The sequence below is a fragment of the Thalia democratica genome, chromosome 1 (assembly GCF_965202585.1).
Source record: "Thalia democratica chromosome 1, ktThaDemo2.hap1.1, whole genome shotgun sequence".
Lineage (NCBI taxonomy): Eukaryota > Metazoa > Chordata > Thaliacea > Salpida > Salpidae > Thalia > Thalia democratica.
The window spans coordinates 49,338,346-49,405,945 of record NC_139165.1 but is presented as its reverse complement, the minus strand read 5'-3'; the positions used below and the strand labels follow the sequence as shown (position 1 = coordinate 49,405,945).

Sequence of the window (67,600 nt, the reverse complement as noted above, 5' to 3'; positions counted from 1 at the left end):
TAAAATTAAATTATTAATTTTACAGCTAACTTGCTTATAATACATCTTAGCATTGAAATTAATAATTTTAGTGCATTAACATAAGCTATTGATAAAACCACTTTTCATGAGATAATAAGCCAGTCGGTCAAACTTCCTAAAACTAGATCAGCAATGGTGTTTTAATATTTATTTTACTATGTGTAAAATAATCTGTTCATTCTTTTATAGTTTTTTAATCTCTTTTATTTAATTTTAGAACATGCCTATTTATAAAATAATTTAAGTATTTTGTGCGGCTTAAATAAGTTACTTAGTATTCACTACTAAATGTCTGAAATTCGTTAAATGAGAAATTATTATAATTTCAGGTTTCAGTTAAGATTTCAGATGGGTAGCGTACGGTCCAGATCGAATCAAATTTCGACCCGCTAAGTAACTTGAAAACTACTTGTGCAAAATAAACAAAATTAAGTTTTTTGATGTTTATGATTTTGAAATACACTTTCGATTTGGTTTTCAGTTACTTTAGTATTTCCTAGATCACAATAATAGTAAATAATTTTATTACAATTATGCTCGAGCTTTTTAATCTTCTCTATGTTATTTTTTTTTTAAATTATGCAGCCTGCAATTACAATTTTTTAACGAGTTGAAACAAGAAAAGATTTTTTAGTAAACATGAAATGCTGACTACAAAAGTTGTCCACCACAACCCTAAAAGTTTCATTAGTTTCAAAACAGTTTATATTTAATCAGGATTGATTACTGATTAAACAATGCTTTTTAAAATTTAAATAATTTAATACACTTTACTGGGCTTATAAGAAAACAACTGTAACTTAATATCCCAAGCCCTGTAAACTACTTTAAACACAGCCCAAAAGTGCGTGCATAAGAAATACCAGACTAAATTACATATCGAACACAAATTTTTAGGCTCAAAAGTTTGTACTCAAGAGAAAAACTACTTTTTAAAATCGTGGGGGGCGATTATTTTTCAAATTTCTGAAAAGGGGGCGATATAGTAATTGAGTTTGGGAAACCCTGTTTTAAATAGTAAGATTTTAAAGTATTCGGCTTAAATTAAACAAACAGAACTAAATATATATTATAATTCTATATACTACAAAAACCCTTTATCTATGTATTGTTAAAATAATTATATTTGTTAGGGAGTCTCTTAAAGAAACAAAAAAATAATAGTTTAATTGTTTTCGTTTGTATAAAAGAAAAAAAAAAGTTTTTTTTATAAGAGCAAAGTACGAAGAAATTAAAAAAATTCAAGTTTTTAACTGAGAGGATCTAAAAAAAGTATTCATATTATAAAAAGAATTAAGCATTAAAATTCAAAAGATTATATATTATTTCTGTTTTACAAAAAGCATATATTTTTAGAATTTTTAAATAAACAAGCGCAAAAATAAAAGTTAAATAATTATGTTGAACTAATTTTTTATGTCAGGAAAGCTGTTATGAAAAAGTTTAAGTTACTAAAAAGAATACTAGTAAAAACTAAATGATAAATTTTCATAAGAACACTTAATCCACATAAATTTAAACGTAAAATACCAGTTGTGTTGTTACTTTTGTTTAAAAAGTTTTTTTTCAATTTTATAAAAATAACAACAATGTAAACTCAATTTAGTATATACTTCAGGTAGTGAAAAAACAAAACGCAAAATCTTTTAAGCCCACTTCGACTAAACCCCTAACATGAAAAAAAATCATTGCGTCACGTTTTAGTTGTGACGTACTCCTCAGATTGCGGCTCGTCGGAGAACTCATGGTTCATCGGGTTGACGTAGCACCTGACCGCCTTCTTGCCCTGCAAAACCGCGCTCTCACTGCCCTGGTTGATAGTCGACAGGTAGTACTTGCTCCCCCTGGTGACCATGCCCTCGCTCCTGGCCAGCTCCTCTTCGTTCTTCTCGTTTGCGAACTTGACCGCCTCATCCTCCTCCACCATCTGAGGCTCATCCAAACTGCGCTTGTGCCTCTCCTCCTCGTACGAGTTTCGTCGCTGCTGGAAGTTCCCCACAGATCGGCTCTCATCCGGATGTTGGTGCGCCGAGCTCTTCTCCTGCTGGCTCATGCTTTGCTGCTGCTCGCAGTCGGTGTCGTAGCTGAGGTCGTCCTCGGTGATTTCCGGCTCCTCGACGCTGCCGTCGTACCCGCACCTCCGCTTCCCGTAGCAGGTCAGCTCGTCGTCGCGTTCCCGCCGCTCGCCGGTCACGTGACGGCGCGGGTTCGGCTGAGCGATGCGCGGCGACCTCTGGTGGTCGGTCCTGCCGTGGTGGCTCCACATCTTGCGCTTCTTTTCGGCGCTGACCATCCACTCGCGCTGGCGGTGGTACCTCTGCTGCTTGCTCTCGACGGCTTCGTAGCCGAGCTGGTTGTTGTGGACGAGTTGCTGGGACGCCAGGCTCGGTGAAGATCTTTGTTTAACCTACATAAAGGTGCTGAGTATAAATGTGGATAAACTTTTAAGTAAAAAAAAATAAAAAAATAAGAGTAAGTGGATTAGTTTACTTACTCGTAGTTATTTGGAATACAAATTAGGATGTAAATAAAATATTAAAAATAGCTCAAAAGTTGACTAAGACTTATTTTAATCTTAAAACAATACTTATAATTTACACGTTAGTTATTTTCAAGGCTTTTCTACAAATACGAAACAGATTTGAATTTATTAACATTTATACATTAATTAAGGATCCCAAAAGCTGTTTTAAACGTTTTACAACATAAATTATGAGTAAGACAATCTAGACTATCACTTAGGATCAAGTTATAGTCATAATTGTTCTTTCGGTTCAAAAGTTTCAGATTTTAAAACTTGTTAAAGACTAAATTACTGTACAATAAACACAAAGTATAATGCCTTTTATACAAAACTCTTAAAAAAGTTCATAAGTTCATACAGAAAAACTTTACTATCTTTTAAGATTTGCTTTTTTTATACTTCAATTGATAAAAGTTAAGATGTTTCATGTTTTAAAATAAAATCTTATGAAAAATAAAAACCAAAAGACCGATGCCAACCTGACTAAAGTTTTTCTCGTTCTGATTGAAACTGTGCGCCATTGCCTCGCCTCTGGGATGGTGAGGAGAAGTGAAATGCTGAACCTGGTACTGCTGGTGCCTGCTCTCAACATGATCACGTGGTTGCGGAGTCAGTGGCCAATGAGAGTGGTGCTCGTAATAGTCAATCTTGTCGTGCTGCTGGTTAGCGTCCGACTCGGTCACGGAGCACTCGTCGCTTTCAAACGTCATCGATTCGTTGCCAGAGCAGTCGGACGACGACGGCGTGCAGTTGTTGTAATCGTCGTGGTAGTAGTCCCCGTGCAGGTCGTTTCTCATCCTTTCAACGCGCTGGTTTCCCTTTGTTTGTTTCGGCGTCATCAAACGGCGCTGCTCGTTGACAAAATACTGTTGGTAGCCCTGATGGTGTCGATGGTCGAGTCTTCCCGTGGACGCCGATCTTTCTCCGCCGGTGACCTGCTGGGTCGGGCTTTTGCAGTCGGCCACTCTCCGGTACCCGTCGGGACCCGCACACGATCTCTGCTGCACAATTTTGGGGCGACGCGAGCCGACAACGAACCCTTTTTGCGGTTGGTGATGCGTGAAAGGCGCCACGTAATGGTGCGACTTGCTCGACCTCACCGCTTGCTCGTTGTCTTGGAAACGCATCGTTCCGGTCGACTGGCGCTGTTGCTGGTGACGCATGTCGCACGTCATGGTCTGAGTTTTCTTCATTTTGTTCGTTTCGTAATCGGCCGAAGTCATTCTGTAACTTCCTATAGTTTTGAAAATGTGTTAAAGTTCATGAAAATACAATTTATGTGTAAATTGGAATTTTATGCTTTCAAAAAGAGTTTGATAAACAGAATTGCTATACTAGTATTTAAGAATCGTTTTATGTACATAAAAAGTTTTAGTTATGATGTAGTAACAAAGTTTTAATATTTTTTGGATTTAAAAACTTATTAGAGTTGTTAGCTGTCGTGTATTAAAGGTTTTTAGCACAAAAATAAAACGAAGTATTTCAATTTGTTTCTTTTTTGTGAACGCAAGTTTTGAATAGTCTTATGTGGTACTTAGAATTCAAAAAAAAAGATGACTTCCAGTATTATAGGTAAATATTACAAAAAACGTCGTTAAATAAGAAAGTCATAAGCTAAATTTTACTTTATTGAAAATGAAGTTTTGCTCTTTTTAATCAAACTCAAAGTTAATGAGTTTGTATAGAAAACTTAAAGTTTAACAAAGTATCCCAGAAAATAAACAGCAAGTGTTTAAAAATCTTTTATTCGTAAAATTTTATTTATTTGTAAATAATGTACCTGAGAAGGTATCGTATGAGTATATAAAAAACAATTTTAGTTTAATAAAGCTAATGCTTTATTCAAATGTTCATTAAACTTAACTACGTATAGTTTTGTTTGAATCAAAAATACACATTTATTAATTTTTAAACTATACTTATACTAGGATTATTTTTTAGACAATTTCAACTCTTTTAAATGATTTAGTATCAAAATCTTAAATTTATTAATACAGAAAATAATTTAAAAGTACTATAAGGTACCAACTATATAAGCTTTTTTGTATGTTTTTTTTTCACTTAATATAAGTCTGTGTTACTGAGCTAATTTTACTAAAGATCAAATTTGTTCTTCTAAAACCAAATACAAAACATATTGCTTAATTTGCCTTATCAATCTAAACTAAAAGCTATTGATCTGGATAATTTAGTTTTGGTTTAAAAGACTTGAATTTAAAGTTTCTTTGCTAGCCCAAAGCGTATTTTAGATTATACTGACAAAAATTTAACTTGTTTATAATATCAAGTATTGAGATAATTTTACAGATATCACCTTATTTTGTATAAAAATGGGGAGTTTTTTCGTTTTTCCATTGATGTTCAACTTTTTAATATCACTTATTATTTAATAATGTACAGTATAAAACTAAAACTTTTTTACAATCAATAGAATTGTGATTATCATTACAACATATTATAGAAATAACGAGTAGTATACCTTAACTAGTTATAAATCAAGAATTATTAACTCATTTTAAAAGGTTTAATATGCATGCTTTATAAAAGGCAGATTTTACTAAAATTTGTTTTGGTATTAGGCCTTTGCCGGTCGAAAGAAACCAATTTATATTAAACTTATTATCTAGACAACACAGTTTACTAACAAAAACTAAAAGCTGTAGTTTTATTATTACACACTACCTTTTTTAGTTAATTTACTAGTTTTGTTCTATCTTACAGTACAAAACTTTAAAAAATGTTTATGCATCATTTGTGATATTATTCGTATTTTCACATAAAGATTATTTATTTAAGCTATACTGTATTTATAATATACAAGGTTTTTAGACACAACTATGCAGCATTTAATAGTAACGTATATGATTATTATGTTATGAAATGTTTTCTATTTTTTCACTACTTAAAGATTGATTTTATAAACTAACATTAATAAGATAAACTATGCTTGGATATATTTTTAACTACCTTTAAACAAATTAAAAGTTTATGATTGGTAATTTTTTTTTTTAACAATATTTATTTGAAGTAATTTTAGAAACATATGTGTAATGAAAACAAGTTTTACTTAAAAGTTAATCATTTTATGTTAGGAGAAACTTACTGTAAAAAGTTTTTAATACTATAAAAATTAGCTCATACATTTAAAAAAGTTAAAACAAGCAAAAAATTTTCCAGATATAGTAGCAAAGTTTTATAAAAACATTATATTTAAAGTTTTTACACAATAAAATACTTGCTGAACTAAATACTGAAGTTTAATAATATTTTCACTACTTACAAATTTTTAAAGCTGTTGGTTTTTATAAATATGCTGCTATAATATACATCATTCGTATAGTTATTGATATTTTTTAATAAAAAAATAGATAAAAAATATATACATTGTTGCTTTTCTATACACTACAAAATTCTCATAAATTTCCTAAGTGTCTCTAAAAAAGACCTACACTTCTACAGTTAAAGTTTCTTTACGAAGATAAGATAAAAAAGGTACAACTATTAATGAAAAATTTAGTGTTAGTATGGGGTTTTACATTGGTGTTGAAATTTGCAAATTTTACGAAAAAAACATATACAACCTGTAAAGGATAAATAACATTATCTTTTAATTTTAAAAAGCAAACTATGAATCTCGTAAAGTATTTTATTGCTTAAGTTTGAACATATATTAGTAGTTTTATAACCTTTTATGTAGAATCTATTTATAAATTAAAAATAATATTTTTACAAATACTATTTACTAGTTTAATGTTTCTACACAATTTGCACCTTAAAAAATGCTTCTTCAAAAAGTTTCTAAAAATTTCAATACAATATTCTGTATCATCTTAAAAATTCTATAAACTAATTAAAACTTTAATATGAATTTTTGTATTTAGAAACATAATATCTGTATTCCATAAGATTTTAGTTGATTCCTATCGAAGCTTACTCTTATTTCTGTTGAACTCTTAAGTATGTTGGAAGCTTATTTGCAAACAACAAAATACTTGTTGGTAAAATTATTGGTACTAACTATGAAAGACACGACATCTAAAACTACGACATTTAAATAACAATAATTTAAACTACAGTATTTAAATAACGACAATCAAATGCAGGGCAGCCTCTCGGGCCTCCTCACATGCAAAAACTTCCGCGGGCCGCATAAGTAAAAAGATGTGGTAAATAATAAAAAACACTATTACTTTACAACAAAAAGGTAATATACGCAACAACAGTGCACTAATAATTAAAAACTGTCAGTAATATTCAAATAATAACCTGAATATAAGCTTTTACCACAAAAATAATTTTTATACTGTTTTAAATACGTATGTTTTTAGCTAAAAAATATACCGTAGGTTGAAGTTTACCGACTCCTCATCTTAATTGTAGTAACTATATTACATATACTTTTTACAACATTTTGAGATCGCGAAATGTTGTCTGTATATACTTAAATTCTATTTATCATAACGTAAATAGCCAAACTAAGACTACAAACTTTAACAAACCATAAAAAGCATTTTAGCTCAAGTTTTTTAAGTTTTAAATAAGTGTACTTGATCTTTATAGAAGTCGCATTTAAAGTTTGGTGATATTATAGCTAAACAGTATTTTCTACTAAAGTTATCTTTAAATACTCTAGGAAATCGTAATATTTAAAACAACAACCTAAAACTCTATTTTGATAGTACTATGATCAGGGTTCGTGCGCAATTTTTTTTTCATTTAGCCTGACTGAGAACAATTTAGCCTGACATTTTTTCAAAGTAAGGAAAATCTCCTTTAGAAGTCAGTTTAGGTATTGGGGGTCTTGATTAATACTATTGTAGTCTCTGACTTCAACCAGCTTTATCTTAAAAATATTTTGAGCTTTAAGAATATGCAAAAACCAAATCATAGCTTAGTTACAACTCAATAAAATACGACTAAATTGTGAAAAAGGTAATTGACCCCCCTATGCCCTTAACATAACAAATTCAGTGATAAGTTTTAAAATAAGTGTTATATCTAATCTATTACTAGTGAACAAATATAATATACATTACTAAACACAATTGTTCAATTTAATTAAGCACTAAGTAAAAACATTATAACCAGAATATTTATAATAAACTGACGCGCATTGTCGTGTTTTATTAAAATTTAAAATGAAACGCTTCCACGAGTATTAAGCATTAAAATAAGCAAAAATGTTTATTATAGTATTTTGACTAATACTTAAAATTGATACATAATTATAAATCCTAAACTCTAAATAAATACAGTGATTGTTGATGTCGTATCAGATTTAAAAAGCTTACACTTAAATAAAAAAAGTTTAATATTTTGTTCTTGTAAAGAAAAATGAATTGTACCGTCCTAAAATTTGTACTCCCACAAAACTTAGTACTTATGTCTTAAAGCTAAGTTTTAGTGTTGTGAATATCTCTAATAACTTAAAAGAAGCAGTAAAATATATGAACAAACTGCTAAGAGTTTTAATCTAGAAAGTATTTGGTATAAAGCCTTTAAATTAGAAACTAAAACAGTTCAACTAACTAAGCTCTGAAAAACATAGCTGACGTAAACAAATTTAAACAAACAGCTAAATTGTTGAACTAAACTGTAATGTTTAAACTGTATTTTTTTATGAAGTTTAATAATTAGGACGCATATAAACTACTCAAAACAAAATAATGAAGATTCTTAAAAATCTTTTAGAGATTCAACAAAAGGTCTTTATCATTTATATCTAAAAATACTGACTGATTTGTCTTTAATAACTAAATCTTTATTTAGAACTAAATTCACATTTCAATTTGATCTTAAAAAGATTTCTTAATTTTTTTAATAAATAATTTTCAAGCATTTGTACTGAGAAAAACTGAGATTCTCAAACTTTTAAATAAAAAACTGATTTAGCCTGACGTTTTTCAACTTAAAAAAAAAAAACTGATTTAGCCTGACTTAGCCTGATTTAGCCTGACGCGCACGAACCCTGTATGATGTTGACTAGTGCATTATTTTTATAAAGTTTATCAAAAAAGTACTGCATATAAAAAACATATTGCGAGTAACAGAATTTTGAAAAAAGTTTCTTTTGTAGTTTTCTAAAAAATAATTTATAAAACTCAAAAACGAAATTAATGCAGCTCTTTCAATAAAATACAATTTGAAAGGTAAAAATCAATAGAATAAAATACTGAACTAAAGCGCAGTAAAAAGTATAACACATAAAAACTGAGGCATTAGAAATGTTCAAAAACAGCAAAAACAGTTACTACAAAATAAAATAAATAGTAGTAAACTTTTTGAATAAATTAAAATTATAAAGGAAAAATGTAAAAAATACTTATACCTAAATTTATGATACAATTTTACAAGTTGAATGTGGACCCATTATAAGTTTTTTACAAAATTAAATATAATTCTCTACAGAACGGCTTGAAATTAAGACACTTTGACTTCATTCACTTTTAACTACTTTTACTCTGACTCATTACTTTAATCAGTCGTAACTATTTAAAAACCCAATTTTTGTTATGTGAATAGTTACGACTGATTAGAGTAACAAACTTGGTTTAAATAAAAAACGACCTTAATCAATAAAACGGTAGCTTAAAAGTATTTGTTAGAATTATGAAAAGCTGTTAAATATTTTATTTCTCTAACGTACTGACACGATACAATTAACCTAAACTGTTTATATCAATAAAAAAACTACGTAAACAAGATGATTTGTATGAAAAGTATTTTCAGTTTACATAAATTGTGTTAATAAACTAAATTACTAAACATTTCTTTTCAGAATCACTAGTACTATTGACTTTTGTGTTAATCATAGAATCTTCTTCGTTTATATGAGAGGAATTTACTACAGTTTCACAAGGCTCAGATTGATCTACTGTACTCTGATTTAAAACAGAGTTGTTTTCCTCACTTGAAACTAAACTAATTTTTTCGTTTGATTTATTTTTACAATCTTCCAACAGACTTTTCAACGAACCTCCGGAGTCTCTGTTCGGACTTTGCTTCAATTTAACCTTAAAAACAGTATTGTTTTTAGTATTACTTTTCTTATTCTTAGGTTTTTCTCTTTTCATCTCTTGTGTTTCGTTACTGGAGCAAGTGTTTTGTGTTTCTGCCGGCCGCTGCAAACAGTCGAGATCCACCGTGGAAACCGGGTCTTTCGTCACGCCGATCTTCCGAACGCCGGCGTGCTTGCACACTTGAGAGGCGGCCACATGAGGCGGGCTTTGCTGTTTCGCGATCTCCTGTGCCAACTGACGGCAGTCGTCTGGGGCGAGTCGCGGCGCCTTTATCGGTGACGGAGGCTCGCTTGAAGTCTCCTCGTCGCGGCCAACTGAAATACAAACATGCAGCACAACGATTAAGTGACAACGTCAACAGAAACACTTATCAACAAACCGTCGCTGGGAGCAGATCTTCTCTGACGCTGACCGATTTGATATTCCGACGGGTGATGACGGACCACTTGCTGATTGGCTGTTGCGATGGAATCGAAGTCGTCTGTTTCGCAATACTGTAAAAAGTAAATTTTTAGCCAGTTACTTTGAATGTTTTTGGTAGTTTCTAAAAAAAAAACAAAACAATGATTTTCTTTATTAGTAATGTGTTATGAAGACAATTTATAAAAAGAAAATAACTGTGAGTGACTGTTTTTTAACGTCATTCTAATTAATCTGATATAGTAAAATATCTGGTTTGTCAAAAAATATATCTTAGAAAACAATAAGATTAGTAAATATTTTTACAGTGAAACTTCAAAGGTTAATACTTGACAGTTTTTGTTGGTTAACATACACAAACTTAAACGGTTGCAAATTGCGTAACCACGACAAACACGAAGTGAAGTGAATATAATGACACAAGCAAGAGAGTGAGCCAAACGGTACTTAATTTTGATAATGTGTAGCTTATTATGTGATCTGATAAAAAACTTTTTCTCAGCTGTTTAATGCTGCACACTGTGAAAACTTGATGATTTTGACGAACTTTAAATGTTTTATAAATATGTACAACTTTGATGGCAAAGACAGGAGCATGATCTTCAAACCTCATCATCGCCACTCGTAAGACTCGGCATTGATACCGCTTTCTCGTGGTCATCGCTGGTTTTGTTGTCTGCCGGGAATATGGGAGACTTTACGGTGATTGTCACGTCGCTACCCCTTCTGCTTTCAATGCTTCTTCGCTTACTCTTTTTCACTTTTTGAAACTGAAAGTCGCTTTTCGCTGAGCTCAGCAACGGCTTGCTGTAAGGCAGAAAGTTTTCAAAGGCTGGTTCGTTTGCGCTGAAATTGTGTTTGGAATTGTTGTCTGCGTTGCAACCGGAGTAGAACTCAAGGTCTTGTTGGGAGTATGAGTACGGCTTGGTTGGCGATTCTACTTCTGAGCGAGATGCAATAGTTGAATTTCGTCGAAGTTGATTCTGCTGCTTAGTTTGGTTTTTGTTTGCTTGAAAATTAAAAGGATGTGCGGACTGCGATGTTCCAATGTATTTATCGTTTCGTTCTACTTCAAGGTTTTTTTGTTGAAACGGTATTTCGTAATCGTTAACCGCATTTTGATCGTAGAACTAAAATTCATTAGTGGTAATACAAAATTACTAGAAAAAAACTGTTATAATTTTTTTAAACACAACAATTTTTTACGAGCATAAAGTTAATTTTATAGACAAATTTATAAATTTTTCAAAAAACATAAAACTTTAATGTCAATTATTTTCCTTATCTTAAAAGCTATCTAAAAAAATTTTTTTATCTTAGAGAACGCACCTTTGTCTTTAATTTAAGAAAAAAAAAATTGGTTTGGGGTTTGAATTATTTCATGGGGTCCCTCCAAAAATAAAGGTTTTTTTTTAATAATTTTTTTTGATTTCCCTTAGTTTGCATGTTATTTAAACTCTTAAATAGTTATTTTATAAATAATTTTAATATCTTTTACGATTTGCCCCCAAAACAAAATGATGTATATTTCACTATCATTTGCCTTGGCCATTTCCTAGATAAAAAATTGATAAAAGGAAAAAAACAATTAATAAAAATGTGAATTACAACAAATGTGATTAAATTATTATAGTTTAATTAAATTTGTTGTAATTTACATTCTTATTAATTGTTTTTTTTTCCTTTTATCAATTTTTTATCTAGGAAATGGCCAAAGCAAATGATAGTGTAATATACATCATTTTGTTTTGGGGCCAAATCGTAAAAGATATTAACATTATTTATAAAATAACTATTTAAGAGTTTAAATAACATGCAAACTAAGGGAAATCAAAAAAAAAATTAAAAAAAAAATATATTTTTGGTTATAAAGCAATTTTAATAGAGAAAACAAAAAAAAAACCTTTATTTTTGGAGGGACCCCATGAAATAATTCAAACCCCAAACCAAATTTTTTTTTTCTTAAATTAAAGACAAAGGTGCGTTCTCTAAGATAAAAAAAAATTTTTTTAGATAGCTTTTAAGATAAGGAAAATAATTGACATGAAAGTTTTATGTTTTTTGAAAAATTTATAAATTTGCCTATAAAATTAACTTTATGCTCGTCAATTTTTTTACTGTGGCCTAACCTAATTAAATTTTTTAAACTGTAAAAATAGTATTAAAAAAAAAAAAACCGTTATTTTACATTTCAAAGCAAATCAATTTTATTTATTTTATTTACTTTATTATTCCACTGATTTTTATTAGAAATTTGTGCTGCTTTTTTATATGAAACTGATGGTTGATTTGGCCCGTTTGCATTGAAAGATACACTTTCATCATCCTGTTATTATTTAGATTCGATGATGAATTTAAAACTTGAAATAAACAATTAAATCAAAAACATGACAAAGTCTGTTTGAAACAGCAGTAGAACAAATTAAATAGTTATTTAAATAAGAGTAATTTTCTTAATTTATTCCTTTTTGTTTAAATTTCATGATTTATAGTAAAAATTGGATTTTATTGACAGAAGTCAGAGAATCTATTAAAAACAGATGAACGTTTTACATTAAATAGTTTTAACAATTAAACACTTTAATCTTTTGTAATCAATCAGAAATAAAAATTAATAAGAGATTAAAAAACTACTTAAGAAAACTAGCAAAATCTATTCTAAAATTGTATTTTTATTTTTTAGAATATTCTTTTAGACTAACCGTATTGCAGACTTCGTTGTACTGATTGTGTTTAGTAGGCGACGTGCCCGGGCTCGTTATGAGGGTCAGGTCAACTCTGGAGTCTTGTTTCTCAACAATAAGAGGTTTGGTTTTCATCAATGACGAAGAGGTGGCGTCGCTCAGTAACACTTCGTTTTCCCTTATGTTTGATGTGGAACTAGCAAGTTCGTTGTTGTATGACGATCTAAAGTATTACGCTTTTTTTTTTTCACATCTCAGATATTACAAATTTAAAGTTTTTTATCGGTCATGTTTGTGATTGAAAAACAACTTTATATTTTTAACCCTAAGTTTTATTATGTCTTATAAAAACCCTGTCTAACTTGTTCAGTCTATAAAAACTTTAATTAAGTATGTATTTTTGTAACAGAACCATATAAATGTTTTAAAAATCGTACTTGTTGTTTAAAAGCTGACTAGATTCTTGTTGCCTTTGCCGGCTGTTTGTAGCTGAAACTTGGCTGTTAGTAGCCTGTCTGCTTGCAGTCAGTGCGCCCGGTTTACCTTCTTTTCTGCTTTTGTACGCCCTCCAGTGTTCATACATCAGCAGAGCCCCGTAAATTTTTCCAACAGTGTATGGCGCTTCTACGCATAATTATGTTCGTTGTAATTACTTTTAACAAAACTTGAGTACGGCGTTATTTTAAAATAAATCACAAAGGTTAAGTATATGCTTCTAACTTGATTGCCTAGTATGTATAATAAAAAAACTACTTAATTTATAGGTTTAAAAGAATTCTTAATTGCAATAGTTTTTTTTGTACTATAGGTTAAAAACAACAAAGTGCTTCATTGTTAATAGTAATTTAGTATGAATAAGTAAAACAAAAGTATTAAATTAAATTTTTTATAGTTTTATTATATTTTAAATTACGATTAAATTACAATTACTTATAAATATTATATCATCCTTTTTAGCTTTACTCAAATTTGCTATATATTACATCTATATGTAAAACTAGTTTTTTCATTTAAATATTTCTCAATTTTTTTTCAAATTGATTTTTTAGATTTATTGTAAAGTTTAGTATACTTTTTTTTTTAATATTACTAGAGCTTGAATACCTTCATTTTTAGGTACTAGCAGTTCAACCTTTTTAGTTGCCAAATTCGGCCATGCAAGACGAATTTCTTCTCTCAATTCATCATCAAGTTGTCTGGAAATATTGTAAATGTTTTAAAACAAATGTATACTACAAAAACAGCTTTTTGTTTGATACTCTAATATTAGTAAATTTTAATAATCGTATAGTATAAATGCAGTGTCACCTACAAACAGTTTATTTAAAAAAATTTTTTTACAAGCAAACTGTATTAAGTAACTACTATGTATTAAGTTTTGAAACAAAAAATTTTTTTTTAAGCAACATAAGTTAAATACTATAGTATGCTTAATACATGTTGTGTTTACAAAAAAAAACTATTTATAACTTGTACGATTTGAATGAATTAGATTTTTCATCAGAATCCTTTTCCGCTTTCTTTTTGTGCATTTTAATGCACAGTGAGGTTCTTATAAGAGCAAGCAAAGTTGTTGTAAAATTTACTTTCTTATCCGTAATGGGCATATTCATCTGTATGAGTCTCTGAAAACGTTTTAAAATGTTTTAACTTTAGTGGTCAATGAACAAATTATTTGATATTTACTATCTTGTTGGAATGACACGAAACTAATGGTCTACTTGAGTCAACATTTTTATTTTACTGCGGGAAATTTTAAAGATTAACACTAACTCTGTATGCTACTCTGTACGGACAGTTTTTTCCGAACCCAAGAGGCGGTTCCATCCTTCTAAGCATTGAAAACATGTCCTTATAATTTATCCATCCGGTGGCCTGCATTTATTAGCTTTAGTAGTTTGTAGTTTTCTTAAGTTAAAAAATAATTAGATTTACTGAATTTTGTGTAAATTTTGTAAAACTAATGTTGAATGTTTGCAGTAGAAAAGTACTTTGAAAAATGTAGTTTTAATTAAATAAAAAAAAGTTTTATGAGAAAATTTGAAATGAATTAAATGAGTTTTTCATAGTTTTTTATAAACTGTTTTTTTGCATGGAATACAGTAACTGAAAATATTTTGTCATTTTTATTGTAGTGCCTATGTTTATGAAACTTTAAATTAAATTTTTTAAATGCATATTGTTTACTATTTATTTTACTTGATCATCGTAGTCAGCCCATACCCTGACATACTCGTCTAAATGGTGGGGTCCGAGTATGGATGAGTCACGAGTTAAGTATTCAAAGTTGTCCATGATAACAGCTACAAACAAGTTCAACATCTGTAGATAGATTTTTTTTTATAAAATGCAGTTTAAAGTTTAAGAGTAATGAAAAAAAAGCCATGTACGTAAAAAGCTACGCAACCAATAAACTGAATACAATTTAAACTATAGTTCAAAGTTTATCAAATCTAAGTATTTGGTTCCGTTAGTACTGTTTAAAACTATTTATTTACAACTATTTGGTACAGTCAAACTCAGACTAACTAAAAATGAGCAGAAAAATATAAAAGAAGTGAAGTATATGTAAGCCATTTTCGACCCGCACTTTGTGGGAGGGGCAATTTGAGCGAGCGGATCGCATTCTGCGTTCACACAGTCCATCATTATGCTTTGCCAAGCCTCGCCTGTAGCTGATCTGTTTCAAACGTCTTTAAGTTAAATTTGCACTTAAAAGTGTTGTTTAACAGTTATGTGCAGAAACTGTCTAGAAGTTTAATCTTGTAGACAATTGAAACTTAGCAAGAAATTTATTTCTTAAAGTTTAAATGAAATTTTTTGAAAAGCTTTTAGATAAGGAATCTATGTAAGATTACAGCATGTAAAATCATTTACCTAAACAAAAGCATAAGAGCTTGTATGAAGTCCCTGAAATTGTTATGGTGATTGATTTCAGTTTCGTGATCTAACTTGATGTTACCGAAAAGTTGCATACCGATGATTGCGTAAATGAAAAACAGCATTACTATCAGCAAACATACGTATGGCAGTGCCTGAAAATTTAAATTATTGTTTTTTTAAATGAAATAATAAATACACTAAAAAAACACCTAAATAATTTAAAAAATATATAAGAACTTGTACTTATTCAACTTTTATATGTATAAATGTATTTTTTTAAAAAGTATTATTTGAAAACAATTAATACGTTTTTGTTTAAAACTTTATACTTCAAATTTAGACAATAATGATTAAATCTCTATTTAAAGTATAGAATTTTATCTAAAATTTCTTAAAACCGTTTTTTTTATCAACCTGTATATAAAGTCTAAATTAAGTTTTGGTTTAAATTTTCATATTTAATTATTAATTTTTCTAGAGCTTTGTTTAGTGAAAGTTACTTTGTCGTTACAAGTATATTTTGTTAAATATACTTGTATCAATCAAAATATTTACCTTAATAGATTGAACAAAAGTCCAAAGCAAAATTCTTATAGTTTCTCCTTGACGTAAAAGTTTTATCAATCTTGCGGCTCTGAACAGCCTCAAAAAACTCATGTTGATGAAATTAGACTGTTAAAAATTGTATATAATTTATGACGAAAACAGTTATTGCAAACACTTTTTTTACTGTGATAGAAAACTCTTTTTTATACTTACTTTTTTATTAAACATTTCTTATACTATATTATAAGTAAAATTAAAATTGTATTTTTGTTGATTTTTAATGTTTTTAGTGATGCTTGTAAATATAAAAATCTTTATTTCAATAGTTTAAAAGAGGTTATTATAACTGCTCTTTAAAACAAACGTCTGCATTTAAAATCAGTAAGTTTCAAACAAACAAAATGTGTTCAAAAAGTCTTTAAATTTAATTTTTATTAAATAAATTAACTTTGATGGAAATGATTTTTGTTAAAAAAAAAAGAAAGATTTTGGGTTTAGTTATAAACACCATTACTGCAACATAAATATTTAGTAAAGTTGATTTTTAAGTTTATTAACTGAATAGTCTAAGTAAAAATTAAAAAAAAAACGCTATATCTTAATGAGTTTAATAGAAAATTAATTTATTTAAACTTTTAGAGTTTATAAATTACTATACTTAATCAAAGCTATACCAATATGAAATTTCAAGCAATCTTGATAAACACCAAAAATATAAATACGTTCGTTTTTTTTTAATACTAAATTTTACTGAGCTGGTTATCTTAAATGTTGTTTGAATATTTAGTGTAACCGTGTTCAGTTCAACTAAAAGATAATAAATGTTTCTGATCATTTAGTTATTAAACTTATTTATGTATTGTATAATGTACTTTATAGGTACAACGCATGAACAATAATCATTTTACCCTAAACAGTTTAATTATACGTCAAAAGAAGAAAGTATGAAGTGAATCTAAAGCTAATTTATTATATTTTAACATAAATATTTCATAATAAAATTAACGATTTTTTACAATAAAAATTATGTTTTTATTGCACTAAAAAAGGTACTTTTTGTTAATATCACAGTTATTTCTTTATTGCTAGGTTATTTATTTTAGAGATGAATTAATTTTTTAGCTAATACTACTTTCTTTTTCAGAAATTTACAGCTGCTAAACAAAAGTATAAGTTCTACAAGCTTTAATAAACTACTAGAAACAATTATATTGTTAATAGAGATCCGAACGAGAAAATTTCGTTGAAATACAGCTTTAACTACGAATTGTTGTCTTTAATTATTTAATTTATTGAACACTTATTTAAGGGTTGATCTCAAGGGCTCATAATTATTAAAAATAAGTTGAAAAATCAATACTAAGAGTTTTTCTACTTAGGTATTAAGGTTAAAAGTATTGTAGAAACTTTTGTATAATTTTTTAAACTATAAACGTTTAAATCAGATAAATAATAAAATTAAATTATGTTTCTTTTAAACACCAAATACAACAAAATTATCCGTACCGCGTCTTCATGCTCACTGTACAGAGCTGACCTCTGGTGGTTTTTCAAGTTAGGAAAAAAGTTGGTTGAAGATTTCAAGCGCAAGGTGGCAGCAAACAACATTCAAAACACCATTTCCATCATGCGGTTGAAATATCCATAAAATAAAATAAAGTAAATTAAAACAACAAGTCCGTACCGATCAGCGCTGCATCGCCTTTTTCAACATTTAGAATGTGTTGCGATGCGTTTCGCTGATCGGTGGTGTTGATGTAAATTATGTGATAGTTCTAATATTTAGTAAAAGTAAACTAAATTTATTAATCATAAAAAGTTAAGGTATCAAAAATAATTAATCAAACGGAACCTAAAAATAAAAACATGCCTTAAGTCAACTTAGTTTTAGAAGTTTACACAAAGTTCTACATAAGTCAGCCTTTAAGTTTGCTTTAAACACCATATTGCTTTTACGGTTCAGTTACAGCTTCAAACTTTACTACGGTTATTATTTGTTAGTTTATTTACATTCATCAGAAAAATTCTCAGCCAACAGTCATACATTTTTGCAAAAAAAAAAAAAAAATTAACTCAACTGCATTGCGTTTCACGTTAACGTTTAAAATTAAATTACCTGATCTTCTTGGTCAGAATTATCTTGGACTCGCTAAAGAATGATTTTTTTTAGTTTTCTTATCTAATATTTTTGTTAGTACCTTTAAAAGCTTTTTTGCAGCTTTCTATCTAAATGAGTTGATCATAAACAGAAAGAAAATACTAAGCAAGTGTTTGTTTTAGTATAATCAAGTTAGTTAAAACGTTGCAGACACCGGTGACAATTTAGTCAAAAAACTTATGTAAGCTTTTAGTTAAAACACCTTAAAATTTTTATCGAATTAAAACACGCATATGTAAACTAATTATAAAAATAAATTTTAATTCATTAATTTGAAAATTTCAGTATCATCATAGAAATAAATAGACACAGTAGTTTTTTGTATTGTAAATAAATACTTTTTAATTATTGGAAATTTAAAATTAGTAAAATATTTTAAACACTTTTAAAAATAAACTTCAATAGATTAAGTTTTACTTAAGTTGTTATGAATTGTAGATTACCGAAGAAAAACAATTTTTTTTCTTATTTTCAAACTTTGAAGATGTATTTTTTTAAATAGTTTTATTTATTACACTTAATAAATTTAAATATTTTTTTCGAAATTAAAAATTTCATAAATGATTTTTTATATATATAAGTTAGCTATAAATAAGTTTGTGAAAGTTTTTTAAAGAAAAAACAAGTTGATGTAACAGATGAAATTATCAAAATTATATTTGATAAAAACACATTTTAATTAAAATTCACGTTATGAAAATGATTAGCAAGCTTTAATTGTACATGTAAAAATTAGTTGCTCTACTCACCCCCTTATATAATAACTCCTGCAATTATAATTAACAGGTTATAGCAAAAAAGAATATATTTAGAGGTGTATTTAAAAAAACAATAATAATATATATATATATATATATATATATATATAACTATAAACTAGGTTTTCTATAGAACAAAATTTAACCTGTTGTTATTTATTTACTACTATTAACTACATTAAAAATTAAGTATTAAAAAAAAATTATAGTCTTTCTTAAATGTATTTATTATCGCTGATTTAAATGGTAATATTATTTTCTGATAGTTTTAAAACTTAAAACTACTGTTTAATCTTTTACTTGATGACTGTGTTGAAATTACTTACAAACAAGTAAGTCTTATAAAAAAATAAAAATAGCTCAAATTTTAAATTTATAAAAATGTGTTTGTACTGATTTGACTTAAATTTAAAGTATGTTATATCTATTGACTAAAATATTTAGTATATTATATTATATATATAGAAATATAGGACAGTGGATTGTAATATCATAAAACTCTAATAAGTGTTAGAAAAAGGGTCTTTAGATATATATATTGTTTAAAATATATTGTTGTTCTTACTTTCACTTGCATATTGATCAATAAAGTTTATGACTGTCAGAAAAGTATTAATTTATAATAAGTGAAATTCTGAAAAAGTCAAAAATTGTTATGTTAAATTTTCAATAGGACAACTAAACTTTTTAGTTAGAAGCTAGTTCATTATAACCTCTGGTATTTAAATTATTTGTAAATCATAAAAAAATTAAAACGTTTAAAACTAGTCATTTAAATTAGCTACAGAGATTTTTCACACTAAAAATTAAAACAAAAATTTAAATTTAAAAGTATAAAAAAGTTATAATGAAAAAAATTACCGCCACTAAGGTGATAAGCACATCGGCGATGCTTCCTAATACAGTAATAAAATCAAACACATTCCAGCGATCTCTGAAGTAGTTCTGAAAAAATAAAAATAAAATAAGAACACTGCATTCATTTGAAATGGCTAACAAATTGTTTTTTTTAACAATTACTAAATGTCTTATACACTTGAGGTTTTTTCATGTTCATTTGTTAAACTAATTTTTGTAAACACTTACTATCTAAAAAAAAACATTAAACTTTTGTATATTAAACTACTTTGTTTTGTGAAATACTTTTATTGTAACTTAGCTAAAGTAAAACAAATAATATTTTTTAAAATGTATAATATTTTGTACTAACTTTATAAATGTTGAAAATATAAAATACAGCACTTAAATTGTTGTAAGATATACACTAAATATTTAATAGAAGCAAAACAAAAAGTTAAGTTATGTAATGTATAAAGAATGTTATACATGCTACCATGCTTTAAACAATTTAAGGAAATGATTCAGTTTTTTATGTCTACGAAAACAATCACTTTTCAATCACTTATTTTAAAGTAGTATATAAATTTTGTTAATTCTAATAAGCTTTATCAATTAAAATTTCAATAAACTTTAAAATTACTAGATTGTTTTCTCAGTTAAATACTTGAGCTACTTTTTATATAGAGATTGAATTAGTTTTATTTTTACTAAAAATTACTTCTCAGTGATTTGTTCAAAATTTATACTAAATTAAGAATTAAAAAGTAGAAAATACAAAGTTTAAATTTAAAACCTTGTAGGTATTTAGACAAAAGTTACATGAGTTGGTCCTAGTTGGGGAACTTAAAGACTTTTTACAGCAGTTTTGTAGTATTTTTTTATTAAAGCTTAACGTAGAGCTTAAAGTCACTTTTTATCAAAATATTTTGTTTTCAAATAAAAAAGAATTATTAGAAAGTATTCTAGTAGTAGTCTGATTATCTTTTAAAAATGTTTATTTCTCAAAAGCACCTGGTTTTCATCAATAATTTTAAATTATACTATATCAAAGTTTGTTTTAAAATCAATAACCCTTTCATTACATCTAGCAACTATTATACCAATCTATAAAACAAGATTAGTTAAATAGAAAAAAAGTAGGACCGACCTCTACGGTCTGAATTGATAAACTACTAAGCAAGTAAAACCTGTTTACAATTAAACGAAAAATACTATCAGTTATTTATAAAAATAGATTACTCGTGGAGTGAAAGCAATCATCTTCAGTATACATTCAAGTGTAAATAAAACGGTAAACACAGTATTAAATACAAACAGCATTTCCCTCCAACTAACTTCGTCTTCTGAGTCTTTTTCCCAACCCTAGAACAAAAAATTACAACATTCATGCAACATGCTAATTAGTTAGATTTGGTATAATTTTAAGGTTAGTGAATATAATTTAGATCAAAATTGGCACGAAAAACTTTTCTTGATTACAACTGTAAGTTATTAGAATATACACAAATTTTAGTAACTTTCATCTTATAGTTATCTTAATCGGTGATGCTCATATAACTGTTTTCACTCAAATTTTAAAACAATAAATAACGTCATTGTATTACACACGTATTTTAATTCAAGCTTCTTTTTTTGTTCAGGACTACACATTTAATTATATCAATACTTGTTATACGTATTAAATTAGGTTTTTAACATGAATTAAGTCTTTACCGTTTAAAATTTTGCTAACTATTCGAATTTTCAACATTACTGTTTTTAAATTTTTAGAATTTTTAATTAGTGAAAATTCAATTTTGAACTTAAAATCTTGTCATTTATTTTTTAAGCAAATAACTCATTCGGAAAAAGTTACTTTTTGTTTTTAGAAAGGCTTTTTCAATACATTTATAGATTTAAACTTTTATCTTTTTTGTTTAAAAAAATGCTGTAAAAGTTGAAAGCTTATATAAATCTATTAAGACAAACGAGTCCGAACTTTATATAACGGAAAATCAATAACTAAAAGTTTACTATATATAAATAACTTTTTTTCTAAAATATTGTTTATATTAGTTATGACGCATTATTTGAATATTGGAAAGTTTTAATATTCAAAATATGAAAAGTATTTTAAAAGAAAACAGAAAGTTTTCTTTAATAAAAACTTTGAATATGAAAGTTTGAACAATGTTTTTTTCTTATAGTTTGAATCAGCTGCAGTGAGTAAAAATACACATTTTGATTTTACATAGGACAAACTAATTCAAAAATTTATATTAATTAGTTGACAAACTCAAAGTTAAATTATGATAACTAAACAAAGTAAGCAGATGCAGTTACAAACATCAAAACAGTCGGGTTAATAAATTTGTTTCCAACATTATTTTGCAAGACAGTACACAAGTTCAAAAGCTTTTTCGCTCAATACAGACACATAGCGGACATATTTACCATTGGTCCATATGCAAACATCTTGATAAAGCATTCAAGGGAGAAGAGGGCGGTAAAGACTATGTTTAGGTAATGCAGGAATTCATCATACTCTCTGCTCATCCCGTTGTACTATTACGTAAAACTTACAGTTTCATTAAACTAGTTTTAAACTAGATGTTTTTATTTTTTATGTTTACTTAAAATATTGTTATTAATAAACGATTTACATTCAAAAATAAATATTTTGTAAAAAAAAATAAACTAAAAAAAGAAAATAATTTAAGTAGCTTGTACTTAGCTTAAAGTTTAAACAACATGGTAACCTTTAGCATGAGTACGATTGTATTTAACACAATGAGGGCCATTATGATCCATTCAAAAGTAGACGACATGACTATTCGCCATACTTTGTACTGAAAACTTCCCCTCACGCGAGGCATGAACCTCGTCAATGGCTTTGCAGATATTGCAAAGTCTATACAAGCTCTCTATCATAATTTTGACTTTTATCAAATGCAAACCAAACATAAGTTTAAAAAAAGTTAGATCTTAAAAATTTATACAAAAGCTCGTGAAGTTATTTGGTTCAGTTTATTTAATTTAGAGTTTGGTTTATTCAATGTAATAGTAACGAAGACGTGTATACTTTCCAAATAAAGAAAATTATACCACTAAAGTAAACCATTTTTTAAAACCAGACACATGTACTGTCCACTATTTATGTATTAATATTTGTAATCAAGTATTGTTGTAAAATTTTTCTATTATAAAATTAAAAGTGCATCTTTATTGTATAAAACTATTTTAAAAAATGAAATAAAACTTTGTAATTAAGTTGTAAAAATTACCAAATAAATAAAATATATTTAACTAGTAACTTATATGAAAGTTAAATATTTACCTCATTCTTTTCTAAGGAGCAGTTTGACATGGCTTTGTCTCCTTCTTCTTGGAAGGTTATGATGATAAAAGCCACGAAAATATTAACAAAAAAGAAGGGAAAGACGATAAAAAAGACGATGTAGAACAAGCTCACTCCCATTTGATTGTATCTTCTCGGACCTTCCCCTTCTTTTGTTGCGCTTATTGAATGCCACAGGACACTTTTATTTAAAAAAATAAATACTAAGTGGCTCTTTAAGAACTTTTACTTAGTCTTTTTACTTTAAAACTAAAATAACTAGGTATCAATAAGCTTAAAATTCTATTTTTCATATCTATGTTGTAAATATTTTTAGTTTAGGCTACTATAATGCATTAAGAGACTGCATTAAAAATTAAATCTTGCACAAAACTAACTCAGGCCAGCCCTCTCCGGTAGAAATAGTGAACAATGTAAGGAAAGAGTACAGCACATTATCATAATGAAAACTGTATCTATCCCATACCCGATCTTTCAAGCGATTTTCTTCGGCATCAACATACTGACCGCTAAATATTGAATTTGCAATATAAGTTTGTTTGTAAAATTAAAAATCTACACTAGACAAATACAATTTTTATAAAATTTGTGAAAATAATTTTAAAAATATATTTCATAAATTTTATATCACATCATTAATTAAATAACTTTTTAAATTTTATTAAAAAATTTTTTTTTTACCAAAAAGTATAAAGGCCAAAAAAGTTTTAATTGTTAAACTAATTTAGCCATTAAAACTGCAAACTCAAAAAAACTAAATAGAAAAAACTTACACACAGTTTTCTTTCAAATGAATAGCTTTATCCGTGCAATAGAAAAACTTTCCTTTAAACAGTTCAACTGCAATTACTGCAAATATGAACATAAAAAGCATGTAAACTATCAGTATTGTTGCTACGTTCCGAAACGCGTTCACGACACACAAGAAAACTGCCTGTGTATTAAGAAAAATATTTAAATAAGTTTAAAGTCATAAGCTTGGTAAAAATTGAAGCACTAAAAACGCGAACTTATAAATTTCGTTTGTATTTTTTTTAAAGTGATTAGTAAATTACATTCACATTATCAGTTTAAAAAAGTTGTAATTAGTAGTCTTTTTCTTCTTTTAATAAATTTAGGTGTAATATTTAGAGAACTATAAAAATTCATACTATAACTTTTATTAAAGATATTCAAAAGTTTGAAAGAAATACATACTTTTAGCTTTGGTAAACGTTTTATTGTCTTCAGCGGCCTTAAAACTCTTAAAACCCTCAGAGATTTTATAAAGCCGAGATCTAAACTTGGGCTTTCTGCAGATCTGTGTTTATAACATTAAAATGGTAAAATGATCAAATTCAAAAATTTAGTAAAACGATTTATTGTTCATATATCAATTTTATACAAGTATCAAACTACATAGATATTAAATATTCTAATTAAATTTATTTTATACAATTCTTTTAACCTTTTCGTAAGTAATCGTAATAAAAAGACTAAAATAATATTTATTTTAACGACCTATATGTATTGTAAAGTACTAGTATTTTGATTTAAAAGTAAATCTATTTTTATTTATTATAGAATCAACTTTTGAATATTACTGCAAGTAAAAAGAACATAATACATATATATTTGACAGATATAAAACATACAAGAAACTAAACAATAAACTCTAATACATATTAAAAAAAAACTGATGTGCTGAGTTTTGATTTACGTAACTCTAGTTTTTTTTTAGATTTATTTTGTAAACGGTAGAAAATACTACTAACATGAGAGCAATTCCCAATAGAGCACTGCAGACGACTACAAAATCAAGAATGTTCCATAAACTATGAAAGTAACTTCCTTCGTGTAAAATTAATCCGAGGTCTATCATCTGAAATTAAAAGAGCGATAGTTTAAGAAAAGAAACAATGAAAAATAAATTATAAAAAATACTCACTAGATAATAACAACAAAAACATTTTTTAATTTAAACTAAACAGTTTAAAAGCTTTTAAGAGTTCATTCTTTTAACCTTCATTATCATTTCAAACGTGAAGACAGCTGTGAAAACGTAATCAAAGTGTTTCAGAACATTGTTTCTCATCGAGTCTTTTGTTACTGGATCTTCTGTAGCGAGCGTCAGGCTACTCAGTATGATGATAACTAATATGGTGGTTTCAAAGTACCTCATGTTGACAACAAAATGGCAGCCAAGTCGTATCCTGGAGTAATATTGTTTTTTTTTGGACATACCGCTTAATTTTGATTAAAGATTTTTTTTATGCAAAATTATATAAAAATAGTAGTGTTGTACTGGATGTGTACTATTTTTGTGTATGGAATATTTGAATCTTACTTTTTTTCAGTAAAACTTAAACCTATAACTCTTAAAATTTTTAAATTTAGTTAACATACGTTTATATGCTAAATATTGTATGTCATAAAACTATTAGAGGTAACTGGCTCGTTACTAATGTTTGTTTTGTACTGTCTAAATAAAAGTTTTATTCAAACTTTTGTTGATTTTTTTTGGAATTAAAAACTGAGTTAGTTAAGATTTTTCACAAACAACAAATAAATTTTTTACGGGTTGTTTGGTCCAAATATGAACATGGAGCTGTGGGGAATAACGGGGCGGGGCAAGTCATCCAAGTCCGCATCTAACCGCCCTTGTTCCACATCTGAAGCTTTCGAACCAATGTTTGAATTATGATCTGTATTCAAATATAATTTATACTAGTTGTAGCAATACTACGTACACTTTTTCAGTAACATTTTTTTAGGTAAAGATTTTAAAACAATTAAAACTTTGAAAAAATTGTCTAAAAACATTCTTTTTCTTACGAATATTTACCTCCGATTCTTCCTCTTTGGTCCATCGAAGCAAAGTTTGGATTAAGCATATGCAGTCTTGAAGAAGGATGAACGCTATTGTTACTTGTTAGTTGGCTGTCAAATGTAGTTTTATTACCACTAATAAAACTGTTAGTTAACAGTCTCAACGTGAAGTTAAAAGATTTTTCTACTTTTACTTATATATTCTAAAAACAAATATAAACACCTAAAATGTACTACATTACGTATACCTACTTTAAGCTTTTATTAGATCCAACATTAGAGTTTTGATCTTGTTTTAGTTTTGAAGGTGTAGCAAGTGGAGACATACCGTTTTTCTATATAAAAAGTATAGTTAATATTTTAAAAGATTGAACTAAAGCTTCACTCATTTTAAACTAATGAAAATTTCTTTTATTTATATGTAACAAATAAATTGATTGTCAAATAATAAGGGTTGCCACACAAAATTTTGTAAATTTAGCCTGACTTTTCAAGATTTTGACCAATTTTACCTTCCTCTTAGATACACGTTTTAAGTACGCACTTCCAATTAATTACGCATTCTGAGTACGCATATTTAAATAAGTGCATATTTTGAGTACTTTTATTTTGACAAGTACGCATTTTAGTACGCATTTCTTGTTCAGTACACATCTTTGAACCAAAATAAAAACTTTCTGTCTGGTTTCTTTTTTATTTAGAATAGTAATTCTTAGCTACAAACTTTCTATTGAGTAGCTGCTGTGTTCAGAATGTGTACTTCAGCGAAAGATAACTGTAGTAATAAGTTATTGCAATGTAAAAATAAATAATATAAACTTTATTATAAACATTTTTGTACTGAACTAGGTGTATATATCAAAGTTTTACTATGGAAGTGTCCTTGCCAGAGATCATCAATACTAAAAGATTACATACAACAACTACTTGTTCAAATAAGGAAATAGTTCAACATGTTTCTCGGAAAAATTTGCAATTTTTTGTTTGACTTTATAAAGAAAAAATGTTTAATTTTACAACTTGAAGGCTTTGTAAGTAAATTTCTATAAAAGTTTTACAATTTTAGTCTGACTTTAAAAGATTTTTTGTTAATTTTTTACCATTCTAAGACTTTGAAAACTAAGGAATTTCGTAAATTCTGACATTTTGCCTTATTGACCTAAAAAAACTGATTTTTTGCCATCTTAACCTAAAAAAACTTTCTTTTGTTCATTTTGACCCAAAAAAACTGACTTAGCCTGACTTTTTCCAATTTTTTCGAAAAAACTTACTTAGCCTTACCCGTGGCAACCCTGAATAATTTGTCTAAGAGTTATATAAAAATGTTTATTAAGTTTTTACAAAAAATATCTAGGTTAGTTTATTCTTTATTGTTTATTTAGTCTAGTTCCAAACTTTACACCTCTAAAATATTCAAAAAGTAAATAAAGCCTATAAAAAACCTGAATGTTCACAGATGCTGACAAAAAATTATTCTTTTTAGTTCTGAGCATGGGCGAGTTGGTGCAACTGTGAATTGGAGTCGGTCTCTGGTAAGGCTCCACGTCAAATTGCTTTCCACTGCCGAGCTCTCCTAAAACATTATGCATGAGCTTACTACGCTTTCAAAATCCAACTATCCGTTTTTTGATAGTAAAAAACAGAAACTTAAACTCATAACGTATTATAAGTTTAGAAGAAATTCGAAACCTGGAACATATAAGTCATCGTCTGTTTCATTGCAGCACCCGTCGTGTTCACCGGCCAACAAGGACTTTTTGTTTCCGTGTTGACTTCGAATTTCTGCCTGCCGCTTGTCCCAGACAGAAGCCGTTCCACTGTCACTATGTGACATGTTTCTGGTGTTAAACCAATCAATATTATCAAATATTAAAAAATATATAACATTTTCAGTTCTATTTTTATAATAATTGTCTCTTTTTTACCTCGAGTTAAATGAGTTGCCGCTTGGGGATTCTATGTTATTTTTGAGCATTTGCTTTTTCATTTCTTTATTGCCTTTCTCTTCTTCTTCGTCTTTCGTCAACTCTTGTGCATTAGCAAGATTGTCGACGGCAATCGCCAAAAACACATTTAAAAGTGTATCTGTATCGAATTGAAAACATTTAAGACATTGAAAGTAATTTATTCAAAAGACTTTGCAACAAAATATTTAAAAAATAAATACATAGAATTATCATAAGTTTGATAATATTTTCTTGTACGGTAAACGAATATAGTAAATGAACAATTACAATAATTAAGTTTTTACCTAACTTAAACAAAATGAGGAAATTTTAATTTTAGTGTTCAAGTTTCTACCAAAAAATCAATGAAACTAGTGAATCACATTAAAAATTAATATATTTTGCTGATGATAATTGAATCAACAAGACTTTAGAATATTGATTTTTTAAGCTAAATGACTAGACACCGTTATCGTAGTAGGGAAAAATGTAGAATATATTTAAAGAAAATCGAGCTAGTTTACTAAATATGTTTTTAAAAAATAAAAAAACCATCTTCTTAAAATATAACCCTAACTCGCATTTTTAACATGACAATATAAACAAGTTTTAATTAATGACGAACAGCAGAGAAGCTTTTATTACACAACATACCACATAACATTAAACCTTAAAACATAAAAATGCTTTTAAGTTTTTTTTAATAAATTTAAGGCAAACTACTTTTTTGAATATTGAAAACATGTTGAATTATGTTGTCAAAAGTTTTGATTCTATTTAACTTAAAATTCTTGTTTAACTATTCCTCAATAGAAAATAACTGTAATATTTCTAAAAGAAAAAACACATTTTAATTAAAGGTTTTAATTTCAGTTAAAATAATAAAAAACATCTGTACAACAAAGAATTTGATTTTGAAGATATTATGGTAAAGATAGAGAATATCATACTATTTAAAAATACATTAAGGTAAATATGTTTGCTAAAATTTTAATATTCATCTCAAGACATATTTATCAAAAAAAACTTTTTATTCTTTATAGAAACTGTTTATGCTTTTTTATACTACAACAGCAACACTTTTAAATCAACGCTAATTTTTTTAAATAAGATAAGTTACACTTTAAAGTAATGTAAATATACAAGTACTGTATATGAATGTATAGCTAAATTTTTATGTATGTTTTTGGTTTTTGTTTTGAAACTTGTTTGAATAAATTCTTATAAACGTATTTAATAAGTAAACCTCCCTAAATTTTGGATGTTATAATCATAGCATACGTTTTGTGCTTCGTTAAATCATTTTATTTTTTTTATTTATGAAAAATCATAAGAGAAATAATGATATGTACGAAAATTAAAAACACTCTTAATATTTTTTTAATTATGTACTTTATTACATAAAAAAAAGTAATATACAATTTTTGCTCTTTTTTTAATTATAACAAAACCATTTTGGATTAAAGGTATATTAGTGATAAAGAAGAAAAGTATTAAAAACTTTTTGTTCTCCTCCAATATTTAAAAAAACTTTTTAAAATATCGAATTTTTTTTTTAAGTTTATATACTTAACACTTTATCATACAATTTAACAGGTAACATTTTTTATAGAAAAAATAAATATACCAATATTTGCCTTAGCCAGTTTTCGCGAACAAAAAACTTATTTATTGCATTTTTCAATATTTTTAAAGTCAAGAGTAACTTCACATTAAAAGGAAAACTCTATTAACAAAAAACAAAAAAGAAATTAATCATAAATAAGTATATTTAGCATACTTACAGTTTCCAAATAAGACAAGAAAAATAAAGTATAGAGAAACAAATAAATTTCCATCGTAAGCCTGTATTCCATTGTACATTACTACGTTCCAGTCTTCTCCTGTTAAAACCTACAAAATAAATCTTTGTATACATTTGCAGTTTGATAAATTAGTGAAGAATAAAGTCTACACAAAGTTTTATTATCCAAAAACTATAATTACCAAGCAATCAACAACTAAATTTAAATAAAAAAGTCTTTTTTATTTTGATGTCTTAACTACAACTTATGATTTTATTATGTAAACTAAATAGTTCATACGAGTTCTAACAGCTTAAATTAACAAAAAAGTGTAAATTTATCTAGGTTAGCAATACTCTTTTTAGCTATGTACCTGAAAAACGGTTAAAATTGCTGAGGGAAAGCTGTCAAAGTTTGAATTTGGAATTTCACTATCACCTTGATTGAATCTTTAAAACATTTACTTTTATTTAATAAAATACTAACATTTATTATTTTATTTAAACTTAGTAATTTAAATTTCCAAAATAACTTTTAAATTGTTTTTTAACAAATAATTTTTGAATTTATAAAATTTATTTAAGCATGGAATAGATTAATAATCAGACTTTAACTTGTTTAAAGTTTATAAAAAAAACAATAAGCCATTTAAAATTCAACGTATAAAATTTGGAACTGATTTTTTTAATGAATAACTATGCTAATGTACTTAGTAGTTGGCGATAAAAATATGTTTTAAAACAAAGTTGAAACAAAGAAAACGTAAAGTATTAGTAATTAATCTGACTATAAATAACTTTTAGCAAATATGTATTTGAAAAGTTTAATTATAATTTAGTACGTGTGGGCAGAGTGTAAAACATGTCTTCTTAAAAAAGTTTTAAGTAAAGCACGCAAAGTTGTTGTAAGTTTAAAGTTTAATTAAGGTAAACTTCCCTCCAATAAATCAAACAAGTTAGTGAAAAATCTTTAAAAGTAAATAAGTTTAAATTTAACAAAAGAAATTTCAAAGTAAAAATCAATAACCAATCTAAACACTCATAGCCTATATAAAAGACAAATTTTTTGTATAAGTTAAATTTCGACTTCTCTTTTTTTATGCTGTTTTACAATGTTTAGTAACAAATCTTTAAGTTTGACTAAAAATCTAAAGTTATATAGCTGAAAACTGATTATGTAATCACTGAAGTAAGAACAATTTTTTAGTAACTAAAAAGCACAGCTACTTATAGATTTTTAGTTTGAAAAAAAGTAATTTTTAAAGCTAGAAAAAAACTGTTGAGGAAGCATATACATTTTTTCAATCAAGATTCTCAAAAAGCTCTTAGGTAAATAGAAAAAGTTCGAACGCTTTAATTAATTTTTTTTAATAATTTTGACGATCATAATAATTAAGATTATGCTAATAAAAAAATATGTATCACTTTTAATAATTTAAAGAACAAAATATGTGATAAAATAACTTTTAGTATTAAATATTAAAAAGAAATTGATAACATACATCATTTTTTTGTAATATATATAAAAGTGTAAAATTTAAGTGTATGTTTATATTTTTAAAGAATATATTCAACTTTCTTATAATTTTATTTATAAAGATTTCTTAGGCGTACAAAATATTTAATATGAATACAACAAAATTTATGAAGTTTGTGCCCTTTTTAACATGATAATAAGAAAAAGTAAAACACAATTAATTCAGATAATATAAAAACACTGGTAAAAAATTAATTTTTATTTCATATTTATAAAAAAAAGCCAGTTCGATATTGTAATTGTATTGTGATTGTAAAATATCTAAAATTTTTGTTTAATCTAGAATTTTTGTTTTGTTTAAACAATGACTAATTTTTGTTTTATACTTTATTTTGGAAAAATTCAATTCAAAATATATTGTGTATTTTACTGTATATTACAACTATAAATAAGACATTACTAGAACACTGAAACTAATTCTAGCAATAGAATAAACTATTAAAATTTGACGAATATAATTTTTTAGAAACTTATCATCAGGCTAAAGGACATTACATAGTGAACTAAAGAAAAAATCAGTAATTTTAAACTTTAGTGTCATTTTTTTTTTTGATAAATGATAATTACATTAAAAAGATAGCTTGATACTTAAAAAAAAATGTAATTAAACAAAATAGATATTCATTTAACTTATACTGTGCACGACTGAGAAAACAGAAAGTGTTTTATTTTGCACAGAAAATATTTAACATGATAAAAAAAAAACTATTAATTAATTTTGTTTAGCCTTTTTATTATAAAGAGAAAATTAATGTTAATGGACATTACATAGTAAACAAAAGAAAATATCAGTAACTTTAAACTTTAGTGTCAAATTTTTTTTTGATAAATGATTATTAACATTAAAAAGATTTTTTTTTTAAATAGCTTGATACTTAAAAAATAATGTAATTAAACAAAATAGATATTCATTTAACTTATACTGTGCACGGCTGAGAAAACAGAAAGTGTTTTATTTTGCACAGAAAATATTTAACATGATAAAAAAAAACTATTAATTAATTTTGTTTAGCCTTTTTATTATAAAGAGAAAGTTTAAACACAAACAAACAGTTCTTAGTTCGCAGTTTATATTATAAGACACCTAAACATAAAAATAACATCGTTTTTAAACAATAATTAATATTTTATAGCCTAGAGTGACTTTAAAAAAGGTTTTTAAATAAAGCAGATTTGAAGGTTATTAAAAGAATACTTGTTAAGAAACTGAAAAAGTATTTAGGATAAAATTACAGCTTTTGCCATGCAACTTACTGTTTAAAATTTTTATTTAAAACAGGAAGTAATAACAGGAGTAAAGTTTGAATTTTAAATGTATATTTTTTATAAATCTAAAAGGTGTGAAAATTTTATTTTTTTTTGTTTTAGGTAAAATAGCATTATATTAAATTTGTAATTAATCCCACTAGTATTATTTAAGTGTCATAGATTATTTTTTATTACATCAAATAGTATTGTTTAAACTAGAATTTAAAAATAAAGCATTAAATCAGCTATTTAAAACTAGCTAAAACTATGGTTTAGTTTAGGTTTTTTTAAGTTTTGTTTAGAAAATAAGTTCAATCTTATTTTAACTTAATTTCATCCTAATTTAAATTCTAAATACAAAAATATATTTTAAACAATCAGTTAAATTTTAAATATTTTTCGCAAGTTTTGTTTTTATCAAATATATATTTTTCCAATTTTTTTTACACTATATTACTATCTATTTGATTAAGCATATTCCTGTTTAAAGAACTTTTTAGTTTAAAGATATATATATAGGTTTCTGCTAAAAAAAGCTTAAATTGACTTGGAAAAATTTAATAAAGTGTTTAATTTAGCTATTAAAAAAAAGCAGGTGAACAGTTTAAGCAGCACTTAATAAAACAGGTTTCACTTGATTATAACTAAACATATATTTTAAATTTTGAAAAAATTATTTCTATCTAGATTATAAATACTTTCATTGTTAAAAACAGTTAGTTTGTAAATAAATAAAAACTTAATTTAAAAAAAATTAAAATAGTAGTTTTAGCCTTTTTAAAATCAGTGCTAAAGAATTAAAAAGACTACTTTGTTGTTTGAGTATAAAAAAAGTGTAAAACACTGAAAGTAAGTAAATTATAGTCTGTAAAATATTTATGATGCAGTTGTTTCGATAAATTTAACTTATTTTTATGTGTATAAAGTAGAATTTTTAATTTAGTTGAGAAACTAATATGAAATTAACTTTGAGTCGCATTCTCACTTTGTAGCTAACAGAGTAATTGTTTTAAATAAAATAAAAAAATATTCTAACTACTTAAAAGATGACTAATCGCTTTTTTTAATACTTACGTTTACAAAAAACTGTCGTCGGTTTAAACAAATTTTGAAATTTTATGAAGTATTCGACTATATAAGATTGGTCACTTACTTTCCTCCAAATAGCTGCATACCAAGAAGAGCAAAGACAAGCAAGAAGAGAAACAATAAGAATATCAAAGATACGATTGATCTTAGAGAGCTCATTAAGGACACTACTAAGTTCCGCAGACCCGACCATGCACTTAAATTTTGCTATTTTTATCAAAACATAGACCAAAATTTTATTTCATAACAACGTTTTTTTAAGATATTTGGGATAGAAAATTTGAATTTAGAAAAAAAATATTTGGAAAGCTTTTGAAAAGCTGTTATAAAATTTCGTACACCTGTCTTTAAAGTATACTTATACAATGTTCAAAAAATACCTTGTGAATTTAAATACACGTAATAATCTCAATGCTCTTAAGACACTGATTCCAAATGAAGCTTTTGGATGAAAACTTGACCAAACTATTTCAAAAACTGAACCTATTATTACCTGTAAAATTTTATCATTGAAGATCAATTTAGCTAAAATGTATATACAATATACTAGTAGGTATTCAAAAAATTATAACTCATTAATCGTTTATGTTAAATAAAAAGTTTTTTAAACTGAATTTTAGTTCATAAAAAAGATAACTAAGTAATTATATATTAAACATTTATTATACGAATTATATTGTTTTTTTTTTACAACGAAAATAATTCAAGTTTTTTATTGTTTTTGTCTGAAAAAAAAAACGAATTAAGTGTACAAAACTTTAAATATTAACTTACTGCGAAATCAAATATGTTAAATGATGATCTAAAGTATGTTCTAGGTCCAAGACCATAAATTTTTAAAAGTATCTCTGTTGAAAATAGTCCAAGAAAGATATACTCAGCATAATCTGAAATAGAAGCCTTTGTTTAATTTAGCTTAAATTTTAACTTTTATAATTATTATTCATTCGCAAAAAAGTGAAAATTTTCAGTATGTTTAAAGCTGTTCTTTAAAAAAATATAACATAATATATAACTATATATCCAAATTATTTTTTAGTGATGTTAATCTTAGAATTTTACAATGTAAGTGAATATATTTTATAAAATTTTCATTTTTATTATAGAAAATAATCAGTTTTGTGTAGTTACAACTACAGATTCTAATTGACTTACGTAGAAATGTTTCCCAGTACTGAGGCTGATCATAATGAATGCTTGATAAACAAGCAGTGTTTAATAAAACCACAAACAAAACTGTCCAGTAAAAAATGGGGGATTTAACCAATTTTCTTATCCTAATCCTGTTTAAAACAAATTAGTAATTAATTTCGACAGAAAGTTTAGTAAAAATTAACTTCGAGTAACTAATAAACACAAAAAACTGAAAAGTTACTTATAAGTAATTAAAATATCACAATGTTTATAAAAAATTTCAAAAAACAATAATTTATTCTTTTTGTTTTGTTTTACATATTTTAGTATACAACTAGCTAACTCTTAAAAATTGCTTGAAAATGAAAAATATTTTAAATTAAGTTTATTTACTTTATTTGTTTTATAATGTTTATAAGTTCTAGAAATATGTTTTCAATTTTGGTTGCATTTAATTTTTATGGTTTAAAACTTAAATCTACAAATTCGTTGTGTGATAGATTATTATTAGCAATTGGCATTTTGAAAACATGAATGTACTTAGTGATAGAGTATAAAGTTCTTGCGTTTCACATTGTTCATTTCATTGTACAGCTCCCAATTTTCTTGTAAATTTGAGTAGCAGTAAACGTTGTAATACAACAGCTTAATTTTAATATTTTAATATAGAAAGTAACTTGCATTTTTTTCTTTTGCAATTAATTACAATTAAAGTTAAATTTGAAATGTATTTGAAAACAAACAAGACAAAAACCGACTGATTATGGTTATAAATCAAATATTTTATAATTATCCAAAAATATCTATTAGCTTTGTCGAATAAACAACATTTGACTTACTTAAACTATATAAGAACAAAAAATCATAAAAGAGCTATTAAATTAGTTTATACTTTATGTTAAAAAAGTATCTTGTAATTTTTTTTATGTACAAAGTTTTACATTAAAAATTTTAAACTGCATAAAATGAATTGTATAAAACTTATGATTGTACTTCTATTTTAGTCAAACAAATGGCCCTTTCTATTTAAAATTGGGACATAAATTGTTAAAATTTTCAAAAAAAAAAGTTCTCAAGAACATGAATTTTTTTTTAATCAATAACAAAATGTATTTTTGTAAATATAAAAATATATTTTTTTAAATCTAACACAGCTAATAACTGCACATTTGGGATTATTTTGTACTTTATTTTTATTCTGTTAGTAAAGTACTAATATTAATTTTTGAAGGAAGAAAAAAAATTAACAAAAAAAAATTGTTAAAAACTGTATTAAATAAACTCGCAAGTTTTTAGTTTTCGTCTTAGTTTTCGTAATAATGAAAGTAAGACTAGCTTTTTTTACTAATTATCAAGACTTTTAACTGAAACTTTTTTTTTTATGAATAATATCTAAATAAAAATTACTTTAAGTATTGCTTTAAAAGTTATTTTTTTTAATGTAAAGTTTATTTTTATAGCTAATGCTTTTTTTACATTTACTTTAAAAATAATTTAACTAAATTTATATTATATTACTCGTGTATGAAAACCATTTTTATTCTTTAAAACTCATGTGGTGCTCTTTATGTTCAAATTTAACAATATTTTTTAATATAAAATGTTTAAAGTTAAATAAAAGTGTGGCATCTAAAAGAATAATAAAGTGCGTTTTGAAAAGGAAACGTTGAAAATTTTATCGAAATTGCAAAGGGTGGCGGGATTTGCACTTTTTTTTGAAACCTTTCAAAATGATCGGGAAAATGAGCTTAACAAAACCAAAATGTTAAAAAATACTCAGAATAAATTCATTAGTTTCGCAGTCCGAAGCCAAGAAAAACTTTTTTGAACGTTTTAGTACAACTGTTGAACTTTTTCTAGTTTTAAGTGTGGCAGCAGTTTGTGCAACAAACTTTAACACAAACAAAATATTGAGTACACATATATTCATAACAACTTTTCCATTGATTGTTTTATATTTTAAGTATCTAATTAGATATTAAAAACTACCTTAGTCTTCTTTCTTTTCTTGTAAACCAAAGGTTAAACCCATTAAGCGAGTCTTGATTTTGTTGGTTAATACCTGAAAAAAAATCATTAGAAATATTTCATTTAAAAGACTAATTTTAAGATAATAATAGGAATCATAAAGTTCATTCAAAAAATCGATTAGTTTTGTTCATATTCTTAAATAAAAACACATATTATTTGATTTACAATTGATTTTAAAATATAAAAAGTTTTAAAATAGTTTTTTAAAATATCAAAAAGTAACTGTTAAAAAAACTAAAGTAAATAAGTTTAAGAAAAAAACTATTTATTTTTTTATCTCTAATGTTAAGTAAGCATCTCTACACGGACAACTTAGGAACATTATTCATAAATAAAATTACTTTAAAATAAATTAAAGTTTTAAAAAATAGCATTATTTTAGCTGAACCAGTCTAGCTAATTTCTCACTGTATGCTTTATTACAATCACTCAACTTTTACATCGATATTTTACAAGATTGAATTTTTTCATGTTAATAACGTTTCTGAAACGTTGTTTACCAAAAATTAATCAACTAAAAGTGTTCTAAAATTGGCTAGGCAGCTTTTCTATTCGAAGGGACAAACTTACTATAATAAGTCTTTTGCGGGTCAGTCTTGTTAAAAAAAAAACTACGCAATTAAAAAAAAAGTATAACACAAGAATTAGAAGAATAATTAGCACACAGTTGAAAGAATTAATCATTTTATACGATTTATAATGGGACCAAAAAATATAAATATGAGCAAATTTTAAATTGATTGTTGTAAAAAACTCAACTATATTTTCAAAATCTATTTTCAAGCTATAGTACAAAAAATACAAATATACTGTGCTCTCAACAATAAACAATGTAATTACAACTTTTTTGAACAATTTATATGAAATAAAATTCGGATTTACAAAATATACTTTGTGCCTTTTCAAACTCTCAGACCGTTTTAAACATCGAAAGATTAAAAGCTATACTCTGATGAAACTTTTACAGTATTGAAACAGGCCAGTTATGTTAAGTACAAGTTCTCTTACCTCTTGCCGATGAGTTTATTGATCTTTCATCGTTATCAGAAATCATGTTTCCAACTTCGTCTCTTCCGTGCCCCCTCACAATCAACCCTCTTCTTTTGTTTGCTGCTTATACATATTTTGTAAGAAAATAACAAGCGTTTACTAGTTGAAAAGTTAAATTGCATCAAGTTACTTAACTATTATGAATTGTATCTGAACTTACGGTTTGTAGTATAGTTATGTCGCTCGTTTCTAGTTTCTTCTTCTACTATAACTTCCTCTGTTGAAAACAATATGAAAATATCTGTTAGCTCTAAACTATCTATGTAAGTTTATCACTTTTTGTTAGTAAGTAAACAAACTTTATAATTTATTTTCTTTTCGAAATTTACTTAAGATTTTTACTAAAACAAAAACGCGTCAAAACTTTACGTTATGTAGAAGTTTACTTTCTAAGTTTTAAATTGTTTTTCAAACTAAAAAAGTATAACCCGGTAGAGTTTTAACTATTTTTTTTTCAAAAATATTCAAAGTACATATAATATTCTCAAAGCTTAATAAAAGCAAAAAAACCTGCTTTTTGCATCCAAGCAAGGTACCCATCAAGCTCTCTTGTTAACTGCTGTTTCTTTCTTACCCGAAGAAATGCTAGTCTGTTTTCAACCCTTTCTCTTTCTTTGGCAAACTCCCTATATTTATAAATAAAAAAAACTAGTTTGAAAAAAATCTTAAAAATCAAAGAACTTAATATATAAAAAAAATGCTGATCATATTTTAGGTTTTATGTCTAAATTAATGTGTTTTCAAAAATAAAAGCGTTCTAGGCCATAAACTTTTAATAACATTAAGACTAAAATATCACAAGAAAACTTAAGTTAAAAATAAACAAAATATTGATATAAATTGCATAAAACTCTTAAGATTCACTGACCCACTTAGAACGCCTAAGACTAGATTCAGCATGAAAAAAGATCCAATTATAATGAGGCCAATAAAAAATGCCCAATTGTACTGTGAACCCACTGCGTCATCGGCCTGATAAAATTATAAAAAAATTGCCGTATTTCATAATATTACGAACTATTTTTATAAAATAACATAACATTTTTTATAACAAAATAAGTATTAACTTAAATAAGTATTAAGTATTAAAAGTTAAGTAAATTAATTTGTACTGATTTTTAAAATAAACACGCGATTTAAAATAATTTACTAATACTCAATCATGAAAAATAAAATTATTTTTTAAATTGAAACTAAAAACTAGTCTCTAAATAACACTAAAAATTTTTAATGCTATAACTTTTTCACTAGCTCAGAATTGGCTAGGTGCTACCTTAACCAACTAAAGTTCAAATAAGCTTAAAGCTATTTTAAGCTTGATCCAAACATTAATCTACATTACCTCTAATTTTATAACTTTAGTTTCGCATTCTTGTAAGCTTTTCTATTGTAAATATGTACTTTTAATTTTAGGTAAACATTCAAAAGTTAGGTAGACTTTTAAATATCATTAGTATAGTCTATAAAAAATATGTTTTATTTTTTAAAAGTTTTAAAAGCTTTTATTAACTTATTTATAATTAACTTCAAATTTATTTTCTGATAAGTTTAAGAAATTACATAAAATATAATTTAGAACTAAATCATAAATTACAGTGTAGCAAACTACTGTAAATTTTTTGCTGATATACCTACCTTCATAACTTATTTTTAACATCAAAATAAGTTTAAGCTAAATTTAGAACAATTTAAAATAAAGCGAGTTATATTGAAACTTAAAGAGAAAAAAAAACTTATAAAAATTCATAAACAAAGGATTGTTTTATTTACACATGGGTAATAGATAAAATATGTCAACAATTTTTTTTAAAGTGGGTTTATATATATAAATAATATAAACACAATTTTTTAACTTATATACACTGTAAGTTGTTTTTGAGCAACTAAAAGTTAGTTTAATCTAAAATTAACCTTTTCAGCTACAATATGAAATGGTTGCATTTTTACAATAGCTTCTATATATTTGTACATAATTTAATATAATATTGTGTAACTTAGCAAAACAAGTATTGCTAATTGTGCAACTGATGCAAGCTGTAGTTTTGAAGAAAAAAAATTAAGTAACTTTTCTAACAATAAGACTTTTGTAAGATAGAGGTTTTTATGTTAAAAGTAAATGGCTTTTACTGTCTAACTTTGTTTAGTATTATCAATATAGTTACGTATAATAGAACTGATATGATCAAGTTAATTTTCTCATATAAATAAAAAAAATGTTTTAGCTTTAAAAGATTATTTAAAGCAAATGAAATTAAACATTTATGGTTCTAATTTTATCTTTTTTATAGTTTTAAATCGTAATCGATTTTAACGGTAGACACAAGAAAGTGTGAACTAAAGGAAATATTTAAATAAATTAAAGTAGCAGAAAACGTTAACAAGCATCTCAAAAAAATAAAATGTCTAAACCATGTTAAAAATTTTCATAAGTTATTTTTATGAATTGATTTAAACAAATACTTGATTTTTAAGCTTTAATAAGGATTAATAATAAAGTTTTTAAACATTACCTAAAAATTGAACTTACAAAATATAATATTTCAGTCCACCCTTCCATTGTGATGCACTGAAATACTGTCATCATTGAGTAAATTATGTTGTCAAAAGTTGTGATACCGAAGTATGGGCCGGCATCCCATGGTCTACACTCAGACTGGACTTCAGAGTTGTTTGGACACTTAAAAGGTTGGGTGTACACGAAATCGGTCTCGAAAGGTACGGGCTCTTTAGTTTCTTTGCAAATTTGATTATCGTAAAGAAGCTTCCACTCTGGTTAATTTCGAATTTTTTCATTAATGGTCTCAAGTTTAACTTGTTATGATTATAAAAATTTCTTACTTGTAACATCAAATACAAAGTTTCTTAAGCCTTTATTCAAGTAGTCAAAGTTTTATGATTAGAGAATTTAAATAAGGCTGTTTTTACTTTTGATCTTTAAAATTAAAATAAACTGACAGTATTGATTTTGTTTGTAAATTTAGCAATACTCCTGTAAATTTCACAGATCTCTTGTAGTGCTTTTACCATAAGCAGTAATTCAAAAATATGTAATATATACTTAAAAGAAAGTTTTTTTTTTACAATAGATAATAAAGTTTCAAACAAGGATATTTTATACGATGATAACCATCTGGTCTATACTAAAAAGAGAAAAAACTAAACTTTAGTAATAATATATAGGTAAACGGTTTAGGCGCAACAGTTAAAATACTTTTTAAAAAGTAATCCTGAATTATAATTACATATAGCTCGTTCGATAAAGAATAAAATAAGAAACAAAATAATAAGAAGATATAAACTAATAGTTATCTTAGTCGTTTTAGAAAATGATGGACTAGTAATAAAAATTAAAAATATAGAAATTTAATGTAAGACAAAAACAAAATTAATTTTATAAGTATTAGATAATATATTTAATAATGTTAATTTTTGACCCTAATACAAAAGTTCTTAAACAAGTTGATATAGTATTATTTAAATCATAGTTTAATAAATTTGAATAAAAAAATACAAGTTAAAGGTTGATACACAAACTACTTGCTATTCAAAAGTTTAGAATAATATTTTAGTTTGATGTACTTTAGTAGTAAAATATTAAGTTGATTAATTATTGATAAAGTTTTCCGTTACGAGTTAAAAAAAAAACTAAAGCGCTAAATAGCTAAACCGGAATAAAAGAATTACAAGAAAACTTTTTTTCAATGAGAAAAAATAGAAGTGGTTTGTAAGGCATATTATGTTTTCGAGTTAGTTATTCTGGATCAATTGATTGATTGTAAAATTGAATCGTTTTTATTTTTATGAAAACAAGTTTGAAAATTTTATTGATGGAAACTAGTTAACACCAAACATAAGTGGACTCGACATTTCTTGATATAATATATAATAGGATACTTATGACAAAATACTTTAGCGCAAGTGTAATTAAAAGGAACTACTGAATTACCACAGATGATTTTAGATTACTGAGAACTTGGTAGTCTTTTAATTTAATATTTAAATACTTAAATATACCTTACGTTTAAAAAATTAACGTTATTAAATATTTTTTCTTATTTCATTTCTAAAAAGCAATTGTCAAAAGCATCAAAACTACTAAAGATTAATTCAAATCTCATTAGAGTTACTTTAAAATTAGCTGTCATACAAAAAATTACAGATTTTAAGATCAATTAGTTTTTTCGACTTAACACCTCAGAATATCATGGAATACTACATATTATAAATGTTGCTTTTTGTCGATCGATGAAACATCAAAAGTTTGGTTTCGATTTAATTTAATGTTTGACAAATTATAAATTAATACTGCAAGTAACATATATGCTGCAAGAAATATATAGCGGTGGTTTCCAGATTATAAAAAGCTATATAGACAACTGAGGAAAACTACTGTGTACACTATTATACTTAGAATAGGTTTCAAACAACAATTTGCAAATTCATGGTTCAATTATTTCTAGCAATACTTGATTAAAAAATTAATTATGAAAAAAAATTTTTTATATTGTTCACTATAAATTTTTTTTTATTTCTTAGTTATTAAAGTATTTTGTACACAGTAAAGCAATTTCTATAAACGCTATTGTTCACAGTTACACTCATTAGATATTTTTTTAATAAATTGTCGTTACTTGCGTATTCTATTTAATTCTACCTATTTTTTGCTTAGTTCTTCAACTTAATAATTTAAATAATAATTCTAAAACATAACCTACCTTTAGTTTTGTTATTTAATGTGTAGCAACTGCTATGGAATTTTCCCATATATAACTCAAGACCAATGATTGAACAAACAACAATAAAAAAAAGTAACAAAACAGCAATTTGTAACAGTGGAACCATTGCTTTCATTATTGACTTTAAGACAACTTGTAAACCTGTAAAAAGTGTTATATAAAAACTTAACTTTTTTATGGCTTTTTATACAATCTTTTAATTCGAATTGTGTTAATAGATTAAAATATTTTTCAAATAGTGGTTATTTTTCTGATATTTAAATAGTTTTAACGTATTTTAGTGATACAAGTTTTCGAGTTTCACAATAAAGTGGAACTTTACTTGATACTAATAATTGTATATATCAAAATAAAACATTGACTAGAATGAAATCTTACTAGGAATTCCAGATACTAATTTGAGAGGTCTTAGAACTCTAACAGCTCTTAATGTTTGGAGATTTGATCTTGATGAAGAAAAATGGGAAATACATCTAAAGTTATACGAAAGTTGAAGTACACATGTAAACGATTGATCTCATAAAATTTTTAAAACTGTTTATATTACTAGGCTAAAAAAACTTTACAAAAAACATTTAAACATTAAAAATACTTTAAGTTACAATTTAAAATTTGTAAACAAATTATTGCTTTTCAATAAAAATTTTCAAATCTTAAACATTAAAATATAAAAGGTAAGAAATTAAAAATTTTTGTTTAATAAATTCATTAAAAAGTTAAATATACTGGGACATATTGAAAAAACAAAAACAACCTTACGTATACTTACAAATTATAAATATTTAAATTTTCAAACTGTACTTAAAAAAATTTTCTTTATACAAAGAATGCTCTGTATATGTTCCAAAAATAATGATAACATAATATTAACAATTATTTGATTTGATTAAACTGAAATACGCACGTAAGATTGTTCACAGATGTTTCTAAAAAAAGTACATATTTTTAGTATAAAGATAAAACAAACCCTGTGACAACCACAGCAAAATCCATAATATTCCAACCATACCGTAAGTATGAATCTTTGTGAAGCACAAAACCTAAAGCCAATATTTTAACCGCAGCTTCTACTATAAATATTGCTAAGAAGTAAGGCTCAGTTTTTTCCTAAAAAAATACTCTTTTATGATTAATTTTAACACCTTAGTATTCAATAAAAATTAAAAGTTATTAAATATTACTGTGCGTTCATTGAAAAAGTATTTCTAAAATCAAAAAAGTTTTTTAAAAATAATCAAGTAAAGTATATATTTAACTTAAATTGTGTACCACTAAGTTAAAACGCAATTATATATATTAAAACGCATAATTTTAAATATGTACTTTAAATTATAAACTATTAATTGAAAAATAGCACTAACAGTAACAAGTTTGGTATGTATGAAAAGAGCTACAATTTTAATAAAAAAACTTACTTTTCATCAAACGAATAAAAAAAGTGAAACTTTATATATATATATATATATTCATTTAGTTTGAATATAAGACTTATAAAATAATAAGGAATTTTACATTTAAAAATAATATTAAATAAAAGTTAAAAAACTGTTTTTAAAAAATTAAACGCCTAAAATGTTTTCATAATTTGTTGTTATCGAAGTAGTTTTAAATACTACATTCTAAACTATTTTGGTTATTTTAAAAATTTTGATTCAAATTCAATAAAGTATGATTTAACGGCAACTAATAAGATAACTGTTTTAAAAGCATTTATTTAAAAATTTTAACTTATAAAAGAAACTTTTATTTAACACTTTTTTGAAGAAGTTATAGATACTTTACAAAAAATCCCTTTTCGAACATTAAGGACTTCCAAAGAAGGTAAGTTTGTTATTTAAAGATATTCTAGTGCAATTTAATTATTATTGTTAAGGTGAGAAAAACTTTTTAAAATGTTTCATTCTACATGTTAGCATTTAGTACTGGTTAAATGTTACAATCACGGCACTTAAAATGTTAGCAGTTGACTGCAAAGTGATAAAAATTGGAAAACTGTTTATCACGTTGCAGATTTATGTTAAAAACTTCTGCGCTGGACTTCAGCTTTATAAATAAGCTGTACAGTTAGAGCTCGAGCAGTCTATAAAATATTTATAGTTTAGAGTGAAAACACCTATCTATAGACTGCACTCTTATTTGTAAAAGCCTGCTACCTGGAGCCAATGATAAATTTGTTTGCAACCAAATTTACTTGTAAATAAACAGCATTAACAAATTGTGTATGAGAATCTATATTTATTGAACTTTTAAGCTTTTTAATACTTTTATCGAATAATGCGTACTAAAATATCAAAACAAAGCATTTTAGTTTAAGCTCAGCTTTAACTGTATTAGGTGTTGTTTTAATTATACTAATACACTTCTAAAGTACACTTGATTGATTTAGTATCAAAAGGCTAAAAAATTTATATGAAAATAAAATTATAGCTTTGTTTATTAAGTAATTGAAATTTTCATGAATGTTTCACAACACTTTTTTTTTTTAAAGCAATTTGTCTAGGATAGTCATTAAATAAAATAATTTTTCTTACTCAACCATAAATAACAATCAAACTCATCATACTAGTAAAAGTTTTAATTATAGTAAAAAACAAAACTTTAGAAAGAAAATATAAACATAAAAAAAATCAAACTAACCAAGTTAATTGTTAATGCTGATTTGTCATCTCTTGGCAAATGGTCTTCCATTGCAAGAACAATGCAGTTAGCGACAATTGTAATTAAAATAACATAATCAAACGGAGGCCACTCAATGAGACGTTTTGCAAATTTTCGAATCCAATTATCCACACCGAATAAAAATAAGCTCCTACCAAAAAATAAGTATGCTTGTATATAACTTCAAAACTATACAATGTAATTTGTATCATTATTTAGTTTTAAAATATTCCAATTTTAAGTATGCTTAAAAAAATTTAAAAGTGTTATTATTATTTTTTTTTCTTATGGTAAAAAAAGATAGTTAGCTTTTGTTCTAAAAATGAGATGTTAAAACAGTTCATCAGCAACCTTTCTATCGAAAAGTAGCCTTTATAGCAAATATACACTAGACTTAACATATATACAAATTTCTACCTATTGGCAGTAATGCAGTTTTGTTGTCTCGGAATGGGATTGTAATAGGACATAGTTCTTGCTTGTTGGGCCAACGACATCTTGTAAGGTCCCTGATGCGCCGGACGACGGTCACCCCCTCGCGAGCCTGGACCACCACGAGAAGTCGCATTGCTCCTCTTACCGCTGGCATAATCAAAATCGTTGCGTGTCATTCTGAAAAAAAATATTAAAGTTTGAAAACAAGTACGGGGCTTTTAAGACAATGCTTAAGAGTTTAACTAGCAGCATAAATTTATTAAAGTCTTACATATTCAAAAACGCTGTTTCAAACATAATCGTTTTCAAAACAGGATACAATATTTATACAGTGTTTTGAATTTTACTAAGTTTATGTGAATTAAATATATATCTTTTTAACAGTTTAACTGTCCTATATAAAAACTGTAAAAGGTATATATTTTTTTTAATTAATTTAAAAAATTTATTTTATCAAAACAAAGCTTATTTAAGTAAGCTATGACAAAACAAAATGAAACTAGGATTTTATAGTGATGGCATTGGATTTGTTACGTGCAAGTTTAATTTAATACATAAAAAGCGATGAACGCATGAAGTTATATCTCAAAAGTCCCTAGCTAGTCCGTCGGCTAAAAGCAAAAGGTAAATAAATTATTTATACAAGTGAACAACACCATAGCATATAAGACGAGAGCTCATAATGATAAAGCTCCATGCTTTCGGCGTTGCGAAATGAAAATGTTATTTTCTTTTTGTTTTCCTTCAAATAATCCGTGTTATTGTTCTTTTTATGGGCTTGAAGGAGCTTAAAATGCACTACCTGTTTGTTGTCGTTGTTGTTTTCCTTTTTCGTTTGTTTTCCCTTGCATGTGGACACAAAATTTCCTAGCTTTCGTTTCAATGACGTCACAATTACTTCTTTTGTTTTTGTATGTCAGCAGTGATTATTTACCAAAGTAAATTTTAATATCAGTGGGTGCTTTCATAAACATGTAAACAAAGGTTCGACGTTTAAAACTTTGTTAAAAGTATTGAAATCCTTTGCTTTAAGAAACTAAACTAAGAGCTGAAGATAAAAGTTTTAAGTTTATATATGACCTTTTAATAAAGTATTGTATCGTTTTGTCATAAAAAAATTGCAGTTTTTATAACAAAATATTTTTGTTTAATAAGTGTTGTTCTTTTAGAATATATTAAAAAAGTTCAATTTAAGAGCTTACAAATTGCAAATAATTTCTTTATTCAAAAAGGAAGCGGTCACACAGTTGCCACTGGCATTTGGTCCTTTGTTTTTGAAAAAGAGCACAAGCAAAGTTTGTTTATACTTTTTGTTTTGATGTGTACTAACAGTGCAAGCTGTGACGTCATAATACGCAAACATAGTGCTGACTGACCTTTTGTATCAAAAAAGGATAGATTAGTCAGAATATAGGATGAACTTTTAAATACTGTTGTGCTTTGCTCGTGCTAATTTGCTTTCTAAAGTTATTTTCTCGACAAATTATTCCTCAAATAACCGAACTCAGACATTAAAAAAACAATAATTTGATCAAACAAAGGAACGTTTAAAATTTCAAAACTAATTTTTTTTTTACTGACTGAACCTGTGATTATGTTTTTTTTAAATCGCATTTAAATAACATAACCATAAATTAATTAGTTTTTAAAATTGTCTACATAAAAAATATATTTACTCGTTGAGAAAGATTTTGAATCACAACTGTAAAATAACTTTTTATATTAAGATTAATCAGAAATGCCAAAATACTGTTTTTATACCCGACGCAGAAAGCGTGTCATTAGTTCGGATAAGAGACACCAAGTAAACACTTTAATGTATAGAACGAAAGTGCATTACTTTTTAACTGTCATCTGCTTTAATCTTTTATTTTCTGTTTTCCTATCAGATTATATATGTAAAACTTCCTTTATGTTTATTTTTTCTTATGTTGTTTAGTTTTATAGCAATTTAATTTTTAAAATAATATTTTCTAACTTAAAGAAACAAAAATAAAGAAGCTTTTAAAGAAAACTATCAAACAAGTCCTATCTTAATAGCCCTAAAAATTAACCTTTAAAATCTTTAAAACTTCAGCATAAAAGTAAAATACTATGCTAATTTTCCTTAATATACAAATAACTACAAAAAATAATTTCTTTTCCTTTGACTTAAAATAAATTTCTAAGCTTTTACTAGTATTAACTTTCATTGCAACAAAATAACTGAAGAATTTAGAAAAAAAAGTAAACTCCAAACAACAAATGCTTAAGCTGAAGAAATTTGAAGCTCAAAACAAAAATAAGCTAACATAAAATTCATGAAAAGGTCACGAGCGAATGCCGAAAAATAAGTACTAATGCAAGATGAAATCGATGCAAAAAGAAAAGTTGGACAAAAAGTTAATGAGCATGAGAAGGTAATAATACCAAATCAGCTTGTCTTGTTATGAGCTCTTTATTGTCTTAGAAAAAGTCCTGCTTTTTAATTTTTTTTCTATTTTTTGCTCCGGGCGGTATCTAACATCTTCGATATCGTGTACAACTTTTATTTAGCATCGCTTTGTCGCAGCCTATAAATCTATGTCAAGCTCACCTCAAACCTCGTTTGCAGATAATGACGGGTAAAACTAGATTAAAACCTTCTGTGGAAATTGTATAAGTGTGCTAATAAAAAAAAATTGATGAAAACTTTATATCTAGTGCTTCAGATCATTTGGTTGATAAGTCTGATATGGTTTATTAAGGTTTGTTGCGCAAGGTTCATTTACTTCAGATGGTGATTTAAAAAATAGGTTGCTTAACTTTTATATGCGCTAAGTAATTTCATTCTAATAAGTTTACAAAGTACTATTTTCCACAAAAAAAATACAACTTGTACATTGATTTAATGTGTAATGGTAGTAATAATTAAACACAACTAACAGTTTTAGAAAAAATTAAGCGATAAAACGTTATCTAATGCGTATACTTCGAATGAAATTGAACAAAATAAGTTTCGAAAAATACTTAAAGTTTTTAAACTGCTAACATTTGCTGGAAAAACATCAAAAGCACAAAAATTAAACGGCAAATAACAGAAGTTTAAAAAATATACAACCTTTAGTTTTGAATAGCTTAAATTTTTTAGTCAAATAGTTTATTATGTTTTTATATCACCTTCATTTTATTTACATCAAAGTTTATAATGACTTAATTCCAGTTTGAGAACATTTAAATTAAGTAACTTTATCTTGGTAATCTCAAATTTTTTTATAACAAAAATATATACAAGGTTAATTATAGTTATTATTATTATTGTTTTCTAAATTAACTATTTTTGCTTTTGCAAAAATAAAACGTATTAATAGATAAATCCTCAACTTGTACTTATGGCGATTTAAAAAAACTACCTTGGATATATAATAGTCAAAACTTATATCAATATTAGTAAAAAATTAATTTTAAAACAAATAATAACACATTTTATTCAAAATTTTTTATTACGTCCGCTCGTCTTTGCGTGTGCAAATTAAAACAAATTTATGGATTAAAAAAAGTTAAAATCGAACTTATTTAGTTAAAGGTAACTTAAAAAACAATCGTTAGGCAATGATAGTATATTAAATTTACCTGTTTCATTAAAATGATAAGAATTTAAATTATCTACAACTACGAGATAAAAATACTTACCTGTCATGAAGCCGAAAAACTTCTCCAAACTAATTTAATTTCGTTTCTACTATTAATAGATCATTTACGTGTTTTCTTTACTACTTGTTTTAATCTAAATAAAATATTTTTTTCATAACTTTATTTTAAACTGTTTATTAATTTAATTATATTTTTATAATGCTTACGGCCTAATTTAATAGTTATGATAAAGCTTAGTAAGGATTTTGTTTATTCGTAACTTTTTTCATTTAGCTCTTATTCATTATAATTAAATTTAAAAATGACAACATATAAGTATTAAAAGTGTTGGTAAATTTCAAATCGTTATAAAAAAAATTTAAAACGGCTTTATAAATAATGCCGTGATCTTTATAGCTAAAACTAAGAACACAAAAAAATCGAATAATTATATTCCCTCTGTAAATATAAGCTGAATTCTATACACCTGAACTGATTTTGTTGTTTTAAATTAAAATTTCTAAAAACTATAGCCTGTAACAGTAAAACTTTTATACTGCCTAACACGCTTTTCATACTTTCAAACTTTTTGTATCTGCAAAAGCTGTAAATACAAGAAATAAAAGTTTTCAAAAGAGTCTACATTTTTTTGCAACTCAGATTCGTAATTTTACCAAACTAATCAATAAAAAACATTTTTCATTTTAGAAATACATTTTACTGATCTTTTTTCTAACTAATTACATTTGCGTCAGAACCAACAAAACAAAACTATTAAAACAATTTCAAACGTTATTAGATTTCAAGTAAACGATAATTAACAAAACATTAGCCCTGTGAATCCTCTTACGTCATCTAAACTGTGTACGTAACGACACAAAATCAAAACGAAACGTCAAGGCTATGACAACTGCTGCCGAGGTTAACGTGAAAATGGACGCGAAGGAGCTGTTGGCGTGGGCAGGCGAGAAAGGAAGCGCGCAAGAGAAGTAGAGGCGAAAATCAATAAAAGTAAAAGGGAAAAGCAGAAAGGCCGGCGGAAGGCAGCAGAAGATGTGAATTGAGAGCGATTTGTACAGAAAGTGCTATAACGTCCCCATTTCGTGCCCCCCGTCACTTTCATGCGTTCGTTCGTTTCGCTGCTACCACACCACGCATTGTGTTGCTTGTGACGTCACCAGAAGAGTGCAATGACGCAATAAAGGCGCGCGTATCTGTCTTTTCGTTCTTGTTGAATTGTGGGCATTAATAATGTATGCAGCGCAGAGTTTAGCTTGTGTTTAGGTGCCTGGTTACACTTGTTTTTGAACAACAGCGTAAGCTAGCGGTTGTTTTTATTGTAAACTTTGATTTATGTACGGTAGTCGGGAATTATATAAAGTTGTAGTTTTACTAAATTACATCATGAAAACGTTAAAAACTACAAACGTTTTTTTTTACTTTGGTAGAGCTAAAAGGATCATTTGTGCTGTAACAAAGACTTACAAAAAGTTTTTGATTACATTTTTTTCCTTTATATGCTATTACAATTGATTTTGTAATTTAAAAATATCTGATTAAACCAAATATTGAGTTTATAAAATTAAAGTTTTTTTAAGTTAATTTTACTTTTTACGAATACAGTCATTAATTTAAAACTATACTGAAAAAATATTGAATAAATATTATAAGTTTTAAAAATAATTAAAATTAACGCTTACCTTTTACTTATTTTATACTTACATAACTAACAAACTTAAAAATTACCTATTTTTACTATCGATAGATATTTACAAACGCTTTAAGATATTCGAATCACTTCGTCTTAAGCTACTTCTATTCATTCAGTAAATATGCTTTTTAGAAGTGTATTCTAACAACTATATACTTAAAACATTTATAAAAGCTTTACAGAACAAGTAAAGCAACCCGATGTTATAAACTTAAAAAACACAATATCTTATTTACAACAATATTCAAAAAAATTCTTCTACTTTTTATAACATTGATGTCTTTGAAACACACATTTTTTCAACTAGTATTAAGTTTTAAAACTGTTTTTCTCGAGTAAAAATATTATAATAAGCTATTTTATTAGTGACGGAACACTTTGAAATAACCAATCATATAAGTTAAATTGTTTTAATATAAACGAAGTTCTTCTTCTTTATAAATATTTATGTGAACAGAAAACCTGCACATATAAATTTCAAAATTTAAACTGATCTGCCCATGCTTTAGGTTAAATCACGAAACTATTTCAAAAACACTAAAAATATTTATAAGTATAGATAAAATAATATTTCAAGTCATTTTAAATAAAAAATAACAATGCCTGTATCAAAAACTATATACCTTCAAATAAATAGCGAAAACGTTTGTTGTATACATAAGTCTTACCAAAAAAAGCATCTAAAAATAAAAAACGCATTTCATAAAAATACAACTTTAATACAAAACAGTAAAGAAATCTTTTAAAAACACTCTATCTTTCTCTTTATAAAGAAAAAAATATTAACAAAGAACTTTATAAAGTTTTTTAACAAAGAAGTTTACTTTTTCTTTAGTCTTTGTTTTTTTTTTGTAAAATATTATTTGCTTGTTTAAAAAAAAAACCTGTTGAAAATCATTTTCATAACTAATTGATTTTTTAAACTATCATGTCAACTAATATTTTCCAACTCTTAACAACTAAATAGTGTTAGATATACTAATATTAAACAGAAACTTTCTAAGTTTATATATTGATTAGGAAACTTAACACAACACATTGCATAACTGATTGAAACTAAAAAATGTACTTTTGACCAGGTTTCGTCAGTATGTTATCTTGGTAAATTAAATCTAAAGGAAAATATATTTAAACAAATCGTCTTAAACATAAATTTAAAAATGTCGTAATAAATGTTATAAAATTTATTTTTTGTAAAATTTATATTTTACTAAGAATTTGATTAACATTACTACTAACTGTTTAAAAGTATTAAACTATTTTAATTTAAAACCCTAAAAAAATACGACATGATATTAATATTTAGTATTTTTATGGTTTATTATTAATGTAAAGTTATTTTAAACATAAATAGTTCAATACTTTAGCAACTCTATTTATACAACAAATTTCGACAATTGTTAGGTCATTTTGTACGTTTAAATTTAAAATAGTTTACTTAAAATAAATTTTAGCTTTTTTTATATCACTGAATATTATTATACCAACAGGCTTAGTCGAAAATACTTTTAAAAAAAGTTATATTACTTGTTATTAGTTTGTTAAATGATAAAAAAGACGCTCAAAATATTTGGTCCTAGGACCTGCTGCACGAAGAAACCTTTCGGTTATCGAGTCGTACACCACGGATACCATTTAATGTCTCGTCCAGGACATTAAAATTTGTAATTTGTTTTGTAAAATGTTCTATGTAAGTTATCAACCGAAAAAAAAAATATTAAGAAACTAAACTAAACTGCTATAATTTAGTAGTTTTGAAATTTATAAATATTTCTCAACTATTTAATACTATTTAAAAAGCTAGAAAAAAAACTTAAGATATTTTTTTTATATTTGATTATCGTTAAATTTTCCAGCTTTAACTATATTGTGTAATTTATAAATCTTTCTAGCTTTTTAATCAAGTAAAGTGATAGCAAAAATTTAAGTTTATATTTATGGGAACGGAACAAAATTTAAGAAGACAAAATTGCACGAGGGGACTAAATTGCACAAAGACAATTTTGCACGGAGGGTCATTTTTGCATAAGAGCAAAAAAATAACAGAAAAAAAATATATATAAAAACAGAAAAAAAAAGATAAATTAATAAAAACACAAAAAGAAAAAAAAGTTACTGACCAAGGGTAAGGGGTAACAGTGATAGTAAAAACAAAGAAAAAAAATACTATTATTAAAAAAAACAAGAAAAATTTATAAATAAAAATTAATTAGTTAACCAGAAAAAAAAGTTACCGACCGAGGGTTAGGGGTAACAGTGATAGTAAAATTGAATAAATAAAGAAAATAAATTAATAAAAGAAAATAATAATAAAATTAACAAAAAAATAAATAAAAAACTGTCTGCTCGTGCAAAAAAGTCTTCGTGCAATTTAGTCCCCTCGTGCAATTTTGTCCGCTCGTGCAAATTTGACATCTACCATATATTTATAATTACAAACTTAAGTTAAATACAAGACAATGATTATTTTACATGTTAATATTAGCTCTTGTAAGGAAGCAAGAAAAGTATAAAGTTGAAAAGTTTTAGATCTTTTTTGCTAAAATTGTCAAAATTTTTACCATGTAAATCTAATAAATTTCCTTATGTAAGTAGCGTGAGGAAAAAAAACCGAAATCTAATTATCATAGTTTTAATAAATATTTAAACAGCTAAGATTAAAAAAGTCCTTTACTTTAATTTTTGTTTTCGACTTAAATAGTATAAGGCAGAATATTTTAATGACAGGTTGTCAATACTTAAAAATAACTAAATTGTAATGAATTTTCGAATAATGTTTAATTTTTTGAAACTTTATTTATGTTTTGTTTATATAAAGTATTTCTTTTTACACTTTAGTACGTTTCTTATTGCTTCAAAAAATAAAAACTTTAATTTTTTTTTACATATATATAAATTTATACAACTTTTTAAATATTGCTACTAATTATATAAATTTTTGCTGCATTGTTAATTATAGCTTCGATATAAACGTTTTTATAAATTTAATGATCTTAAAGTGTTACTGAAATTTAAGTTATTTATCATATAAAAAAACGTACAAGATTTTTGTTAAATTTTAAAAAATAAAAATAAATAAGTATTCATATATTATTAGTAGGTCCTGGACAAAACGTTGAAAGGTATCCGTGGTATGCGAATAAATAACTGAAAGGTTTTCCGCACACTAGGTCCTAGGACCAAATATTTTGGGCTCTTTTTTTTGTCGTTCAATTAACTATATTACTTTTACTGATAAGTCTTGATATCATAAATGTGATTATAGTTTTAAAAATCATACTCCTATATCCTTATAGCTACAGAGTTAAAAAGTATATATACTACATTGAGAAAAAAATTAGGTAAACAGCAAAAATGCATAATTTTATTTTTAAGTTTTGTAGATAGTTAAAGTGTACCTTAAATATTTTTAGTACATAAAGACAACAAATTATAGACGAAGTACTTTCTTTAATAAGTATCTTATGTAATATAATTAATAAAAAGTAGGTTTATAAAATATAAACAAAATTTGTACTTAACTTAGGAATTCCAACAGATTGTTGGCGCTAATGTTATATATCAACATAGAAAAATTAAAATATCTGTTTAATTAAGCGTTTGAAATTCAAAACAAACTAATTTTTTTCCTATAGTAAATAAGATTTTTATTTAAAATTATTTAATACGGTACAAAACTACAACAAAAAATGTTAAACTAATACTGAAATACAAATATCACGTTCCAAAACAAAAGACTTTTATTTAAATAGGTTTTTTACGCAGAACTTTTCTTTAAAATATCATTTACTCATATGTTTAATCGACTGATATATCTATTTATATACATTAATCTTTTATATACTATTCACTCAGATAGCAATGTTATGACTTCGTAAAAAAGAGAGGTGTTGCAACTCAAAACAAATAAGTTACATTAGAATATAAACTAAGTATACTCTATAAACAATTTTTTTATAATATTTATTTCTATATGCCATCTATATATTAACCAAAAGGCAAAAACCAACCATTAATTTAAGTAAAAAAAATCTGGAAAAAGTCTAAAATATATTCTGTTTTTTTGTTTTAATGTTTATCATTTTGATAAACTAAATAATAAAGTACTTATATCTATTTTTGTAAACCATTTCCTAAATAAAATCATGAGATTTCATTTCTTTAAATTGTTGTCGTAAAAAGGTAACAAAGCTAAGAGAAAAAAAATAAACGTTATGAACGCTTAAATTGTTACGGCATTCGCTACTTACATTTAAAAAGAGAATAAGTGATTGAGAAAATATGTTCACCTTTAGTCATAGTAATAAAGTATTTGCTAATTAAAGTTTTTGATGGATAAGAAGCATCATAATTAATAAATAAAACATTTTAAAACATTGCACAAAATTTAAACAAAAAGTGAGTTTATTTAACTTTTTTTTTTCTCGTAGCTTTTTGAATCTTCATCATGCTTAATAACCTTTTTTTTGACAGCATTCTTTCATCAAATTTGTGAAATAACGTTTATAGCAAATAAAAGCTAATGTTAATAAGTTCTAAAAAACTTTAAAACTAACATTTTAAGTATCTGTTACTTTATTATCAATTCCATTTAGTTTTGACTTATTTACATAAGTTTAAATACTTGCACAACTAAACAATAATTTTCTGCAACTTACAGTTAGGCAGCTGAATTATAATTTACAAGTTGGTTGCCTAGTGTGCACAAAATATCTTCCTTAGTAATTTACTACAAACTTTCAAAAAAATTTACGAACAAATGATTTAAAGACAAAAACTAACGGTTTTTTTATACAAAACAATTAAGAAAAACTTTTTTTTTGATGTTACAGCCTATGTTTCAAAATTATTAAAACAGTTTTTTTACAAGTATCAATTAGCTTATAAAAAACATAAGAACTTTTTTTTTTAATTTTACAAACAAACTTGTGTTTCTCGTGAGCTTGTGCCACATCCTTGTGTCCGCCGATCCCTATCGCTCCTCTCCGTCGCCTCCCCGCCCCTATCGCCTGCGCTCTCCCGGCGAAATCGTCCGGCTCTTCCTTCTTCAGGACTCCTTCGAAGCGCGGGGTTATGATGGCTTTGGGCCGGTTTATTCCGAAGTGGTCGTACACGGTCGCGTTACTCTCGTCGGCACACTGCATTTTGTTAAAGTTAGGTTGTTACAAAAGAGACCATTTGAAAAGCTTGAAGCAAGTATAGTTGTCTGACATATAAGTACGAAAAAAAAACTGCTCTTTATACTATTTTAAATAAACTTTAACGTACTTGATGAGGTACGAATTTGTTTAGTTTATCAATTTTTCCAATGTGATTACTGAGCTTTACTTGTGGATTTTTTATGTACAAAAAACCTATGTAAAGTTTTATTTTATTATCGTTAAATTTAAGTCAAATTATTTTTGTCTTAAAGTGTACTGTATATTTTGTAAACGCAAATAGAGAGTTTTTAACATTTACTCACAAAGCTTGAAAAAATAAAAAAGCAGAGTGATACCTAACTTTATTAGAAATTGATAGTCCTGATTATTCCACTTAAAAAAATTAAAACTTTTAGAGACCTTTTTTTCCGATTTAAGTAGGATTGCATTTTAACTTTATTTGCCTTATTACTATTATTGTTGTTCAAAATATGTTTTAATTATAGTTAACAAAACGATTTGTACACTAAAAGCTACGGAATTTTATATATTCTTCATCATTGAAAAAAATAATTAAACAAATCAGAGTTTAGGTCTTATTTTTGATAAAATGCTTTACAAATCGTAAAAACATATTTAAAAACCTAAAAAATGTTTTTTAAAGCTACTGCTGATGATATTATCACAATAAGCCAAATGATAAATAAAAATTCATATAAAACTTTTTTCTATCTTTATAGTTGAGTAGTTTATTAGTTCATCCTACACTAAATTTATTCTGGAAAGAAAATATCTTTTAAGGATATATATGAAATCTACTTTTAGAAAACTTGTTCGTGTGAAAATTTATTAGCATATTTCTTTGATCACTATTGACCTACACTTACCAATGGTGTAGGTCAGTAGAGATGCAAAGGCAAGAGCCTAACAACGTTTTACAAAATAAATATTAAACTTATAGAATAATTAAAAACAGTATATACGAAAATAAGTAAGTTTTGTTTAATAGAAATAAAAATTTAACAATTTATAATGAGAATTAAAGTGTTACAATTTATCGGTTTTAAAACTCACAGAGTTTTTGTAATAAGAATACATTATTCGTTATTATATTTTAGTTAAGCATAGTTGCATAAATACACTTTTGGAGAACTATAAAAATTTTTGTTTCGAAAGTCCTAATGCTTTTTTTGATTATGTATAATGATAATGATATACTTTTATTTTTAGGTGCATTTAAACATTGTTTTTTAAAATAAAATAATTTAAATTTTTGCTACATTCTAAGGACAACAAACAATTATTATATAAAAGATTATACTTAAACAACATAAGCTTTATTTAAAAACAGTTTTAAATAAAATTTATATTAAAACTTATTTTTAATTGTTTAACCGTTTATGCAAAGTTTCTATAGAAATTATATATGAAAAATAACACCTAGTTTAAATATACTTTTAAAAAAGTACAAAATCCTCGAAATAAATTTCTTAGACTTCAATCATAATTATTATTTTATAAAATATGCAATAAGAACCTACAATTGTAATACATAAACTAATTATTACTTCTAGAAAGATAACCGGTAGCAATAAAACATTGTGAGAAACGTAGAAAGATTTAGCACTTAAAATCAAATGCGCAATCATCTTATGATAGCTTTTTTATTGATTTTTAAATACAAACTAACAGACCAGAATCTTTATAAATTGAAAAAAAAATAAACTCAACACCTTTTGTATAAGAATTATTTTAGTCGTTTAGAATACCTTGTAGAAGTGGTTATCATAAATCCTGTTCTTTTAATATTTCATGTAATAAAAACTTTTTAAAAAACCCATCGTAAAATAATTTCATTTACGATGGTTGAATGCAAAATCATAAGGCGAGGACTAACATGTTTATAGTGTTTTTGAACACAAACAATTGTCTTAAGATAACTTTATATGATTGGTGACATATAAATTGATATCTAAATTTAGTTAAATTTGTTTTATGTTAAGGTTTTTTTTTAACTTTCAAAAATACTTAAAACATAAAAGAACACTTTTAGAAAAAGTTGGTTATATTAGAAGCAAGTTAAAACAAAAATAATATGAGTTTGGATACGGTAAAAAAGCATTTTTACAACAATATAAAGAACAGTAGGCTAAAATGAATTAAATGATAGCTTATATTTTTTTTGAATCATTACTACAAATAAAACTTTTTAAGAAATGCTTTTACACGAGATGTATGCCAAAAAAATTACTTTTGATTTTAAATCATACAAAGAGTCAGCTATTATCGAATTGTTCGAAATAAGTATTACAACAAACGAAGCTTTTCTAATCAATAATTTATTTTCAAGTAATGATAACCATTTTCCACATTTTGTAGTAGTATTGCAGTAGAGCAGACGAATCTTTCTCAATAATAAAAACCGCTGCGAATAAATAGTAAATTTTTAATAAATTTTCGAAAGTCGTTACTAAAGTTTTAAATTTTCTTTTTGTTATTAGTAAAGGTTTGAAGTATAAAGCTTAATTACTAGTTTTAATATTTTTAAGCGATCAAGTTTTTAACCTAAAATACAAACGTAAGTAAATAATTAAAAATTTACGTTTAATTATAATTGATAAATTTTACGATTGAATTATGTCTAAAAAAAGATTTTACGCTTTTATATAATGCATTTTTTGTATTTGTTATCAAGCATTTTAAGATGTTAAGTATTACATCAATATAATATAAAAATATTCAACCATTTTTGAAAATTTAAAGTGATTAATTAAAAATAAAATTAAATTCATAAAATTGTACTGATTTTATTTTAAAATAAAACTAAAGTATCCATAAAAAACTTCTTGCACTTTATACAAAATCTGAAACAATGAAATTATTTTAAAAGACTTGTGGAAGTTGCTATGTAGTAAAAGTCAACAACTAAATAAAAAGTAAAAATTTTCAATATAGATTACAAGAAGTAAAAAAGATAATTGAAACTTTACAATGAATGTATATATTTATATATAAAATCATAGTTAAACTCAATTATTTATCTGAAAAAAAAACACTATTTATTTCAAAATCTGCTTGAATCCAAAAGACATTATTAGTTTTACCATCATGACAAAGAACAACTTATTTTTAAAAAGTAATATATGTTGATTAGCACAAAAGTTATCATAATTATTTTTCTCTATTACAAGCTAAATTTTTACAGTATTGTTACTAATTATAAAAACTAGTTTTTATCGTAGTTTTACATTTTGTATAAGCTAAAAACAGACACCAAAAAGTTTTAAGTTTTCTGTTTTTAAAAATTCCTTGAGAGCTTTTCTTTTAAACTTTTAAAAAGCCATATGTTGTGGTTAATATATTTGGTCATGCATTTATAATTTTTTGTTTAGTTTAAGGTACGTTTAAAAATTAAACACCTGTTCGTTAGTATAAAAAAATAAGTAGCTAGATATGTTTAGTTTTAAGTCTACAAAAAATTTGAAAGTTAATGTATGTTTTATGTTATATAAGCAAAGCGTAGTAATGAGAGTTAAACTTTCTGTATAAACTAATTACATAGGCGGTAAACGTAAATATGGTTTCAATGAAAATTTTGTGCAAAAGCGAACTTTAAAGCAAACTTTAAATAAAAACATTACTTACATTGTTCCATTCGTTGTTTATATAATTATTAGGCACGAGCAAGTCGTACTGTGTGGGAATGACTTCGCCTTGCGAATCCAGCGAATCCACGGTGGAATTTTTAGACCGTGTCATTTCACCTGTATGTACAAATATTAGCGAGTTCACAAAAAATATGTAACAATGTTGGCTGTAAAACTAGTATGTTTTACAATGTAATTTAGTGTGTCTGCGTGTTTACAACAACTGTTATCACGCTAAAAAATCGATGCGTTAACTTTTTAAATAAAAAATGTTTATTAAAGTCGTATAAAAACTTTTGTACAAAAAATATTATTTAATAAAAAATATTTGTAAACATTTAACATAGAAACAAGTTGGAGCATTTGTATGAATGTCTTTTGGTTGTTATAAATTATAAAATAAACATTTAAAAAACTGTTGGTAACATTTTTACTAATTTTTACCGACTTAAAAAGTATAATTAAGCTTAAATTTTACATTTTTCTTATTAAGAGAAGATAAAAGTTAGACTTAATAATAAATTTCAACAAGTTAAAAAACGGTACTTTAATTGTAATTTCAAATAAATGCAAACAAACTAAAGTTTTAAAATCAACTTTAAATTTTCAACAACTACCTTTTTATAGAAAATAATTTAAAAAATTTCTAACTATCTTTAATAACTTTTTAAATACTATTAAGTCCTAAAAATTTTTCAAGACCGCCCAGTTTAAGAAAAAGTAAAGGACTAAATTAGATAACATTTTTTATAGAATAAAAACAGTGCTTATTTATTTTTTATAATGTTTTAATCAACAAATTAAGTTTGTAAGCGACATATTTCTAAAACAAGTATTGCTCAATATTAAAATTAGACTTTTTTAACATAAAAGTTATATTGGTTAATTGGAATATTTTTTTCTGGGTTGAGTTTTGTTATCTTTTTATTATCTTTAAGTATTAACCTGATCTCCAATAAATAAACTAGTTGTTTAGAGACATTTAACAATGTATCAGAGTATTTCTAATTATTTAAGAACAAATAAAAATTATGTCTGTTGTATTTCTAATTATTTAAGAACAAATAAAAATTATGTCTGTTCTTATTAAGAAACTCATCAATTTCGCTTATATAGTTAGTTTAAATATTTCAGTGAAGCAAAACTTTTAAATTTTGCAAAAAAATGTTTAGGAGTTCTAACCAAACTGATACAAAAACTATAAACTAAGTAACATAATCAATTAAGTTGTTATACAGTTCTATATTTTATCTTACTTAAAATAAAAGTAGGTGTAAATTTTGTGTTATAGTCCTGAATTTGTAAAATTGTAGTGTCAATAAAACTTTTTATTGTGTGCACAATAAATTTGAAACAATTAAAGCTGTTTACCAAAAATTTGCATTTTATCTCTTAGTTTCAAAGATTTTTTTTTTGTAAAATATAAATAAACACCACTTAACCTTGCCTATAATGTTGTAATCACATGTTTAAAACTTTAGTAGATCTATAAATTTTTATTCGGAACAACAATCTTTATTTAGTTTAAAAACTGCTGTCCAAAAAATATAAAAACAAGCTCATAAATTCATGACAGCTATACGAATGACAGCTTTATTTACAATTCAAATTAAACAATAAAACTTTCAGGTTTTATTTAACATACAATTCTATATAGCATTGTTATTTGTATTTTTATTTTGTAACTTCTAATTATTTTTTAACGACTAATATTTCTTTAATATTAAACTTCAACATTGTATACTGTTTTAAATATACAAGTGAAATTATAACATATAAATTTGTTTGTGTATAAACTAAAACTTTTTAATAATGCAGCTACAATGAAGCTACAAAATATCAGCTCTATTTGTTAAAAATGGTCAGGTCAGTTCTAGATAAACAAGTATGTGTGTATGATAATACTACATTTACGCGAAAATCTTTAATGATATACTAAGTTGTTTTTGTATAAGTACAACAGTTAAAGTATTAAATTGAACAAACTATTTTTTAAAAGAATAGAATAAAACAACATTTAGTCTTAAAAAATGTTATTTTAAAGCGTTTAAGTATGCTATATCCAAGTTAATAAAACAGTTAATAAAAACTATATAAAATATAAGTTTACCAAATAAAGAGCTATATATTGAATACATTGAATACATATGCGAATATTCCTAGCTCTAATATTTATTTACGGTATCTAAGTATTTTTAAGCCAAGAATGAAAAAGTTTTTATTTTATTATGAAGCATAAAAATATTTTTTACCTTACTCTAATAAAGTAAGCATTAAAGTACAGTACAAAAACTTTGTTTTGTAAGGTTTTTAATTGTTTTAGTGTTTACCTTTTACAAAGAATGTCTTGTTTTGTCCTTCTTGAAATTCATTCGAAGTGTTTCTTCTACTTAAGTCACATGGACAAAAAGTAAAACTTTTGTGGAATTGTTCCTAAAAATTAGTTTGAGTAGGTCGTTTTTTTTTTTAATTTTATTAATTGTCTAGCTTGTTTTCAAACTTATATAGTTAATTATTATTTCTAAAAAATTTAACTATTTTATAGAAAACTTCTAGCTCATAATATAATTACAATTAAATATTTACTTTGTTTCAATTAGTAAAGTTTGTTATATATACTTTGTTTTATATGGATAACTTTTTGGTTGGTAACTAATTTTTTTAATTTTTGATTAAATTTTGTACTATAAAAACTTATTCTGTTACCATATCAAAAAAATTGTTTTGACTTTGGTGCTTTAAATTTTAAGGCATTATTTTCAGATTTTTTTAAATCTAAGTTATGTTTATCAACAATTAAAACTATGTGCAATGTGGATTGCATCCTATACTGTTAAAAATATAATTAACCTAACGGAGATACAAACAAATAAGTTTTTTTACATAACTTAAAACATAATAATACTAGATTAAAATAAGTTATCTACAAAAAAAATTGAAAAAGTATCTACTATTAGTTAAATTTTGGTTTGTTTTTTTTTTTCTTAGTACGCATTAGTTTTATTGAAGTGTTTTCAAAATAAATATTTTAAAACTGAAATTATGTTACTTCAACAAGTTTTTTTTAATTATAGTTTTACCAAGTAAACTATGGGTATATTTTATGGTAATATTAGGGACTATTATAAAAACCGGACTGTATTATACTAACCATTAAAACTGTACAGTCCATCGAATTTAATTTTTTTATTAATACTTAAAGTAGATAGAACTAGTTAAGTTGTAAATAAAATTTAAACACAATTTGCTAGGATTTTTTTTTTGTAAAATATTTAAGCTTCCGCTTTTTTTTTATAAAAAAGTAACTCTACTTTATGATTAAGTCTAACAATCTATTACTTTTGTGTAATAATTTAGTATAAGTTGAAAAAAAAATTAAAATACTTAAATTAAAAGATCTCGATATTAAAGGTTTACAAAACTTATGTTCCTTAACCTAAGTCATAGCAAAAATTTAGAATTTTAATAAATTTGAAAAAGGTTAAGAATTTTTTTTTATTTACAACTTAAAACTAATATGAACTTTGAATTAAACTGAAAGCATTATGTTTATTTTTAAAATTAGTATTATATTACTGTATCCCTGAAAATAATATTTACAATTAAAAATAGTAGTAGCATTTTAAATCGTTTGATTCCATTATAAGAACTTAACCCTTAAGTTCAAAAAAACAATCCTGAAAAACTGACTGAAATTCATAAAAAACTTAAACCACAACATCCTCCTTTGAGAATAAAACAGACTACAAAGTGGTAGGATTTCTTTTCATGTTTGTTTTCATATTTTCTTAAGAGTCAAAAATGTGAGACAGACAAAAAAAGTAAACATACTAGTCATAAAAATGTTAATAGTAAAAACCGTAGCACATTATACATCTCTTAATGACCTTTGGTACAACTATTCAGATAAAAACAGTTAAGATAAAAATTAAAAACTATTTTTGCATCCAACTATTTAACCATATTGTTTTTATTAGTATAACTATGAGTTTTCTTTCCACTCTTTTATTGCTTTTCAATACTTCTAAACATTTGATTACTCTCATATTTTATGAATGATCTTCAATTAGATATTTTTTTACAAATATATTAAATAACTATAATTTGTTTTTAATTAACTGTCATCTATCCTAATAGATATTTTTTGAGTTTAATAACTTATATAAAATATACAAAATTTACAAATTTATTAGTTTATATTATCTAATACTACATTTTGTCTTATGAACAATCTTTGATTTATTAGCTTGAATTAATTATAAAATGTAACTTTTTTAACATCTCTTGTTGTTAATCTTTAGGTGTATAACTTTAAATTTACTTTTTAGATCAAAAATTTGTTGTTCAAGTTGTATACTTGTTAAAAAATTAAATTAAAGTTAGGAGCCTGATTTATAAAAAAAAACATTCTTTACTATTCTACAGAAAAAATGCATTATCATAAAAGCTTATTTTTCACTTGTAAATCCACTACTAATATTATTAATTTATAAAAAAATTTAAAATCAATGTTTTGCTTAAATTCTATGATTACAGGTAGGTGAACAATGATAATTAAAGATTTAGTGTTACAATTTGTTTTAAAACATAAAGCTGCTATATATATATAGCTACTATTATAAGCACCCACATCCAATGTACTATAAAACAAAAAAGTACAAATAAATAAATTAAATATATAAAATTAATTTACTTATCTAAAACTAAAGTTTGTCAATCTTCATTTATTATAAAAAAAATTGTTATCATTTTTTATGAGTACAATAGTTTAAATTATACTTTAATCACAAAAAACATTACTACTACCTTAAATATTCTATTTAGGTATGTAGTACATACTTTATAGGTTTAAATGTAAACATTTATTGAAACATAACTATCACTAGTTTCTTTTTAAACTTTTAACCAAGCTAAAAAAATAGTTTTATGTGTTTTTTAAATTACGATTGTAATTGTCTTTATTTAAAAAATTGCTTAAGATATTGTATTATAAGAAAATTGATAAATAATTTATAAAAAGTAAATTATTATTTTACAAATATCTAAATAAGTTATCTAATTGAGATTAGATCTATTCAATGCTCAAAATAATTTTCAACAATAAATTTTATATTTAACTTACTTTTTTCAATCTATAGTCCTAAGTAAAAAATTAGCTTTTAAAATTATGTAGGATGTATATTTTGTATCTTTAAATACTTTTAACCTTACTTGTAAAAGCAACTCAAAACTGCTTAATTTTGACAGCAATTTCTAGTATTTGTTTACTTTAAACTTGTAAGTACTACATCATAGCTGTAAAATTTTTTGCTTGATTGCAAGTTATAATTCATTGAACTAAAGTATTGAACGACATATTATGTCTGTTATTATAAAAAATACTTGGCTGATATAGTTTACTTCTATAAAAAGTGTACACTAAATTTCTTAAGTAGTAACTCATTTACCAAAGTTGTATAATACTCATATTGAATTATAAAGTAAAACTAAATAGAATTTGTAGCTTCATGATCAACATTTAATGAATAATTCCTTTAAAGTGTAATACTCATCTACACTTTCTCTTTTAGTTACATATTTTAGAACTCTCAAAAAATACAAAAAATCTTCAATATTGTACAAACTTAACTTATTTAATGTATTGAATTAACAATATATTCAACTTTAAATATAAAGTTTTAAATGCTAATGACTTACCTCTAAATATTTTAGACTTTGTAAAATTATTTTTCTTGACTACATATTAAAATTTTCAAATTTCCAGGTTTTTTTTTCCAAATTTGCAAATTCCAGTTTTTTTTTGCCTAAATTCAAAAATTTCACGTCTTCCAGATTTTTACAAGGTTCCAGGTTTTTTATCAACAATAAGGAAAAGAAAAAATTTCAGAAAATTAAAAGTAAATATTTCAAAAGTATATGAGATTTTTGAATTTTTAGTTTGTGCTTTCCATAAGGAACCTATTAAACTCTATGGTTTTGCTCTTTATAATTTAGTCTTCTAAGCCCTCTTTATACCTTTAAATCTATAAATAGAATTATTAAATAATAAAATTAAATTAAAAAATAAAATAGATAAAAAACAAAGAAATAAAAAAATAAAACAACTTACAATATTCAATTCCTCACATTATTAATGGCATAAAGTTTCATTTTAACTCAATAAATCTCTTATTTTTAGCTAACTTGTTCCTTGCCCAACTAAGATTAAACTTTTATTGCAAGTATTTCTCTTATAACGTGCAGGAGAAGTTTAGTCTTAGGTGGGAAAGTAACAAATATTAAAAATTCTTTGTAAAAACTTTTTACATATACTATTTACAACTTCAATAAAAACAACATTTGTAAACAAAAAAGTAGGAAGGTACCTAAACTGTAATTATTCAATTGCGTTATAGTAAAACCGATAGCTTGAAAATCATGCAAATCATTAGCATAATTTGGCAAATCATATTTGCTGAATAAGCGAGATTTTTTTCTTTTCATGTTATTTTTCGTTTTTAATATTAAAATTATATTACTGATTTTTTTTATTTTGTTTGGGTAGGGTGGGTTAGGAATATGGGTATAAATAAAAATATAAAACAGCCAATATAGAAGGTAAATTTGCTACCATTCTTTAAGTTATGTTCTCTCATTTATTATAAGCACTTTTGCTGTGGACACATCCTGGGTAGATTCACAAGAGGTAATTGTTCTGTGATCTTAAGACTTAAATTTAATTCTGATAAAAATTAAAAATAGATTCAATACGAAATTTATTAAGTAGCAGGAAAGTACACGATATTATGCTAATAAAATTAAATAAGTGTTTTTAAATGATAAACTGTCATAGTGAGAACAAATATATTCCATTTGTTTATCAATGTCATTATAAAAATGCAAGTATAAGCAAAATAATTCAGTAGAAGCTAAAAATCTAAAACTCACTGCTCTTCAAAAATACTATTTTACAAATAAACATTTAAAAGTAGAAACATAAATTGTAACGTATTGATGAATTAATAAGTTTACATTATAAGATTATTAGTTTAAAATTTTACAATAATACTCAAATACTAACATATTGAACTACTTATCTTAGGGAAAATTATTGTATGCTAAAATTAGAACATATAATTTTTTTTGATTTCTTAGTTTTTTTCATTACGTTGTTTAAAGTTTTAAGAAAACGAACTAAACAAAAAAGTACAATGAGTATTTGTTTAACTATTTTTAAACTAATTCAGATCTGAGTACAAGTTTTTTATACTTTTTGTTATCTATAAGATAACTATCGGTTTTACTTATTATTATAGTACAAATAAAATATGGTTCATTTAGCGTACCTATGCCAATACGTGTTAAGTTTTTTTTAATTCATGCTAATTAAAAAGCTGTTTAAAGGCTCAAAATAAAATTCAAACTCAAAAAAAATTACCGAAAAAAAATATAAAGCTGTTAACTAAATTAAAAAATAATTCAATTAAATTTAAATGTTCTGAAACTTTATTTTTATTTTAATCATTTGGCTTAATCAAATTGTTAAATAAAAGTATATTAAAAAATTTAAAAACAAAGCAAAAACTAATTTTTGACTAATATTTTTGCATTACAAGTGAACTAAATATTATTGAGTCAATTTTTAATAAAAGTGTTTTTTTAAGTTTTACCAAAACAATTAGTTTGAGCGCATTTATTTAAAACTTTAGTTTGTAAACAAAATTAAGTTTTTCAAATGTTTTATTGTTAAAGAAATATTTTTTAAAGGAGCATATATTTCTCAAAAGCAACAAAAATGCTTTTAATCTTACAGTTAAACCTTATTCAATCTAAGGTAGAAAAAAGTATTTTTAGTACATTAAAATACATTCCGATTTGAAAACATT

The 67,600-nt window shown here is 25.4% G+C and overlaps 1 protein-coding gene across 1 annotated transcript; it reads right to left on the bottom strand.

Moving 5' to 3' along the window:
* Nucleotides 1-10,586: 10,586 nt before the first annotated feature.
* Nucleotides 10,587-45,722, bottom strand: LOC145837008 (voltage-dependent N-type calcium channel subunit alpha-1B-like). Its single transcript, XM_082944778.1, has 42 exons — nucleotides 45,628-45,722; nucleotides 45,190-45,361; nucleotides 43,520-43,659; nucleotides 42,931-43,025; nucleotides 42,532-42,693; nucleotides 40,344-40,585; nucleotides 38,685-38,788; nucleotides 38,327-38,442; nucleotides 37,977-38,033; nucleotides 37,775-37,876; nucleotides 36,725-36,797; nucleotides 34,757-34,884; nucleotides 34,376-34,488; nucleotides 33,982-34,094; nucleotides 33,666-33,797; nucleotides 30,102-30,177; nucleotides 29,729-29,837; nucleotides 27,924-28,083; nucleotides 27,688-27,836; nucleotides 27,441-27,571; nucleotides 26,251-26,333; nucleotides 26,015-26,109; nucleotides 25,748-25,874; nucleotides 25,193-25,382; nucleotides 24,945-25,051; nucleotides 24,388-24,490; nucleotides 23,964-24,124; nucleotides 23,568-23,699; nucleotides 23,170-23,371; nucleotides 22,584-22,756; nucleotides 22,287-22,383; nucleotides 19,875-19,958; nucleotides 16,107-16,223; nucleotides 15,546-15,703; nucleotides 15,198-15,348; nucleotides 14,868-14,990; nucleotides 14,442-14,543; nucleotides 14,139-14,293; nucleotides 13,773-13,864; nucleotides 13,106-13,292; nucleotides 12,687-12,891; nucleotides 10,587-11,114 (listed from the first exon to the last, which is right to left on the bottom strand). The coding sequence occupies exons 1-42, from the start codon at nucleotides 45,705-45,707 to the stop codon at nucleotides 10,587-10,589; spliced, it is 5,826 nt and encodes a 1,941-aa protein (XP_082800904.1). The 5' UTR covers nucleotides 45,708-45,722.
* Nucleotides 45,723-67,600: the final 21,878 nt, after the last annotated feature.

What these genes read in the sequence shown, in the direction of transcription:
- LOC145837008 (XM_082944778.1), bottom strand. Translation starts at nt 45,707, where the DNA reads ATGTCGTTGGCCCAACAAGCAAGAACTATGTCCTATTACAATCCCATT. An exon ending in CAATTTTAACCGTTTTTCAG is followed by an intron (nt 29,838 to 30,101) that starts GTACATAGCTAA and finishes TTTATTTTGTAG; the next exon opens with GTTTTAACAGGAGAAGACTG. An exon ending in CATTTGAAAGAAAACTGTGT is followed by an intron (nt 23,700 to 23,963) that starts GTAAGTTTTTTC and finishes TTCAATATTTAG; the next exon opens with CGGTCAGTATGTTGATGCCG.